We start from the raw sequence: 60,948 nt of genomic DNA on the forward strand, positions 1-60,948 counted from the left end.
TTAGAGATTGATTAGGAAAAAAAGGGAAAAAGTTTTGTGCTTGTTTGTTTGTTCTGTTTTGAGACAGGGTCTCTCTATAAAGCCCTAGAACTCATTATGTAGACCAGGCTGGCCTCAGATTTATAGAGATCTGCCTGCCTCTGCCTCCTGAGTGCTGAAATTAAATGTGTGTGCCAACACACCCAGCTGAATAAGCATTTTTATGCATAGCAATGTTGAGATCTAGTTAAAGCAAATGAAGGACTTGATCTCAGGGAAATCAGCAGGCTGATTCCAAATGTTCAGGTAACTGGGAAGAGAAGAATCTGAATGAAAAGAAGCAAAATTCTCAGTAGCTGCAAAAATTGATGAGGGTGGGAGGAAGGTAAGGAATGCTTATATGTCAACCACAATAATAGCCTGGCATGGCACATTTGGGATAACCCCAGACCCCAGCATTTGGAGGCAGGTGGAGTCAGGCGGTTCAGGAGTTCAAGGCCATTGTCACATCATTCGCCAGTTTGAAGCCTCTAGCTGAGCTACTCGAGACTCTGTCTCAATAAACAAAATAAATACACACAAAGCCTCAGTAATCATCAACTCCAGTGTGCTGTTCCAAATTCCATAGCTAAAGTACCTCAGGTAATCAAATGTTTGTTCTTTTGCAACTGGCTTATTCTTTAATGCCCTGAGGGACATTAAATGTCTTCTGTGCTGTAGTGTGTGTTGGAATTTGTTCCCTTCTAAAGACAGAGAGTGATCAATCGCACATATGTGAAATATTGTGCCTATCTGCATTTCTGCTGATGAACATCTGTGCCGCTCCTGCCTCTTGCTGTTGGGAATGATGAATGATTCCAAATGGTCAAGTGCATGGGTGTGTTAGCGTCTCTCCTCAGGTTCAGCTCCTTTGGGTATATGCCTGGGAACTCAGCTCGACTTTTAAAAATAAGCTATAAGATAGAGCCGAGTGTCATTTTCTTTTTAAGTCGTTGATGCTGTGTTAGATTTGTGAACATGCTGTGTGCATGTGTGAGCGTCTGCATGCATGTAAGGTGCACCATGTGCACACATGCAGAGGGCATCAGATTCCCTGGAACTGGAGTTACAGGCAACCCCAGGCATGTGGGAGCTGGAGCTGAGCGTGGCTTCTCTGAAGAGCAGCAAGCACTTTTAGCCACTGAGCCATCTCTTCAGCCCCAGATTCGGGTTTTCACAGAGGTCTCAGGTTCACAGTAAAATGGAGCAGAACTGAGCAGAAGGTACAGCCTTGTTCTGTGTACCACCTGCGCCTCCTAGGCACACACAGTTGCTCATCCCCGCCCACAAACATTACTCACCAGAGGAGCGCATCTGATGAACCTTCACTGACGTAATCATCACCAAAGCCGGAAGTGTTCACGAGGGCTCACCGTGGGGGCTGCACATCCCTCGGTTCTGGGCAGACTCGTAAGGTTAGAGCTCCACAGTTATGTATCACACAGAACATTCTCACTATCCCAGAAGTTCCCTGTGTTCCCTCCCTGCAGCACCACTGACCTTTTCACCGTCTCCAAGGCACTATCACTTGTTTCTTGTCAGTACCAAACAGTATCCTGTTGTTGAGCTGTACCAAAGCTGACTTATCCATTCACGTGCTAAAGAACAGCTTGGTTGATCTTAGTTCTCACAATCATAAAGCTGCGATAAGCATGCACATGTAGGTATTTATTTATTATAACTATGTTGTATGTCTGTATGGGGCTGTGTCCATGTAAGTGCAGGTATGTGACAGAGCCCAGAAGAAGGCCTCGGGTTCCCTGTAGTTGGACTTACAGAAGGTTGTGAACTGCCTGATGTGGGCTCACATCTCTGTGAGCTCAGTGTGTGTTCTTCACCACTGAGCCATCTCTCTGGCCCCATCCGTGTGGTGTCGGGATAGCTACAGCTTCAAATCTTTTGGACAAAGAGAGCAATGCTGGGTCACATGATGGGCATATGCTGAGCTCTGTAAGGAACAGCTAAGCTGTCTTGCAAGGCAGCTGTGTGTGATTCTGCCTTTCAGCCAGCAGGGGCCTGTCGCTCCAGGTTCCCTCTCGGTGTCTGTGTTCCAGATTTCAGCATTTCTGTGGACAGGATTTCTCTTTCCTTGTATTTCTTTGATGAGGTAAAATGGGGGACACCTTCTCACTGCCTTGCCAGCTGTGTGTCTTCTGGGGTGAGGCATCTGTTCAGCTCTCGAACCCCATTTTTAACGTCTGTTTCCCTTTCAAATGGAGCTCCGGGAATTGACTATTTGGTGCACCTGTCCTTTATGAGATGCATCCTTTATGAGAACATTTTCTCCGGTCCGTGGTTTGTCTTTTCATTCTCTGCCTCAGCTCTGTCTTTAGAGTCTCTGTGTTTGCAGTGTCCCCAGATTGTTCATGTATGGCAGTTGGCTTTTTGCCCAAGTGGTGGCAGCTGCTACTCCCTGAACTCGCTGCAGTCCTTTCTAGGGCAGCCGTCACTGCTGTTCTCCTGTGTAGCCCTGTCCTCCTGCACTGACCCTCTTGCTCTTCACTCTCAGTCCCTCCCCTCTGACTGGCAAGAGTGCCCAGTTGTGAAAGTCAGAGTCCTAGTCCTGGATGTGGTCTAACGTCCTAAGGATGCTCCTTGGGCCACATGTAAACCAACGCCTGCAGATAGATGGCAGGGGTTGCAGGGCGAGCTCTGTGACAGTGGACCACCATTGGATTCTACCTCTTCATCTTAACCTCTAGTGGATTATCTATAGGCCAAGGAGGGGGATGTTTTTATCTTTTGAGACTTGAGAAAAAGTCAAACATGCAAAGAAACTATTGCTGGGGTGAGAATTTATTTTGTGAATGTGACACAAACCATATGATTTTAGGTGAGAACAGGAAAATATATGTAGGCCATTACATTAATTTCTCTACTGGAACAAGGACAGAGAATTAGTTTATCTCCAAAGCCACAGATGAAGATGCTCTGCTACTTGGTGGTGGTGTCTGATGAAGGGTTTCTGGGGCCTGGTGTCAGCTCTGCTGGGCCCTGGTTTGTAGAGAAGTTGATGGACATAGACACATTGCTTGTGTCCTGGGAGCTTACAAGACCCAGACCTTTATGTCAAGGTATTTTTAGATCAAAACAATGCCCGTGGTGGTTTTAATGAATAACATTTTTGTCCTGGGCAGTACTTAGCATAGAGACACTGTTCATAGAAAAGAGAAACAGTTACTTAGCTCTGGATGACTAAGAGGATGAACTCTTATCTAGGAACAAGGCACAGCTTATAAGGCGGTGGCACGTTGATGAGCCCAGTAACAACAGGCTTGATATCAAGGTCCCTCGGCTCCACCAGAGGCTTCAGGGAAAACTTCTGTAGAATGGCGGTGAAGAACAGGAACAGCTCCATCCGGGCTAAACTCTCGCCAGCGCAGGACCGCTTCCCTGCAAGGAGAAAACGCCATTAGCCCTCTTCATGTTCAAATGAGGCCTGAAAGCCTCTGATGGGAAATGCCAATCAGAACTCTCTGGAGGACAGTAGATTAACGCTTATCAAAGCACTCTAGGCACTACAGAGACAGCTCGACGGTTAAGATCACGGTCGCTCTTCTAGAGGGCCAGCTTCCCAGCGCCAACGTGGCGGCTCACAAACAGTTCTCTAACTTCAGTTACAGGGATGTAATGTTCTCTTCTGGCCTCCCCAGGCCCCTGCACATGCACACATACACATACACATCAATTTTTTTAAATAAAATTTTAAAAAACACTCTAAGGAAATATTCATCTTCAATGCAGTAACACTTCTAAGGGGTTATCTGTAGGAGTTAGCAAGGCTTGGAGGCCAGTGCTTGCATCATCATTTATGATAAGACTGAATGACACCTAGACCTGGCTCTATAGAGATCTGTTGAGCAAATCCTTATGAACCTACTATACAATGCAACTGGAAAGCATTTTTGTGGAAGATTAGTTAATATCTTTTATCACAGCATATATGTGAAGGCAGATTATTATAGACTATACAGAATAATCCAAATTTAATTTAAAAAACCTACCCTACACATTCCTTACACCATATCTGGATAAGACAAGGGGTCATCTCTGTAATGGGAGATGGCAGGCTGTTTTTATTTCCTTCCCTTATTCTTGTTTATAGAGCTTTTATGTTGGACATTTATTATCCTTGTAATTAGAAACAAATCACTGAATTGTTTATTTCTTGATTTATTTTTGCAGGCCTACAGAGCAACCTCTGCCTTTACATACTGTAGGCAACCAGCTCACCCACTACACTCTCAAGCTCCTTAAACTGCCAATCAAATAAACACAAGACTAACAGTGAGAAAGAAGACAGGCTGGCAATGTCAAGCCATTTTTGTGGCCTCACAGTAAATACAACTGGAAGCCAAATTTTGGAGAAGAAGAAAGAAGATGGAGGTTCTTTGATGGACTCTGGCTCCGAGAGCCAGAAGATTAATGGTTAAAAATGAAGACACTTATATCTGTGTTTTGGAAAAGTTAATATCACAAAGGAAAATCAACAGACAAAATTTGCAACCATGACCTACTTTGTTACAACAAGTGACATCTGAACTTGATTAATGTTTGTTTTCTTTAAAAAGCAAAATAGTTCTGGGGTGACTGAGCTGGCGCAGCTGGTGTGGAGACTATCTAAACTTGGGAAGTTACGACAGTTTGATTCTTCACACCAGCGGGTCAGTTACTCATGACATAATTCAGAGAAGCTCAGAGTTGCCCGAAACGTGTGTATTTACCAAGGGAGAAAGGAACAAAGTAGTCTGTCTTCTTGAAGCAGCCGTTCTTATCCAGGAAGTGTCCTGGGTCAAACTTCTCTGGGTTGGGAAACTCCTTATGATCCGACAAGATGGAAGATAGTAGCGGGAATACAGCAGTGCCCTGGAACCAAGAGATGGAGAGCACAGGGGTGCTTAGCTTTGCCTTAGCTCACAAGTGAGGACACCAAGGAGCAACGGAAAAGGGGGGAGGCACACGCTTCCCCGGTGTCTGTCTCAGGTCATAGCTGCTACACCCTCTCGTCTGCCCACATGACAGTGGTTTGTGGTGAGAGGGATGATCAGGTGCAAGCATCAGTTGCTAAAGATCTGAGGCTGCACTGTCCACACATACGCTTCACTGGAGAACTCACTCGTCCACACAGAAGCTTTTCTGGAGCCTCTGCCTAAGCCGAAAGACTGACTTTGCTGTGTTTGTTTTTCTTTCTGGATTCAGAGCCTTGGATCTATACAACCAAACCGCCATTTCCTTCACTTGTCAAATGGGGTCATAAAAACAGGCCTCGTAGGATTGTTGTGACTCTTAGATTCCAGCTTCTTAAACTGTGGGTCTCAGTCCCACAGAGTCTAAGAGTGTGTGTGTCCTGGTTAGTTTTTTTGTCAGCTTGACACAAACTAGCGTCCTCTGAGAAGAACTTCAAGCGGAGAAAATACTCTCGTCAGATTGCCCTGTAGTCAAGCCTATGGGCATTTTCTTGATTAGTGATTGATGTGGGAGTACCCAACCCACTATCGTCACACCAGTCCTGGGCAGGTGGGCCTGGGTGTATAAAACTGTAAACTGGGCAAGGTGGGAGGAACAAGCCGATTAGCAGTGTTCTTCCATGCTTCCGTTCCTGCCTTAGCGTCCCTCAATGGACCTGGGATATATAAGCCAAGTCTAAATAAAGCCTTCCCTATTCAAATTGCTTTTGGTCACAGTGTTCTGTCGCAGTGATATAAAGCAAACTCCAAGGGTGGGAACTGGACATGAGCTAGCATCGGTAAAAGAGTACACGAGGACCAAAAACGTAATGGGAGTCAAAGTGTAAAGAATCGGCGGCATTTCTGGCAGTGCTTATGTCATGTCCGCCCGCGACTGCACCGCCCCGTGGTTCTGAACACAGCACTCCACGGAGCACACCACACACCACACACCACCAAAGAAAAGGGGCTGGAACCCCTCCGCTGTATGCTACGGACTGTTATGTTCTTCCTATACACACATGGTTTTCTGCTCTTATAGGAGCAATGGTTTAGTTATGGAAAACAAAGGCTTTTCAGTTTTATTTTCCTTCTGTCTTCCTCCAGCCTGCAAGTCTAAAATTTAATGCATCTTTTTAAATTGTATTGTATCAGAAACGATGTTTGGTTTTAAAACTTGCTACTTGAGTCACTGACCTGAGTACCATTAAGACCTTGTTGAAGCAGGTTAGGTCTGGGATTAGGGCAGGATTTGCAGTAACTTCCAGAATGGCACTAAGCGTCCTGCTGCTTTTCTGTGCTGTAGGTTCATGCAAAGTGGCACTCTCGACATCGACAGTCACAAAACCAAAGTATCAGTTAGCTCTGACAATCGCCAGAGACGTTCTCCTACTTACAGGAGCAAGCAGTCCACTCATAGTTCATTCTTCATATAAAAAAGCCAGGCATGGTGGTGCATGGCTGCAGTCCCAGCACTCAGGGAGGCAGAGGCAGGAGGATCTCTGTGAGTTCGAGGACAGCCTGGTCAGAGAAACCCTGTTTTGAAAACCAAACCAAACCAAACCAAACCAAACCAAACCAAACCAAACCAAACAGCACCTAAAAGCACAGCCATCTCGTTAGTATGCAACTTTTGTTGTCTTTAGTACATTGTAAAATTATACATATAGCAAAAATGGTTTTAAATGAATTTATGATTTATCACCAGGAAAAGTTTAATGTGTATACGTATTTTGTACATGTATTTTGTACTTTGTACAGAGGACAAAGTTTCCCTGGTAGAAAGGGGGTGTGAATGGGGAGTGTTCAGGAAGCTCCAGTTTAGCGGACAAAATGTTACCAGTGACCACGGTTTACACCAGAAGCCCTGAGTCTGCCGACACTGCTGAGCTGTTTATAAACCTCATTTAACTCTCATGCCAACCGAGTACCACGGATGCTTTTTGGCTCACTTCATATAAACAAGGAAGCCGACGTTCAGACAGGAGAAATGCTTGCTCATGGCAGGCAGCACAGCGGCTCCGAACCAAGCTCTGTGTGGTCACGGAGCGCTCAGCTTAGCTGGCTCTTTCTGCGGTTCACTTTGTGTTTCTTTAAACTTTTAGGCAAGGATTGGAAATGATAATGCAATACCAAAGCACACAGAAGAGTATAAAGTAAAAATGTTTCTCGCCTGTTCTCTTCGATTATTTTCGACATTTATCTGTTTTTAGCCTCATGCCATGGTGTGTACGTGGGGGCCAGAGGGCAGCTCTCTCCTACCCTGTGGGCTCCAGGATTGGACTTAGGTCATCACTTGACAGCAAGCTCCTTTACCTGCTGAGCCATCCCATGGGCTCCCCCCTCCTTTCCCTGAGCTGACTTGTCATCGGCTTCTGTCTTCATGTGATCGCTGTTACCAGATTATAACTGTCCTCCGGAAGATACCTTCTAAAGTGACAGAAGGCATGCACAGCCCCCACTGTTTCCACACAGGTCTTGTGGTGTTCTGTTGCTTGCACAATGTTACACTTTATAGAAATAGAAGAATTTTTTTAATTTCCATGTTTAATGAGCATCTTTTTAAATGGAAATTCTCTAACCTTCAAATACAAAAATACATTACTTTAGTTTGTACTATGAGCCAGAGTTTCAAACTCATTATGTAACTGAGGCTGGCCTTAAACTCCTGATCCTCCTGCTTCCATCTGCCGAATACTGGGGATGTAAGTGTGGGCCTCAACATCTGGCTTTAAAAAATATATATATATATAATTTTGAGAAAAATCTACACGACAGATACGTTTTTAGCAGTGGGGGTGCTTTTCGGGTGCTTTGAATTTCTGTCACTGGTGTCATACAGCCTTCTGCAGCGGTTACCCTAGTTACTGCTATCAGCAGTAATACTATTCCTCAGGCAGGGCTCTGCCAGGCCATTCTGGACCACATAGTGCGTACTAGGCCAGTCACAGTGAAAGCCTGTCTCAAAAAAAAAAAAAAATCTTAAATATCTTGTCAATATAGGATAAGTTAAAACATGAACCCTTATAATTTTTTATTTTTAGTCTATTCCATTCTGTGAGTGTATTTTTATATATTTCATTAACCATTCATAATCATACATAAATTGTGTAATAAATTAAAAGGACTGTAGATTTGTGTTGTATCTTTTTTTGTTTGTTTGTTTTGTTTTGAGACAGGTTTTCTCTGTAGGCCCTGGCTGTCCTAGAACTTCCTTTGTAGATCAGGCTGGACTCAAACTCAGAGATTGCCCTGCCTCTGCCTCCTGAGTGTTGGGATTAAAGGCCTGCATCACCACCACCCAGTTCCTGTCACTTATTGTTTTAAAATTCAGTATCAAAATTGGAATCTGTTAGTTTGGTCCCAGAAAAAATATGGTTATTTTTATATATGTAATATAAATATATTTATATATGTAATATAAACAGGTAATTTTATTTGGAGATAACTGGTTTTCCTAGCCTAATATAGAATAAGTCTTTTAATTTATAAAAAATTGTATAATTTAGCATTCTAAACTTAAACAATTCTTTCATAACTGAAAATACCTTTAAATCTTTAAAATCTTGCAAACTTCCTGCTTACCCCCGAGTACTTTTTCTTAGCTGGTTTGGTGATGGACACCTGTAATCTCAGCACGCCAGGGATGAAGGACGAAGGACTGGAAGATGGAGACCAGTTTAGGTGGTAGAGGGAAAACTTGTTCTGTTAAAAAGGAAGGAGGGGCCCAGCGAGCCTCCTCCTCTGCCCTCCACAGTGCTGGGTCACAGGTGCTTGCCACGCCTGGCTTTCCACATGGATGCCAGGATGGGCACTCAGGTCCATGTGCATGCATCAAGTGCTCTCACTTGACTGAACCGCTCTGATTTTCTTACGACGGGTACCCTGGTTTCAGACCACTGAGTGTTTCTGCTTATAGCCCATGTCAGCTGTGTAGACCCCCATGTTAGCAGGCTTTTGCACTCATTTTTGTAAGACAGGAAGGGTGGTTGGAGTTTGGCAGTGTTTTGGTCACATTTGGTATCTGTTCTCCACCTTGTGTGCTATGGAGCCATTTACATGTAGATTCAGAAGTCTTGATGCCTCCCCAGCTTGCACAGACGGACTGTTGGGGTAGCAATGATCTAACTACTTTAGGAATGGGAAAACTGGCCTTAAAGGCAATGATGTGGCTCCGCATTAGAACTGTCACAGTGTCACCCCTTCTAAAACCCACCCTGAAGGAATCAGGTGAGCTTCTTAGCATCAAAGCCACTGCCCATTTAGTACAAGTCCTCTGAGAGTAAGAAAAGCCTGGGGAGGCTTCCGGACAGCCGCCCGCATTCTGCGAGGTCGGAGACAAGGCCCCAGAGGCGGCAGTGTCACTGACTCTGATTGTTTTGGGTGACTCTATCCTTCCTCCTCTCCAGCCACAGGACTGAGAGAGAGAGAGCCACTGCCCAACACCAGCAGGAACCATGGTGCCCCTCCCTTCCCCGTCATCTTTTCCAAACACATCTTACCTTGGGGATGACATAGTGTCTGAATTTTGTGTCCCGGACCACAGCATGGGGCAGGCTAGAAGGAAGGAGAGTGATGTATCTTTGGATCTCGTGCACCATAGCGTCGGTGTAGGGTAGCTTCACCTTGTCCGCCATACTGGGGGGTTGGTGGCGTCCAATGACACGGTCAAGTTCCTCATGAACTCTGTCTGTGGAGACGTCGCGAGGGTTACTCAGGCCTATGTTACCAAGATACTTGGAATCTCCTTCAGTAGGGTATCTACTGGTGTGCTACCCACCCCTGTCAGCAATCTCTCACCCATCTTCTGTAAACGGCCCTAATTTAGCTCATTGGCACGCACGCGCGCGCATACACACACACACACACACACACACACACACACACACCAAAACAAAACAAAACAAAAACAAAAACAAAACATGAAAATAGAGGAACTAGGCAACTATCTGGGAAAAGGATAGCAAGGAGCGGGAAGTGGGGGAAATGAATAGTAACTAAACACATTATATATATGCATGTAAAAGTCATAATGAAATCCATCGTTATATGTAATTAGCATATGCTAATGGAAAGAAATATAAAAGTTACATCAGAGCTAAGACTCCCCCTTGGGGAGTTTGGTGCGTTTTTAAGGTGGGAGAATAGAAGCTTGCAAGATGAAAGAGTTCATGTGAGGTCACACAGCTTGGCGTGGGCAGGTCCACGTGTAATTTCAGCATGGAGCCCATTGCATCTTTTGCTCACTCATGGCTCACCTTTTGTCCCTTTTTCTAACAGATGAGGTTTGAGATTCATAAGTCCTATTTTGAACGTATATGAAAATCTTCTCTTAAATGAAAGGCTTCTCTTCCATGGGACATAAGCTGTTCCCCAAAAGCAAAGCCCCTCCCACGGATCCCAGTGCCCTCTCCCTGTTTTCCAACCCCACCGCCTCAGCCTAGGTACCTTGCACCTCTGGGTGCTTCATGAGGAGCAGGAGCCCGAATCTCAGGGTGGTGCTGGTTGTCTCGGTGCCCGCTGTAAACAAGTTAGACCCACAGACTGCCAAGTTCTCCAGATCAAATTCAGACTTCTGGTTGTGCTTCTCCTGTGGTGGTAGAGAGATGGGCTCATGAGCTCAAGAGGGGGCTTCGTAAAATCCCAGCACACAAGGGGCCACTCTGGTCACTCTTGTCTTTTTTCGTTTGTCGAGCAAGACAGGGTTTCTCTGTGTGGCCATGGCTGTCCTGGTTTCGCTCTGTAGACCAGGCTGGCCTGGACCTCATACTGATCCTCCTGCCTCTGCCTCCCAAGTGCTGGGATCACAGGCATGAGCCACAGTGCCCGGCCAAGATTCCACTCTTAACAAGATCCCTTTTGTTTGCTGTGAATAGAGCAATACGTCACAGGGTTGAATCTAGTGTCCTCGGATCTCAGGTTAGCCCAGATACTGACGACACGTCCTCCTGACGTGTAACTTGATCTCTCCCCTTCGTCTCATAATGCTTTAGCAGAGATTGGGAAGTTAATGGGCAGGAAGTGCCCACAACAATGGCTCACATACGCAAACGTTTGGCGACTGATAAGTTCTTGAACCATATTTAAGGAAAGAGGCTAGTTGATAAGCTCTGTTTGAGTCCAGAGCAGGAAGGTCACTGTTGCACCACTGGCCACTTCCGGTTTTCTGCCATGCTCTTCTGTAACACTCACTATTGCTAGTGGCGCTTGTTTGCTCTGTAGAGCAGGCTGGCCTCGGACGCACAGAGATTTATCCGCCTTTGCCTCCTGGGTGCCGAGATTAAAGGTGTGCACCTCACCCTGATAGTTTTATTTTTCCTACGGAAGCACGTGGCCCTCCTAACATTAATCGGGATGGACAGGCTGCTGCAAAGGGCGCCCTTGGTAACTGGGATAAGTGCAAATGCATCAACTCACTCAGGGAAACCGGTGAGCAGTGGAAGGGACATCATCTTCTTTTCTCAGACATCTTTTTGGAACCTGGCTCTACAGGTCAGCCCTCCCAGAGGGGAGAGTGATCATTGTGGAAATAGAGCTGCCTGGCATTTTCCTCTCGTCTGTACGGCTGGGGGAAGCTTAACATGGACAGTGCTAAGTTTCAGAGCTCGGAAACTGGTTTTAGGATCTGGAGCTCTGGATGTGACTTACAGAGCCACACTGTTTTTCCAGTCGCACTGTGTTTCATGTTCAGTGGCTTTCCAAGGACAAATTCTATGCAACACTGTTATCAAGTATGCGTGACATCACTTACGGTTCATTTATTTATTTGTTTCAAATCCTTTATCCAGCAATCCATACAGTACCAGAATGACAAGTGTTACCTTCATGTACGGCCACTTCTTGCATCTTCGTGAGGCTGAAATGCATAAGGGAACCTCCCCCCTCCCTAGTTCTGTACCTCCTCAACCTTGCTAAGGAAACAGTCAACGTAGTCCCGAGGGTTAACAGGGTCCAGGGACTCTTGATGCTCCTTCACTTTTTCTAGAATGAAATTTTTAACATCATCAAGTCTTTTTGAGAATTCTTTGTGCTTGCCAGGGATATACTTCATGAATTTTGGCCATAGATTGTACATCTAAAAATGAAAGCAAGCAAACACAAAAACTGTCAGAAATTCATGTGTGAGGAGTGGTGTGGCTAGCAAACAGAAGGGGAGAGAGGACAAGCAGCATGCAAAGAGGAGTGTCCCTCTCATCTAGGGCTTGGCCTACCTCTGCTCAACCTCAGAGTCAGGGACTGAAAGGTACTGAGTGGCTTTCAGTAGAAATGACTGGGAATCTCCTTGACATCCTTCCTTCCTTCCTTCCTTCCTTCCTTCCTTCCTTCCTTCCTTCCTTCCTTCCTCCCTTCCCTCCCTCCCTCCTTTTTTCCTTCTTTTCTTTTCCTTCCTTCCTTCCTTTCCTTCATTCCTTTCTTTCCTCTCTCTTTTCCTTTCTTCCTTTGCTTCCCTCCTTTCTTTCCTTTTCTTTCTTTTTTTCTTTTTCTCTTCCTTCCTTTCCTTCCCTCCTTTCTTTCTTTTCTTTTCTTTCTTTCTCTTTCTTCCTTCCTTCCTCCCATTTGAAGTGTAGGGCATCAAATCCATGCCCTCATAAACATTAACCAAGTGTCTATGACTGAGCTACACCCCCATCAGACCAGTTGGAGCAAGCAGAGGGCAAACTTCCCTAGTTGCTGGGCTAAATGTTACTCATTCACTCAGCATACACGGAGGGAGGTCACTGTGCTCATAGGTCAAGGGAACGCAGAGCCTTTTACTCTGCAGCAGGCTTCAAGTAGACCAATGAGGACAGTGAAAAACATAGGCAAAACCTGGGTCTTACTTACCTGGCACCATATAGAGTTCACTTCACGAAAATTTTTATTTAAAAGATTCATGAGGGTGAGGAATGTCTGGTCCTTGTACTGGAAACGCTCATTGAAAAGAATGGAACAGATCACGTTGCAGGGAGCACAGGCCAGGATGAAGGTGGGGTCAAAGGGCTGAGCTGGTGGAAGAAAGAATTTCAACCCTGAGACTTGTTTGCCTTGCCCATGCCAGGCAAGCCTCTCCCACCAAGCTACCATTCCAGTGCCTAAACAATGAACACTGTAGACATCCTAAACTAGGATTTCAAGAACTGGCCTCTGTTCAAATTTACACATATGGTTTATTCCTCTAAACTTCCTTTATTTGGATGTGAGCATCTTCTAGCCATATTAATTAAACATATATAGATTAGCATATGCAGTACATATGCTGTTAATATATTCCATTAATCTTGTTATAGCATGAGATACTATATGTTCTAAATAGTATTATAATGATAACACATTTGTTATAATAATAGCAACAAGTAATATTATAGAGTATTTGCGATATATTGACTATTATGAAAATGTTTTAAAGGTATCATTAAATCTTTCTGTTGGGTTTGATTTGCAGCCTGATTTTTTTTTTTTCAAATAATGAAAGTGTATCTTAGAAAAGTTTAGTACTTTGTCCTAATATACATCTGGTAAAGTACCATGGTCAGAAATTCAATCTAGCTGAAAGCATTGGGGTGCCCTAACTAACAGTTTTGGGGATGATGTTCCTTTTCTGGCTTATGTCCTCATAGACAGGGCAGACCTGGGGCCAAAGGAAGCCTAGAGGAGGAGCAAGGATTAGGAGCAGGCTGTAGGTCCCACCTTCTGTTTTTTTTAATTCCTCCACAAGGCACCGGGCTTCCTCTTGTACCCTCTCCTCCAGGCTTCTCTTCCCCATCCCAAAGTTCCTCAGCGTCATAAGGGAGAAGCGTCGAAGGAGCTTCCATCTCTCTCCATTACTGAAAATGAGTCCTGGGAAAAGAAACAGAGCAGAAAGGGTCTTGTATCACAGAGGCCAACTTCCCTACAGCTCTACTCTTGTCTGTCCTGACTGTGTGGGTGCTCCTTGTGTAGACTGAGAGCTGGCAGTTCAAAGCACACAGAGCACAGTTCAACTGCAATGTGCACACCCACACACAAATATATATATAAATAAACATATATATATTTACATATGTAAATATGTAAATATTTTGAAAAATAAGAAACAAGGAAATGGAATGCAGCATGGTCCATGCAGTAATTTTTCAGTTTCTTCCTCTGCATAAAGCCCAGGTATGAGTGGGCAGTGGTGGCTCATGCCTTTATTCCCAGCACTTGGGCCAGAAGCAGGCAAATCTCTATGAGTTCAAGGCCAGCCTGAACAGAGCAGGTTCCAGAACAGCCAGGGCTACAGGAAGAAACCTTGTTTCGAAAAAAAGTAAAATAAAGCCGGGTATGTACCCCGATTTCTCACTTCTTTCAATGCACCATCAGGTTCTAGGGCTCTCCACCTGCTCATGTCCTCTCTGCCTTCACCACACATAACCAGCCACGCATGAAACCAGACTCGGTGATACAATGCCTATGACCCCAGCCCTCAGGAGGAGCGAGTGGGAAGAAGTAGAAAGTCACCCCTAATTAGAAGCCAGGTTCGGAGACTCTGATGAGAGAAGAGTGGGGTGTGCGGGGGTGCAAGGAAGAAAACGCAGGCCCTAAAGAAAGGCTGTTAAATGGGAAAAATGGGGTTTATTTAGCTCATAGTTCTGAAGGTTCCAGGGCATGGTGCCAGCATCAGCTCAGCTCTGGGACGGCCTTGAGAAGTATGACATCCCAAAGGAAGGGATATTAGAGGGAGAAATCACCCCTGCAGACCAGAGGCCAAAGAAAGCTGAGGTCCCATGATCCTCTCCCGGGGGCACACTCTCCACGGCTGTAGTGGTTTCTCCAGGCCTTCTTCAAAGTCCCACCCGGCTCAACTGTGAGCCAAGCAGAAACTCACAGGCCCTTGAGGACAAACCACACTTACACCACATTCATCTCCAAAGCAGTTTCTTTCCTCATTTCTCTAAATCTATAGTCTCTAGATCGTCCAGAAACTAACTTTGAGTAATATTGACACAAAAGCTTAACCTTTCCACCATTTGGTCTCTGGACTCGCTAACTCATCTGTGTTGCGTGGCACCCCTATTTTTCTCACCCTCCCCATTTGGCTTATTCTTCTGCTCCTGCTCTATTTGTGTACTTGGTTTCCAGCTGGTTTGAATGTATTACCATAGAGGGGTCCCAGCCTAATTGTTGTGAGAGGTTCTCAGCGCTGTTGAACTTCTGAGCACACAAATGACTGAGGGTTGGATTCTCCTGGTCTGGGAGCATATGCCAGGAAATAGGAGAGAGGCAGAGGCCAGCGTGCCTCCCCTCCTAGAGACAGAGTAACAATGAGCTATATGAACGGCACCCGGAATTTCTCATATATGCAACAGAAACACGTTATCCACAGTGGTACACAGATATACCTGCAGGCAAAATACATGTACACATAAAATAAAATTTAAATTAAAAAGATTTAAGGTGGTTTTTTTTTTTTTTAATACCAGAATATGATGTATCCTTGTGACACCTGCCATTTATTTTAGGCTGTGCACTTATTTATTTATTTTTATTTTTACTGTGGTTGTGTGTGTGGTGGGTGTGGGTACGTGTGTGCTACTAGGTATAGCTGGCACATGCTGGAAGGATACCGCTGGAGTCTGTTCTCTCCTTCTATCACAGGTTCAAACCCCATTGTTTTGCTTGGGTACACTTGTATCGCAGGAGCCACCTTGCTGGCTCCTAACTCTGCATTTTGGTGAATAGACAATGGCACCTAGTTCTGGGGATCAGACGAATAAACTGAAGGTTTGAATGGTTGCCACTAGCAGTGAGATAGATGTTTAAAGATCAAAGAGGTAGGGAAAATATTACCAGGAACTGTTTCAACAAGCTGATTAGCTGTGCACACACTGCAGCAGTACTGTGCTTGTTCAAAGGCAGCAGAAAGCCAGTTAGGATTTTAGCAGAATTCCATTTAACAAAATATTATTCACCGAATTGTTCCCCTACTCCCAAATACTTTGGTAAGCTAACCCCTAGTATCTGTGATTGTGACCTGACTTGGATAGGATCTTTACAGAGATAATCAAGGTGGAATGAGGTCATTAGTATAGCCGGACTTTTTGGCTATTTATTGGGTTCTTTTATCTACCACCTTTCTCCATTCTCACTCCCCTCTTCGAAACCCCAACACCAGGTAGGAGAGAGAAGGATAGAGGGGAAAGGGGGCATCATTATTTTTAGACTACTTCCTGCTAATTAGGAGCATTGAGTTCCTTAGGGCAGGGCTGATCTTCGTTGACAGGATATCCAATTTTTTCTCATCTCTGTGACAAACTGCAGCAAACTGCAAACCAACAGCAACCAGCAACAGCCGCAGCAGCAGGAGGAGGAAGTGGAGGAGAAGGAGGAAGAGGACTAAAAAGAGAAGGAGGGGAGGAGGAGGAAGGGGTGGAGGAAGAGGAGGAGGAGCAACCACCATAGCACCTCTGAGGCTCTAACATTTATATACACCCTAGAATTCCAAATGTCATACACTTGCAGAAACTATCCGCACCTGGCAAAAAATCACACTCCTTGCTAGAGTGTGAGGCAAATCATAGTCAGCTGTTGTGACAATTTGAAGCAGCCCATATCTCACACCTGGGATTAAAACAAAAACATTTCCCTAACATTTCTGTGTTTTTAAAGAAACCAAAACATTCTCGCTACACATTGGATCGTTCCTAACCCAATGTGGCTATCCTTATAAAATGGGGATATTTGCATATGCGCACACACACACAGATGTCATATGAACACGAATGCAGAGGTTCAAGGGGATGTAGCTACAAGCCAAGGTGATGTAGCTACTGCCAGAAAACCACCAGGAGCTGGAGGGCAGGGATGAAACCGAGTCTCTTCCCCAGCTCACAAAAGGAACCAGATTGCCATTGGCAGCACCTTGATTTCACATTTTTAATCTCTACCATGGGACAAGGTTCTTTTGTTTTAAGCCACCCTAATGTTGAGGCTTTGTGAGGGCAGAAGTAGGGAACTGAGACAGAGGAAAAAGAAACCATTAATAGCAGGGTTGTCAGTTTTTTCTTCAGAACACACAAGGTTGTAGAGGGAAGAGGTCATTGGTTCCTTTGCACTGCATTCAGGTGAGGGGCAGTAAGGAAAGTGGACAGGAAATTTGCAGGTCAGTCTTATAAAAACTGAATATTTTAACTCTCCCCCACCTCAGCTCAACCCAGCCCAGCAGCTCCCACATCCAGTCAAAAGTTAACAGAGAATCTGCAAAGCCCCTGAGCTGGAAAGTAACTGAAAGTTTCTTCCCTGAGGACTGGCTTTCATGGGACCAGAAGGCACCATGCAAGCTTCCAGCAGAGGGAAGCGATCAATAGTCCTGTCCGTCAATGGCACGTATGAAGTGCAACAATGAGCATCATGGAATGATAACCCTAAGGATGCAGGAGTGGTGTACATACCTTGGTGGTAACCAACAGCTCTATAATTGGAATAAGACCTAGTCAATAAGAGGGAAGTCATGCCTTGTACCAGGAATCTAGCCAGCCGCTTGGGGCTAGAGAAATCATGGATGTTGGAAGAGAGCGTACAAGTGGTGTTTTACTAAGTCAGCGTAATCCCTAACAACAATATAAACATTGTCTTTACACCCACAGATAGATGGGTGTAGTCCTTACCCCTCATCAAGGAAATTCCTTTGCATCAGAGAGAGACCACTGCAGAAAACCACAACCATTAAAGCACAAGGTTGTGGAGCCCAGTTCCAACTGATAACATCCAGAGCACAATCCTGTACCTAAAACTCAGGGACTGTTGTGGAAGGACAGGGAGTTCTCTGCGAGAGTCTGTCTCCAGGAATGTCAGAATCTACACCCACACCGTTTCAGCAACATGGCTGATAAACATGACCTGGGCAGGGACAGTGCCGATAGACATGCTAACGCTCACTGGGGAAAGCCCGGGAGGTCTCAAGCCTGCACCAAGAACCACCAGCAACTGAGGAAGGCTGAGAACTGGACAAATAGCCCTCCCCAAAGAAGAGCATGCCAAATGGTTAGCTGATACCACACGGTCAGCCCTGGAAATCCAGACAAACAAGTGACATTATCCAAACTGAGCAGGCAGTAGTTATGTATTTAGGTGCACACATGCACACATGCACACATGCATCACAGAGGTATGTAATAACAATTAATGAGAAGAGTGGCCATGAATTGAAAAAGAGCAAGGTAAAGTATATGGGAGGCTTTGGAGGGAAGAAAGGGAAGGGAAAACTGATGTAATTATATTATGGTCTCAAAAAATTAAAAATATTAACAGAGAAGGACACAGACAGACAATGCAATCAACTTGTTTTGTTCAAAGGAAGACTTGGCAGCTACTTTACTTGGACAAATGTACTTTGATCTTGAATGAGAATTGCCCGAAATCACTCCCCTTGTATAACTAACATGCCATATTAGTTAGGAACTCACAATATACTTTGAAAAGAACTATTGCTACTTACTGGGATTCAAAGCTTATAATTTTACATGACTTGAGAGAGACTTGTGTCTTCTCTTTTATTGTGTAACATTTGATTCACTTAAAGGAATGTGTGACGCATGTCTGAGTCTTAAAATACAATAATAAAATGGACTTTCTGCGAATCTGTACTCCACTGAGAATGAGACAGGGCTGGGACTGTCATGGCTACTCACAGACTGCTCTCTCATCCTCTGTCCTCCTTCACCTTCCACTGTCGCTGAAGTCACAGCAGCTGCCATATCTAGTCATCATTTGCTGTTGCTGCCACAGGGCTATGCCTCAGCCCATGTGAAGGGGCACCCCAAATGCTGCTGCTCTCCAATCCCAGCCCTCTAAGTGTCAACTTCCGTTACAGAAGCTTCTCCTATTGGTTTTGGCTCAGTCACGTTCACAGAACTGATTTACAGCCAACTTAGCCGGACTTGATGTTCATCTCAAAAGAGCTACAGAGTCTGTTCCAAATGAGGGCTAGCTGTGCCAGAAGATCAGCCGAGCAAGTGGAGAGGGTCGAGTCACTTGACAGTACCCTGAACTTCCGACCTCAAGAGAATGTAGGAGGCTCTTCACACAGAGCTAAGACACATGACCAGAGACTCATGAGAGAGAGAGCCCAGTTGGTGAAGTGCCTACCCCACAGCATGGGAACTCAGAGTCTGAGCTTAGATCCCCAGTACATAAAAGCTGGGTGTAGCCATGCACACCTATAATGCCAGCACAGAGGTGGGAGGGGCAGAGACAGGAGGATTCTTGGGGCTTGCAGCCAGACAAGCTTAGCCAACTGTCAAGCTGCAGGTTCTGTGAAAGATGCTGGCTCAAAAGAATAGAGTGAAAAGCAAAGATGACACATGACCTGTGGCCTCTACATGCGCACACACACACAGATGCACACACACAGAGATGCATACACACACACACACACACACACACACACACACACACACACACGGCTCCAATCAGGCTCATGTAATGAGACCTCAGGCTACACTCTGGAAACCAAGGCTAAGGTGATCTTCCCAGATGTGCTTCCTTCTTTAAAACCTCTGCATTTGAGATCCTCCAAGATCTGCCCTCCATTCCTGCTCAGCATGCAGTGAAACTGTAATTCTAAGCCTAGCACCTTCCCTAGTTCTATGAATTATTATTCCAATGATTGAACCTGAAGCAGTCATGGGAGCCCCCTGAATTTTAGCCAGCTGATAAGAAGTGTGGGTGATCTGGCACTGCTAAGTATCTGTCTGGCATTTGTAGTGAGGCCGGTGGAAGCTATGCCTCTCACCTACGGAGATATAGTTATTTGATAACTCCGGCCCATTGGCTTTGAAATCCATTGCAGCATTGCAAGCATGTAGTTAGTTGCTAAGTGCAAACAGACATGGAATAAGTTAGTCATCAGATCCCTTTTCCTGAAGTATTCCGGTGTCAAGGGAAGTTAGCCTGCCTTTTGGTTTCAAACATACCGTATCCCTTATTGCTGTCTTCGATAATGGGAAGAGGTCCTCTCCCAAGGAAATCATCACCTTGATTGAGCAGCGCTTCCTTCACCACTTCATAGCCATGGAGGACTACAGTAGGCCAGGATCCAAAGTACAGAGTGTAAACAGGCCCATACTCTTCGGCCAGCTGGAAGGAGGCAGAAGCAATTGTGTAAACGGTGTTGTGAAATCTATTGGAGGCTTGCAAGTAACAATTTCCATGGAGCTTGGCCTTTGCTCCATCAGTATCATTTTAGGAATGTAACCTTCAGTATCCAGCCTATTGTATTGGTTCCTTTGCACATGCAGCCTTACTCAGCAAATATTTACCAGGCATCTGTGCCATGTCTGACACTGCATACCCCAGGAGCCACTACAGAATTTAAAATTTAATGGAAATGATATATCTATTTGGGGTGGGATAGAGTCAGCCTACATTCTGTCCATGAACGAAAATGTCCTTGCGTGGCACAGCACGTGTACAATGAGTATACATGTGAAAACTTAAAAATAAACAGCCAAATACATGACATCTGCAATCCAAATGAAGTGCAGTTCTATGCCAGTGATGAAGAATGGGGGATAGCATTTATATTAAACTGAAGCTGAGTGGCGGTCGGAGGCCAGTCTGGGGTGTCAGTCCTGCCTAGGACCTTGTTTGAGGCAGAGTCTCTTTGTCGGTTGCTGCAGTATCGTGTCTGCCAGGCTAGCTAAACCACAAACTTCCCGGGGGGGGGGAGTCCCATCTCCGCCCTCTTGTGTCACTGTCAGAACACTGGGGTAGCAGACTCACACCACTGTGCTCAGCCTTAAGTGGGTTCCGAGGACGGGAACTCTGCTCCTCACAGCTGCTTGGCCACAGTTTCAGCCACTAAAGCTCCGACAAGCAGATACTTAAATGTAAATTTGTGTTTCCATAATTTGTTTAAAACCTGAGCATGTTTTCTCTCATTGGCGGGTTCTGTATCTCACACAGACACAGCATACACAGATGTATGTGGACAGATGATGTTGCAGTATAAGTAAACTGTCAGGGCGGATAAGGGAGACTAGTGGGAGCAGGGAGGGGAAAGGATGGGGAGGATGGGGAGGGATGGAAGGGGTATGTTCAAAGCACAGTATATACTTGCATAAAAATGGCCTTCTACAACCCAGCATAATAAAAAACAAAATAAAAACCAAAACTAAACATGAAGCCAGGGCAGTGTCATGTGTCTGAGCACTTGGTATGTGGAGGCAGGGTTGGGGTTCAAGGTCATCCTTGGCTATGTAGTTTGAGGCCAGCCTACCCTATTATTGTCTCAAAAAATTGAATCAAATCATACTACTCCCCAAAGTCTAAAGAGGTAGAGGAAGCAGCAAGAGAGGGGCTCAGGGGAAAGTTCATGGTCAAGTATAAGCAAATGTCACTGTAGCAATGCTCCAAAAGGGGAAAATGGATTGCTGACATAATCTGCAACTTAGGATGATTTTCAAACACACTTTCGGGCCCTGCAATACAGTCCAAAGCAGTCACTTGAAATTACATGATGGCTCAAATGCCAAGCAAACTGGTGAGAAATAAAATTAGATTTAAAAACCAATTTTGAGGCTAGAGATGCAGCTGAGGTCCTAGGTTTGACTGCCCTCAAGTCCATCGGCACAGGAGGATTCCCTAGGTTCTTGTCGGTTGGTTTTGGTTTTGTTGTTTGTGAATCCTGTTTCTAAGAGGCCCGAAGGTCTCACAACATCACTGTTTTCTTCTGGATCCCTGCGTTTTCTCCTCTGTTCTTCTTTCCCTTCTCCTTTATTCCTCCGCTCACCCCCCAGCTTCCACTGAAATGATGGAAAATTCTGTCATCTTGTACCACTCTTTTGTCTCCGTAAAGATGAGAGTACTTTTGGGATACAGCAGGCCAGGCCCTCCTCTCTCAACCCCTCTGGGAGGAAACGACTTTTCGTATCTTCCAGGGATAATGGAAGGACCGAGATTTCCCACTCGCATCCGCTGTGGCAGCAGAACCCGTGCCCACGCGCAGTTTTCTCCTACTTATATTAATGACTCTTTACGCGGAGGGTGGGCCCTTTCCCAGCTTGTGCCCTGGGTTCTAATCCCCGCCAGCGACAGGGCAAAGCACAGTCCTTCCTGGCAAAGCTCTGAAAAGTTGTCATATCTGCTGTCTTTACACTCTCTCTCTCCCCCATTCCTTCTTGTAACCTCAACGTGAGCTCTTAATGGCAACGCTGTGCTGAAAACATCTTTTCTGAGGCTCCCCTGAAAGTTCTACTTCTCTGAGTCTCCTTTTACTTCAGCGGGCATTAATGTTTGACACGATTAAAACAGTTCACTTCCTTTGGACTCTGAGACACCCCACTCCTTGGTGGCACCTCTCACCTCACTGGCTCATCCTGCTTAGTCCCCTTGAGACTTCTTCTCTGGTTGGTTGACTTCTTATCTTTAGTGGGGTGCTCTTGAGTTTATGCCTCAGTCTACCCATTCAAGTATGATCTCATCTAGTTTCGTGACTTTAAGTACATTCGGACTCCCAATTTTTAAAAATGTAAATTTGGGCTCTGCCCCCCAAATTTAAGTTTCCTCTGTTAAATTGCCTGCCCACATATTGACTCTGATAATTAGTAGGTCTAATTATCTAAGACTCAAGTCTAAGACTGAGCTTTCCCTATACTCTACCTCCCTCATATCAAATAAACAACAAAACCCAAAAACCATAGTCTCTCTCATCTTACTCTGGAGCAACCTGCTCAGCTGAAACTTAGTGACTATTCTTGATTCTTTATCTTGAACCTCTCATCAAGCCCGTGAACAGACCCTGTGGACTGTCTTCCAGATACAGTTAGAATCTAGCCAGCATCCCTCACCTCCTCTGTTCTTAGAGTAGTCCAAGCCACCATCCTCTCCCCAGGATTATGGCTGCACAGGTGGCCTGCCTCCTTATCATCTTTGCAATCTACCCCTAACTACAGGTCCACAGAGCCATGAAGTTTACAAAGCGTTAAGGCATATGACGTCACTCCATCTAAAAGTTCTGATGTCCTGTCTTTTGGACTAGGAAGAGGCTCACATTCTTACAGCAGCCCTGAAAGTGTCATGAGGGCCTATTCCTGCCCACGATATTTCATCTGCATTCACCTCCTGCATATGCTTTGACTCCTATGCACCCTCTCCTACAGCAAACTGGACCTGCCCTTTCCTGTAGAATGCACTTTTCTCAGGTTAACTTTATGGCTAATTTCTTACAAAACTAAGCTTATGATCCAGCAACTGTATGCCTTTGGTACCTCAAAGGAACTGATAACTTAGGACTACACAAAAACCTACACATGGATGTTTGTAGCCATTTTATCTGCAGCTGCCGAAGGTGAATGAATACTTAAGCTGTGGTAATTCAGACAGGAACGGTCTGCTAAGCTATTAGAGATGGGGAGGCACTCTCAGATGCCTGTTTCTGAGCAGAAGAAAGGTCACAAGGTGTGTGATTCATCTATATGACATCTCAGAAAATGCAAAACAGTGGAAGAACTGAGGTTGCCAAGGCAGCACAGGGGCTTTCTAGGACAATGAAACTGACATTTTGAGGGAAGAGACATACCGTTATACATTTGTCCAAGTCCAGAGAGGGGATTCAGGGAGAGCTCAGTGTAAACTTTGAGCTCTGGGTAATGATGAATTGACGAAGTTTCTCAATTTTAAAAAAGGGTCCACAGGTATGGGATGTAAACACGTGATACCGTGCACAGGTAGGAGCAGGGTCATTCAATTACACTCTAAAATTCACTGTGCTAAGAAGTCACGTTGGGCCAGTGCGATGGCTCAGCAGGTCAAGGTGACTGCCTCCAAGTTTGATGACTTTAAGTTTAGATACTTGGAACCTACATGGTGGAAGGAGAGAACCAAAGCTTTCAAGCTGTATTCTAGCTTCCCACATGTGCGAATGGCATGTGTGCTCGAGCACACAAACACACACACACACACTCAAACTGAATAAGTGTAATAAAACACAGCTTTACAAGTAAAGTATATTGCTGGACGCCTTTAACCCCAACACTCAAGAGGAGACAGGTGGAGAACTGAGTTGGAACTAGCCTGGTCTAGAGTGAGTTCCAGGACAGGCGGGCCTACACAGAGAAAGCCTGTCTTAAAAAGAAACAAAGTATATTAAAATGTTTGGGTTTTTTTCACCTCTGTTTTTTCTATAGAGAATGTGCAAAGACACAACTTGTTTTCATTCTGTCTGAGTCATCCTCATTAGAATATGCTTGTCAAGGGAGGGGATTTTTCTACTGTTACGCATTAATATTTCCAGGATCTAAGAGACATCTTGTCATAAAATATGGACTAATCTGTTCATCTAGTTATTTAGTGCAAAGATTTATAATCAGAGAAATATTTATACATTTATAAATATTTATATTTATTCTCAATCTTAAAGGATATATTTTTGCAGCAAACTCACAGAGATATTTTCACTCCAACAATAGCCAGAGCAGCCAAGCTGAGCTGTGTTAGGGAGAGTGTTAGAGAGACTGAAGGGGTCCTCTTTAGGAAGAGAATCACAAAACTTCCCACAGATAATTTGGTATAAAATAGTAATACACACTTTTACATTTGCCGAGCTTGCCTTTTTGGTGTTATATACTAACGGGGTCAGACTTTCACTTAAGCTGTGTTCTGATCCCAGAGTCTTCATATTCAGAAGCCAATTAGTACCCCCAGGTAGTTGAGGCCTCTCACTCTGCTGCTCTGGAGTGACCCGGCCCTAAAAGAATGAGGATTATTTGCGTTTCTGTAATGCCACAATGAATACCCCGAAGGGCCTGTGTGGTAAGCAGAACTAGGAAAGAATGCGGTAGGTCCACCAGCAGTGCGATCTGAGCAGTAAAGAAGCAAACACCCTCCGATGAAAGCCCCTTACCTTGGAAAGAGATGCAGGGATGTCCTTGAGGTTTAGTTGCAGCAAATTCCCAACAAGGGGAAGTGGAGTTGGGCCAGGGGGCAATCTCCCCCCAGTGCGCATTTTTGCCCACACTGAAAGGAGGCTAAGGCAAATCACAGAGACCACGAGAGCAAGCGTGGTGATTCCCAGCAGCTCCATTTCAGCCCCGGGATGTTAATACCATTTGCTTGTTAGGAGGTAAAGTGTTTGCAGAGCGTGTTCCCTGCTGGGCAAAGGCTGCTTGGAGTTTTGGACTTGGGGAAAAAAAACAAAACAAAACACGGAATGGGGTTGGGTTTATTTGCTGAAGCCTGAGATCAAGAAGGGCTGCTGCCTTTCCTTTACTCAAAAAATCTGTAACTTTCTTCGTTTTATTGTATGTATATGATGTGTGTGTTTCTATGCAGGTCAGAGGACAGTCTTGGATGCTGGATCTCACTCCCCACCTTGTCTGAGACACATTCTCTATTGTTTGCCTTTACATAAGCCACGCTATCTGGCCGCTGAACTTGTGACTTCTGTCTCCACCTTCCATTTTGCCACCTGAGCACAAGGATTACAGAGGCACACCACCATACCCAACTTTACACAGCTGCGGGGATTTGAACTCAGGTCAGGCTTGCGTAGGGAATCTCCCTTGCAAAGCCATCTCCCTAGCTCTTCTTATTTTCTAAGACACTTACTCCATGTTTTCTTTTTTGGCACTGACAGCAGCCCACATACAAAGCTGCACTTTACTTTTCATAGGTTTCTAAGACCATTAAATAATTACATTAACAAACTAGAAAAAAGCCAGGTCACATGGTCACATGCTTTGAGATGGTTTGGAAACGATTTCTCATCAGTTAAGTCTTTGTGTCCATCAACAAGTAATTGAACAAACAAAACAGTATAAACAAGGGACTGCCATTCATTCTTAAGCATGAAATTCTGACATGTGCTACAAGGCGGAAGGACCATGAAAGCTCTATGCCAAGTGGAACAGCCAGATACATAGGGAAACTTCTTGAGTGATTCCATTTGTATGAGGTATCTCAAATGGGCAAATTAATATGCACAGAGAGCAGATAAGAGCGGTTACTATGGGTTGGGAGGAGGGAATGGGAAACCATTGTGTCATAGGCACAGTTTCTGTTTGGGATGTTGGAAAGCTTCTGAAAATGTTGATAACAGTAGTTATACAACACTAATGCCACTGAATTACACACTTTAAACATGGCAAAAAGCCTTTTTTCTTTAGATGAGGTTTTGCTATGTGGCCTTGGCTGCTCAAACTTGTGGTAATCCTACTTCAGACTCCTGAACACTGGGACTACAGGTAAATGCCACCATACCAGGAAAAAGTGGTAAAAAAAAAAAAAGTGGTAAAATTTAAAAATGCGGTAAATTTAACAACACTAAAAAAGAAAGTGTTGATAGCTGAAAAGTGTTATCTTGTTTTTTTTGTATCTAGAACAATCAATCTCTGTTGGGGCCAGCTGGCTTGTGCTCATCTTCCACTGCAGCCTCCTGAGTGCTGAGATTTCACGCAGGACTCACACTACACTTGGCTCTCTACAAGAACAAATCTTTTAGTTATTCTTTGAGTGTACGGCTGTTTCAGGGTCTGATTTATTGATTTTTTTAAAAATCTAAAAATAAGTGCTGTAAAAGTAAAAGCTAAATGCACGTGGCACTAGAACTCTCGGTTAAACAGTTACATCTTGGCTCACACCCAGCTCGGAGGCAGCGTGGTGTTGCCCACAGCAGATCATCATTTACCCTCAGTAGACAAGCTCATCTTGTTTTCGTCTTTTCTGAGACAGGTGAATCAACAGAGTAGGAAACACGCTTAGAAAAGGCCACTTTAAAGCCATCCCATCCATCAAGCTCTGCTTCCAAGTCTTCTTTCCAGTCTTTGGAGGCATTCAACAAGGTGTGACCAGCCTTAGGCCGCCCTCCATGATGTAGGAGGCCCTTTCCCCCTGAGCCCCGCCTCTGGGGCTCCTCTTTGGTGTCCCCACCCCTACTTGCAGTGTTTACACTGACTGATTTTGGTACTGATGTTTTTCATAGTATCAGCTTAACCTTCTTGTAAAGAAGATTACAGCCAGAGATGTACTCAGAACACCAGTTTTTTTCTTTTATGATTAATAGTTTTTTTAGTATATTCAAAAGTCATTAAACTAAAACTTAGAATGTTTTCATTATGCTAAAGGAAATACCACACTCATTTGCGGCCACTCTTTCCTCAGGCTAAGCAACAACCTACTTCCATGTGTGCAGATTGGTCTGTTTGGATATTTGATATAACTGCACTCGGCAGTCTCTTGCCTTTGGTGCCTGCTTTCATGCAGCAGCATGCTTTCAAGACTCATGCTGTTGTGTCACTGCCTCTTTTTTTTCCCCATGACATAAGGGTCTGTCCATCAGTTGCACGATATACGTCAGTGCTCTTGGCTAGCTATCCAGAAATGGAACATGAAGTGTTCTTACTGCACTTCCCTCATAACTAATGGCAGTCTTTCTTAGGGTTTCTGTTGCTGACAGAACAAAAGCAATTTAGGAGGAAAGGGTTTGTTTCATCCTATGTCTTGCAGTCAATCATCCAGGGAAGTCAGAGCAGGAAGTTGGAGGCAGGAAATGGTACAGAAGTCATACAGCAATGAGGCATACTGGCTTGCTTGTCATGCTTGCTGTCTTACAGTGTCCAAGACCACTAGCCCAGGGGGCTACTGCCCAGTGAACTGGGCCCTCTCACCTCTCTCCTCTATCAAGAAAATGTACGATAAGCCAATTATTGGGGGCATTTTCACAATTAAGTTTCCTTCTTCCAAAATTACTCTTTCCTGTGTCAAGTTCACATAAAATGAGCCAATGCAGACACTAAACACTTAAAAAAATTGCCTTTATGAATATTTACGTTTGAATTCTAATATGGTTTAATATAGCTATTAAGATGCAAATCCTGGCTGACCAGCAAATGGAGAAATTTTGGAGGGCAAACGAGTTTAAGCAATTCTTCCAGGCTCTCCATTCACGCACCAAACACTGTATGTATGTAGGTAGGTAGTCGCCAGGAAGGGAGTGTGACCTAGGGAAGGGAACTTTTTCAGACAAATTAACTTTACACTACGGGGGCAGGAAGGTTTCCTGCCTGAACACAGGATTCACGATGACCATCTTTCTGCTATTCAATTACATTTGGTCCTTACACTAGAAGAATGCTACTTGTCCAGGCTCCAAAAGGCTCATGTTCCTGCAGCCAGCCGTTACTTTAACCAGCTGCTCTAGAGAGAGCACCTCTTCCCAGCCCTGTGAAGGCAGAGAAAGCTGACCCATGGCTCATCCTTTTTCCTGGCCTTCATTTTGACTGTCCTAATTGCTTCAGTGAGCATGGTTCAGGACTGTGGGGACCCTGGATCTATGGTATAGCTCAAAGCTTTACTTTGCTACATGTTATTTATGTGACTTTTGGGTCAAGTGATCTAAACCCCATCTATAAGATGACAGCAGAACCTCTTAAGGTTGTGAGTGTTCCAAAAGAGAATGCCTGCAGATGAGGAGTGTGCTGGTAAATGGAAACTGTTACTGATAGGGCTTGCAATGTTAGGGCTCTCATGCCTCCCGGTACCGTTGAGTCAAGGGAATCCAGGATATTGCATTTTAAATGTAACGTGACTTTCCCACTGCCTGAACACATTGCATCGTCACCACTTTCAGCTGACTGCCTCCTATTCAGCCTTTGAAACTTGGCTCAGATCACACATTGCTTCCTAAAAAACATCAGATTCTGCTGATCTTCACTGACCCTGCTGTGCTTTTCACCACTATTAAACTAGTACTTGTTTACACCCCCACCTCCAAGGCTATGTGCCTTTTTTGGTGCTTCAGCAACACAATAGGTGCCTAATAATTCAAGAATAAATTTTTGAAGGTTAAAAAATAGAAATTAGAAAAAAAATGGATTAAAAAATAAATATCAGCAGACAGGTAATATTTCCAAAGAAACATAGTCACCATAGTCCCTTTTGTGCAATAATAGTACTTAGAAGTGGGTAATTTATTTTTTATATTAATTACTTTATTCACTTTGTATTCCAGCTGTAGCCCCCTCTCTCACTCCCTCCCAATCCCACTCTCCCACCCTGATCTCCTCCATGGCCCTCTCCAACTAGAAGTGGGTAATTTATAATCAATATAGGCTCATTGGCTCTTGGTAATAGAGACTAGGAAGTCCCAAGACTGAGAGGACAGCAGTTAGCAGTACTTCAGCAAACACTGGTTTTGTCTTATCACTCTTTACAGGTGCCAGGCTAAGGATTCTTCACATTCCCAAGTTCTGTTTCCTTTTAAAAATCCCATCTTCAAATAAAATAAAATAAAATAAAATAAAATAAAATAAAATATAACCCCCCCCCCTTGCATTTTGCTCTCTGTAGCTAAAAGGAACCATGCAGCTCCCTGAGAGTATACACTGAAATTTTTTCAAATACGATGGGAAGTAGTTATCGCCAGAGCATCTACTCAGCATGTGCTAAGCTCTGGGTTCAATCCTCTGCACAATAAGAAAGGGAATAATTTCTTCCACTGCTCTCAGAGAATGCTCTTAAGATTCCTCTTCACGAACGCCTTGCCGCCGACACAGCAACCTTCTTCTCAGCTTAGGACGGTGTCACCTTTACTCGAGCTTCCAACACCACGTTCCTATTTCCGCACCCTCAGAGCAGCATCCACCACTCCATCTGTTCCATCTGAAGATCCACTTTCCCTACAGCTCTGCGGGCTGAGCCCTCCCAAGGACATCTCTGACCACCTGCTCACAGCAACCAAGGATGTTTCCAGCCCATTTCTCCAAGTGCCCCCACTCGTTACTCAGTTACAAAACTATGTCCACATTTTCAGATAGTTATTACAGCAACGCTCCGCTGCTCTGGAACCAATTTTTTTCTCTTCGTTCATCTTGCATTACTCTAAGAGAACACAGCCAACTCGGTACTTGATGACAAACAGCAGTCTCTCACAGTTCTGGAGGCTGGAAATCCAAGCATGAGGCCAGTATCCAGTGAACGCCTTTTTGCTATATCACCTCACAGTGAAAAGCAAAATATAAGAAACAAGAGGGTGAGAGAAGAAAAGGGAAGGAGTGAAGGGTGCATGCACACAAGTGGGGACGAAATCCCCCATAAAAAAACAACAAACGGGCTTTCCTTCCCACAATTCCTCTCGGCTGTCCTTTCCAGCTTGGCCCTGGCAGAATGGCTCCCGCAAAGAAGGGTGGCGAGAAGGGCCGCTCTGCCATCAACGAGGTGGTGACCCGGGAGTACACCATCAACATCCACAAGCTCATGCATGGAGAGGGCTTCAAGAAGCATGCTCCCCGGGCACTCCAAGAAATTCGGAAGTTTGCCATGAAAGAGATGGGGACTCCAGATGTGCGCATAGATACAAGGCTCAATAAGGCTGTCTGGGCCAAAGGAATAAGGAATGTTCCGTATCGCGTCCGAGCGCGCTTGTCCAGAAAACATAATGAAGATGAGTATTCACCAAACAAGCTCTACACATTGGTAACTTATGTGCCAGTGACCACATTCAAAAATCTACAGATGGTCAATGTGGATGAGAACTAAACTGAATGTCAAATAAAGTTACAGAACTGCCAAAACAACAACAACAAACTCATTCTTACCATAAAGATCTTAATCCACCCATTGCACCCACTGCTTAGTCTTTCTGGGTCTCTCTCAACACCGGTGGACTGAAGGCTGCTTTTCACACATGCTTTTTGAAGAACGTAGTCAAACCATACTGCACAGTAAGGAAAACAAGCATCGCTATGAGTTATGGTCTAATAAAGGACACTAGGACTGAAAAATTGACTGTTCTAAATGCTTACAGAGAGCGCAGGAGGAAGCCAAGATGCTGGCCTGCGTTACTGGAATGTTCCTTGAGGTTATGGCTGATGTTTAAATCTATTTATCTTAGCTCAGCTCCTGAAGATAAATATTATCAATGTGTTTCCCTGCACGCTCTCACCCATCAGGTACAGCAGGAATTTCTGGTCTGCCCTGAGACATATTGATTTTCATAGGCTGGATAAACTATATACCCCACAAGTTAACACATGGCAGTTAATATACTAGGTACAGCAACTTATTTTGCTCAAGATCTGCTCTGCAAGGATGAATAAACAGTTTAGAAATAGCTGGCGATTTTCCATGATTATTTCACAAGTCTTCATTTACACGGACTTAGCCCAGCTTCTAAGTCCTTTTGTTAGACTATTTACTTTCCTGTATTTGCCTGCACTTCACATTCATCTTTTGGTTTCCACAGTACCAATACTGATCAAGTCTCAAGGACCAAGCACCATTTCAGTGGCTAGCAATACACACAAACCCCAGGCAACAATGCAGTCATGGTCACTGTCTTCACAGGGCCTAGGTGTTTATGTGATAATAGACTTGAGGCAGGAGGAGTGTTCGTGCAGGGTAAATGGAAAATGCTAACTGTGCAAATGGTTCAGGGTGACCTTCCTTGAAGTGAATCATCATTAGCAGTTAGAAAGGAGAGCTGCTGCCAGGGCAGACATTACAGAGGGAAAGAGAGGAAGGCACATTCATGGACCTTAAAGGAGACTGGCTGGAAAGGACAGCAGGCTCAGATCATAAAGCTCCTCGCCTGTATACACTGGCCTTAATCATGTCAAAGCAAGTAGAAGTTACAACTGCTAATTCACACTTTCTTAGCCCAGCTTCTAAGTCCTTTTAGAATGGGGCAGAACTCATCTTAATACCAAAGCCTATAGGATAACAAGTTCCAATTAGTAGCTACCACTCCTCGGTCTGTGGCAGCTAATGCGGGATTGATATAGGGCTCCTTCCTGGGATCTCCCACCTACTATTCCCTGCTAGCCTAACAGCAGTGTTGCAACCGTCTCCACCAGAGAACGTTCACCAGGAGAAAATCTAGGTCCAATCCTGACTCTGGTAATCTCCGAATTAATGAAGTTAGTTATGCCACAACACTATCACTGACAACATACACAAGCTGCCTCATTCCTTCTTTAATGTAAAACTATTTTTCTTCTAGTATAGGCTCTATGGAGCACAATGCCTGTCTTCCTTCTTAAATCTCGTTCCTGATTTATTCCACAAATGACAATGCTTATCAAATTCTACAAGTTAGGAGAAAGTGGAGATGTTATTTAAAAAAATTATACCTAGTAGGCATTCTTTGGAAAAAGCACAAGCCTCTACAATTAAGTTCAATCAGTAAACTGGCTTTCTGGCTGGAACAGGCAAGCCACTTTAGAAGCATGTTACAACAGAAAAGCATGAAGACATATGGGGGAAACAAAACACACACAGCCACTGATAGGAAAATAATTTTTATTTAGGTCTTATTTTAAAAAAGGTAGCTTTCACATATAAATTTAGACTTAAAGATTACAGTGTATATTTACCAAAAGGAACACCCCTGAAGGATGGGCACTCAGTTCACTGAGTGGGCCCAGGGAAGCCCACTCCACAGGAGGCCCGAGTGGACACACACTGTTTAATTTTTCACAACAGCGCTTCCCTGTTTCTCAACCCTGCCACCAGGGCCTGTGGCTGATAAGAAAACCCACAACCATCACTTTGGGGCAACAGCATTTCACTAATGGGAATAAGAAACACCTGTAGGAATGAAAGCACAAAGCTCAATGATCCAGATATCCCACAACAATCATTATCTGCAGCAACAATATGACAGGAGTATTTGTATAGCTCAAAAATTCTTATAAGAAGGGCTAAAGAACACAAAATTCATTTAAAGGTAATTTATATAATTAAATGAGAAAAATTATTTTATCCATATTACAAATGCCTCTACACTATGAGGCCAAAGGAAAAGACCCTTTCAAATCTGGGCTTTTCTTTCTCAGTGTTTGGCACAACCCTTCAGCTACTGTGAGATCAACAGCTGAGAGGTTTCAGGAAGTGGGCCCATAACTTTTCTGTCTGGCTTCAATACAGTATACACAAGAGCTGTCAACAAGCCGGGCGCACTCAGGTCTACCTGGGTAGCAAAAGGTTCCAGGAAAGTTACTGTGATGGGGAAGAAAGGTCTGGATGAAGTAGGTCTATAGCCACAGGTTAACTTTGTCATCTTCATGGAAAATAAGTTCAACAGCTGTCCAGAAAGTCAACAGAATCTTCTAGAGAAGGTGAAAGTTGTAAAAGCAACTTTGATATCAGCATCTCAGGGTCAGAGGAGAATTAGACAAAGATGACCAAGGATGCTTTCTAGGTCACTTGGTTCTACTTTGTGAACTGCTTCAAGGGGAATCAGTGTGTTAGTGACCACGGCAGCCCTAGAACCTTGGCCTTTAGACACAAGTGCTGGGAAGAATGAATGTACCCCAAATCCAGTTTTAAAATAAAAACGTCCTGAAATTATAATACTGTGCAGTGAATTAAGGATTGCACACTGCTCCTATGTATGGTTAAAGCCCTGCCCCAGCTTTGGTTGGGCAAGAGGTGACATCTTAAGCAGTTGTCTGTGGCTAAAAGCAGGCACTTTAGTCACACATGGGCTGGGGCAGTGAGATTGATGACATCACCCAATGGAGAAAACACAGTGCCCCACAGCTTTGGTGCAGTACAGGTTTTATCTCCCTTAAATTTCAGCTGCTTTCTGTATCTCTGAGTCTGCTAATGTAATAAACTAGTGATTAAGAATCTCTGCGAGGAACCTCTGGCTGGGTGGCAAAGTGCGTGTCCCTGCAGGCCACCAACCTGACTGTAGGAAAACAGAAAGGTACAATTTGTATCAAGTAAATGGTTGCTCAACTGGAAGATCATTTCCTAGGAACCTAGAGGCCTGGCTGTTAACCACATGGAGGAATGCTGGGACTAGACTAAAGGGAGCCTGGGTCCCAAGTGTCATCAGTCTTAACTTACCATTTCCTGATGGTCTTCTCTCTAGCCTCCTAGCTCTTGAATGTCTGAGCACACATCTCCAGAGACCAATGTAAACATTATTCAATAGACCTCAGCTTTTAAAAAAACACAGCTTGTTATATAGTGTTTGACATTCCAGTGCAGGCAGTATCTTAGCATCAGACTTCCCCTCATTCATGAGTACCGGTTTACAAAGGAACACATACAGGATATTTGATAAAACTGTGGCTGAAAAGACCATTTGAGTGCTAGACAACTGGCTCTATCCTGCAGTCAGCTGGCAAACCAGGACTATGACAAGAGAATCATAACAGAGCACAAATTCTCTGTGAATCTTAAGAGTCCATATAACCACTGTTCCCACTTAGCCCCTTGGGTCACATCTTGATATGGGAGAACATTTCCACCTCTTGCATCAACCTGCGTTCTCCTTGTTTTGGATGGGACTCTCTCCAGAGGGTTCAAGAGCCTCCTCAGGGGCCAGGGAGCCTTCTCTTCCAGTCCTAACATCAGAATATTTCAAAGCACAAGAGGAGTCCATGAACATATTAGGGATGTTGCTGCCAAAGTAGATCTTACTGTTAGAAGCAATGGCCTGGTACTTCTTGAGCTCCAGATATTCTGGGGTCAATTTGTGCTGTATGGGATAAACAAAAGCAGAAAAATTAGAATACTTTGATGTAACAGTCATCTCTTTTTCCCTAAGACTGCTTCTCCAGCTGCTCTCCTGAGTAACAGGACTCAACTCGGAATGCTTGCCAGTGACCCTACTTTACTTTGGAGTGTGGCTATCCTATTAACAGCTAAGTTCTTGACTAAAATTCCTTTAACAAGCTCCCATCTTAATGCAGGATAAATTGTATGTCTTTTTAATAAATTGGGGATCAAATAATATAGTATTTCTTTTGTAACTTATAAAGTGGCTTACATGCCTTTTCTATTTCATGTAGCTCAACTCAACTAGAAACGTATATAGAATTTCTACTGATTCTCCTGAGAGAAGTACACAAGTCAATAGTTCCATGTTAGTGCTTCTAAGGAAAAGCCTAGGTTCACAGTTGTTTAACCAGGTATCTTAGTGACTCAACTTTTTCAACCAAATTTGAGAACTGGAGTATGTGAAGAAATCATCTAATCTGGCATCACATTTTTACCCAGAAGTTGGCTATTTAAATCATTTGTGATAAGACGGATGTTTGTCAACCATCAGAACTGCTTCTACTAACATTTAAGTTTGAAACAGGACCTCACATATTTCAGGCTACATAGCAGAGGATGACCTTGAACTTTAATAATGTTGTTTTCACCACCAGATTACTGGGATTCCAGAGATCTGTCACCACACCCAGGTTGATGTGTGCTGGAGAACAAACTCAGGACCAGGCATGCTAGTCAACCACTCTACCAACTGAGCTACATTATCAGCTTCAATACAAGTATTTTGTATAAATCACACTGCCAAGACATATTCAACCTAACTTGATTTTAGTTTAAAACTCATTTTTGTTTTTTCCCCCGAATATGTGCTATGAATGTTTCCCAGGATCACTCTAGCAATCCCTTCTCCGTCTTGAGTCTGTCTTTGCTGTCCTTACTCTTTCTTGCACTTCAACATCTTTCAATCCCTGTATCTCTACCCTCTCCAGCTGGTTCTTGTCCTTTTTCTTATCCAAAACATTGCAATTAAATCTGGTCATACTGTACAACTAAATTACTTCTTAAAGCACTTTAAAAACACGTTGATTTCTGAGTAGCGTTCTCAAGATGGCACAAAATTACGACCTTTTCAGAATAAGCTTGGTCTTAGTATGATCCTGATGCTTCTATCTGGCCACATTCTCCAACCACCAACTTTAACTGTTAGATGTATGAATTTCCCACCTTGCTTCTATCTTGACGCACTTGTATTCTGTTTCTTCTGATGTTAACATTGTTTCTAATTTTATATTGGTTTCCAAAGTTCTGACAACTCACATTCTGCCCACCTATCAAATCTCACCATTTCTTCTAATTTGTCTTTCCTTTCTAAGTTAATTTTAATTATTCAAATTGCATGATCTACTTAGCAATGTCAGCATCACACACAGATGTGGAAATGTATGTGTGAAGAGGTGTTATAACAACAAGTACCAGAGCTGTGCAGCAGGAAGGGCTAGGGAGGAAAACTGTAGCATAATACGTGAGACAGTCTTCAACAATGAAAAGGCATCTCACTCCCGAACTGCAAGAATGTCTCTGGTGGGAAACACTGGTCTTAAGTTCAGCTTCTATCCTGAAAATCTAACTATCTGGAAAGCTATTCTAAAAGAGTTTCCCTCTTTTCCTGTCACTCTCTCAAGAGATCACCAACTTTTCAGAGCCCCTTACAGTACAAGTGGATGGTTTTCGGGCATCTGACCTGTGTTTATGCATCTGCTTATCTTTATTCTAGCCCTTACTTTTATAAAAACAGACAATGTTCCCTCTCTAACCAATGGATAGCAATATATCTTGCTAAATAATTGGTTGATGATGGGTTGGCCATTACCCTTTTCTGGCACTGAATTCAATTACTTCTACCATGAGAGCCTGTGAAAACTGGACGCCAAGGAGAAAGTTACTAGGGACGTGGCATGCAGAGCAGTCACCTTGTTTGAAGTGGCATATTTGTGTGCAGCGTAATACTCAGCATCTGCTTTTGCCTTCTCTCGGGCCAGGAACGCAGCATCTAGCAAATAAAACAGTCACAGCATGTTTGGGACAAAAGAAAACTGCTACTCTACTCCCTCATCTGGGTAAGAGCACCTTTTCTACTGCTTAATATTTCAGTTGTTTGCCTCACTTTAAATTATGACATTAACAATTTTCAAAATCTCAATCCTCAGGAGGGCTCCTTTTCAAGGAGAATACACTCATCACTATTAAACAACAGCTTTTTTGAGTTCACTCATTTTCTTCTCTAAGCGTTTCCTTTTTCCTCTACCTCCCTCCAATTTCCCATCACAGAAAGCCTTACCCTCCATCCAGCCAGGGTTCAGGCAAACTAACCATGTCTACATCGAAAAGCTCTACTCTATTACTGCATTGTGCCCACCCTCACCAAATTTGATCTAGAATCAGTTAACACAGAGAGATAAGAAACAGCTGACTATAAGTGTCTTCAAGACTGTGACCTAAGAACATCAGTATTAGCATATATAATGCCCTGGCTTCACTTACAAACATAACAGTATGTGATTACAGAATTTCAGATTTTTCGTTACAACTGGACCTTATATCTTTTCCCCAGCTAATTTGTGACAGCTGGATCTGCAGTTTCAGGCAGTTGAGGACTGCCTGACATGGATGCTTAGAACTGAACTCAGGTCCTCTGCAAGAGTAGTATGTGTTCTTAATCACTGAGCTATCTCCTCTGCTGTTACCATGCACATTCTTAAATTTTTTCATTTTATTTTATGTATATGGGTATTTTACCAGTATATGGGTATCTTTGTGAATCATATATATACAAGAGGGTGTTGCATTCCCTTGGGATTGGAACTATAGACAGCTGAGAGCTACCACATGGGTCTGGGGATTGAACCTGGTCCTCTGGAGAAGTAGCCAGTGCTCTTAACCACTGAGCCATCTCTCTACACCTTTCTTTTGTTTCAGCAAAAGATTTTGAAGAATTCTTATACTTCGTCAGAGAATAAAGTGAGAGCTAATAAGCCCCACTGTAAAGGCTGAACTACCAGTCACAATCTAAAGAGAGAATCAGATTATAAAAGGTTTTGTTTGTTTGCTTTTTGCTGCTGTTGTTTTGTGTCTTGAGTGTCAGGCTAGCTACTTTCTCCAGACCACAATATCCCGTGGCTCTCCCCAACAAAACCATCAAGAACTGGTCCTGAGGCAGAGAAGCAGCTTAGGACACTCCGAAGTTTAGCCTTTCATCACTGTACCTTCAATCTCAGAAATGCGTTTTTCAGTTTCTTTCTCCATCACCTTCTGTTGAAACCGAATTTTTGCCACTTGTGCAATCTTCTCTGCTTCTATAATAACACAACAAAGGGAAACTCACTCAGAATCAGCAGCACATGGTGGCGCATTATTTACATGCGGCTTTACACCTGTAAACTGTAAAACTGCTTCTGAGGTTTTATCTGGGAATTTCTTTCTTTACTGTCCTATTCTGGGTAGTGCAAGCTCTGTGGGAAGAAGGTTACACAGATTTTAGTCTTTCATGAGACTATGCAATAGTTCACAAGCTAATGGTAAAAAACGGTACAGAAGTGAAGCAACACAAACTTCTGCAAATATAGGACAACTACATAAGGTCACAAGAGAAAAACAGAATAAAGGAAATTAAACCAAGAAGATATTTTGAGGAAATTATGGACATTACCTGGTAGGGGTATGTCAGGAAGTATATAAGAAGATATATAGTTAAACAACAACAACAAAAACTATAAAAAGAGAATATGGAGCCAGATAACAAGAGAAGACAATAAAGAAAGCCTGTGTTTTAAGTGACACAGATGTTTGAGGTCTGGTAACTGCAAAGCGTGAGGGCACAGGAGAAAAATAACCCAGGACAGTAGGACAGAACCCAGAACTCAGACACTGCTGAGGACAGTGAGATGAAGAATGAGAGAGAAAGTAGTTTGTAGCAAGAGAAGCCTGAACACAGGGACACACCGTGACTCAGCAATTCTGCTCTAAGGCATGTTCTCCACAGTGCTTCTCAATAACCTGCCCCAAAGTACTATTTTTCTTTGAATTTCAATCTATTAGCAACCAACAGATTACAAAATATAATAGAAACAAATTATTAGAAAAGCAAAATTTAAAACAAAACAAAATTATACATTCTAAAATTACTAGAGTCAACATACAAAAAATGCTTTAAGAACTTCTTAAATTCTTAGTGATTGGACTGTTCCATAGTGACAGAGGAAAAAGCTGGCTCAGGCACTGTCCCACACCCTGCGCTGAACCACGCTGCTCTAGAAAAACTGCATGTGAGCACAGAGGCACTGAAAGGACAGTCATCACAGAGCAGCGCTGCAGAAACAGCAAACTAGAAAGTAACTCTTCTGCAGGAACTCACCACAGTGAACTGACTCCTGCTCACAAAATGAAATTACACTGCAAGCTGAAAATGAACAAGGCTACACTCCATTACCTACTGGAATCATTTACTTTTAAAGATTTAAGGACATCTGAGTATACAATCAAGTTCCCAGAATTCTTTCAATACACACAATGCTGTGTTGAGTCCCCTCATTATCCAACATAAAATTGATTAAGGTCAAAGTCACAGTACCTATAGTCAGAGACATTCATTTCACAAATAAATCCATACCTATAACAGCCCTTTTCCTCTCTGTCTCAGCTTCTTTCTCCACAACCTTCTGTTTCTGTGCAGCTATAAGAAGTTTTGTCTTCTCTGCCTCCCTGTGAAGTAAACCATTATAAAACTCAGAAAAGGCTTTCCCTTCCCTTCTTCCTCCTCCCTCCTTTGTGGTACTGCAATACAGCACAGTAACATGCAGGTTTCAGAGTGCAGCTCAAGCTTATCATGTGTGTGACCCTTCTGAACAAGAACAGAGAGTGAAGGGAAGGAGGGAAGAGGAAAGGAGAGAGGGTGAGCAGTGAGGGATGGAAGGAGGGGAGGAAAGAACCCACACAATTCATTTGTTAGTAGAAGCAATCATATCTAAAGTTTAAGATATTCTCCTGATCCTTGAATAAACATTGTTCCTATTAGTGGCTCAGATTGATAATCTACCTCCCTGCTTGACACTTTTTGCCTTATACTCTTAAAGTACAAACAGTTCTACAAGGAAGGAGGAGAAATAAAACTCTGAAACAAAAGATAAACTAGGAACAAAAAGGACTCAGGTTTATTACACTACAGAGCCTTGGACTCTGAATCTATATACTTGCTATATTCTCTTTCTCCTCCCCAACACTGTGTGTGTGTGTGTGTGTGTGTCAGGTAACTTCTTTCTGGTCAGTTCAGAACACATAAAAAAGAAAAAGACTCAAGAGTCAACTCAAACTCATCAGGCAAAACCTCCCTACAAGCAATGTGCAAAGACCCAGATTTGATTATCAATAATAATAATAATAATAATAATAATAATAATATAATCCCTAAACCATGTTTGTCATGCCTGAGGAGGCCAGAAGAGAGCATTGAATCCCCTAGGACTGGAAGTACATAGTAGTGAACTACCACGTGGGTGCTGGAATTGAACCCAGACCCTCTGGAGGGCCAGCCCTTGAACTCTTAACTATTGAGCCATCTCTCCAGCTCTAAGGCTAAAATGACATTCTTTCAACATTAACAAGTTTCCCTGTTTTATTGATATTTTGCTCAAGGTTCTATTCATATGTAGATTATAGCTCCTCATGTCTCCAGCAATCGTTTCATAGCAAACTGCATCTTTGGACATTGTTCTAGAAATATATCCATAAAGAGAAATCTAGTAAGTATTTACTGGGAATTAAGATACAAAAAGTAATGTTACTTAAATACAAAAGACAGCAATTTATCCAATTCCAGATTGAGCATTTTGCATGTTTTCCCTAGACTGGCATATTAATATGTAAACAGCTCTAGATAGAAATATTGGGAACCCATGAGTGTTACTCACATTAACTCAAAATTTCTTCTTATGGCTTCTGGGATTTTGGGTTTTGTAACACGCACAGCCTGAAAAAAAAAAGCCAAAATATATATGAAAAATAAGTCTTCAAACCAGGCATGGTAGCATACACATATAATCCAATCACTTAGAAGATGAAGGCAGGAAGATCAGGAAGAAGTTCAAGGCCAATTTGGGCTACACAGGCAGACCTACCTACCAAAACACAACAGAGGCAACAACAAAAGAAGTCTTTTAACCATGCCTCCTAAAGCTGAGCTCCTCAGATGACCTTAATTTAAATAACAACTGTAACACAGTTCACCAATAATTTACACAAGGATCCCACTAGCAAACCTACTGTATGCTGTCACACCAAGAAAATGATAACTTCCTAAAATTGCAATCTGTTAGTACTACATGTAAATGCAACCCAAAGCTTTAGGACAGTGGTTCTCAACCTGTGGGTCATGACCCCCTCAGCTACCTCTCTGGGTTACATTTGCATTATGATTCATAACAGTCGCAAAATTAAAGCTATGAAGTAGCAATGAAATAATTTTATGGCTGGGGTCACCACAACAGTAGGAGCTGTTTTTAAAGAATTGCATCATTAGGAAGGTTGACAAACAATGCTTTAGGATCATAAACAGCAACTCAGAGCTTGCATTCTTTCTTTCTAGAGTCTCATTTAGAACAAAGTTTACCTGTATTTGTAAACATTCTTTACTGATACTTTGTTCTAATCACAGTGGACTTTGCATAACTAAAAATATGGAATCTGTTGCTTTTGAAGGCTGACTTTCCTACACTAAGAACTTAGCTCTGGAAGCTTTTGCATTTACTAACCAAACATCCTGTACTGATACCACATACACATAACTCATGATTTAATCTCCTTTTGAAAACTGGCTAAATATTTAAGTAACAAAGCCTTTAAGCACATGAATCTTATTTTTTTTAACTTTCAAAACTTCCAATTTTTAAGAGACACTTTTGGTTTTACACCTATTTTTGTGTATATATGGGCTCTGGGCAGCAACTGCCCTTTCTTGCTGAGCTATTTCACCAGCCCATAACTTGAGAGAATCCTTTCTTTCCCAATTCACTCAGGGTTAATTTTTTTTAAAGCTGTCTATAGCAAAAATAACATCTCTATCAGTATCTAAGCTGACGGTACAGACTAAGCAAAGACTGTTTATTTTAAAAGACAAATGCATATGCACTTGCTTGGGTAGTTTAAAAAAATGAAGGAATTCTCTAGTGTAGGAAAAAAAAATCAAAAGGGGATTTAGCCCTTAAGAACAGCATCATGGTTTGGATTCCCAACACCATAAACACACACACACACACAGCATTTGTCAAGCTTTTGACAACCTGACAACCTCAACCTCTGAGGACCAAAGAGATGGTTCAATGGTTAAGAGATTCAGAGAACCTGGGTTCGATTCTCAGCACCCACTTAGTGGCTCAGAATTGTCTGAAATTTCAGTCCAAAATCTTCCTTGGAAACAGGCATGCATGTGGTGCAGAGACATACATGTAAGCAAAACACCCAAATACATAAACAAGTTTTAACTATAAAAACAAATAAACCAACCTTTGTACAACCTTCCTCATTTACAATTAAAACTAAAGACCAAACAAACAAACAAAAGACAACTCTCTTCTTTCCTCAACTTCCACCGTTTACTGGTGGAAACACCTAGAAAAGAACAGGATGAAGGCAAGGGACTTCTCCACCCTGTCTGTGAAAACTCATACAAGTTCCCTATTATTACAACTGGGACACAGAGATCAGCAATTTTTGGGCCATATTTCTAGACATTTACAAAATATCTTCAAGTTTTCTCTGGGGGGGACCCCAGAACCCTTTCAAAGTTGATGATGGCTTTCAAAGAACAAACACATAATACTTTGTAACCTGTAAGTTTATAATTCAACATGTATAATGAGTAATAAATAGCCAAACTATTGGCTGGACAAAAAGTTGGTGGAGCTATCCTTTCTAACCCAAAGGCAGAGGTGGAGAAAATCAAGTATTTGTTGTACCTGTCTTTGGAGAAGTACAGGCATTTTGAATTGAGCCACCTCTGCCTTGATTGGGCATCTCATTTTATTCTTGTTTAAAGGAAGAGAAAGAGAAAGAGTCTAAAACAGCAGTTCTCAACCTGTGGGTCATGACCCATTCAGGAGTTGCATTATCATATATTTATATTATGATTCATAACAGCAGTAAAATTACACTTATGAAGTAGCAACCAAATAACTTTATAGTTGGGGTCACTACAACATGAGGAACTGTATTAAAGGGTAGCAGCACTAGGAAGGTTGAGAACCATTGGTCTAAGGGGCTCCCTAGTTTCTGCCTTTCTTTGTATGCTAAAGCAGAGTTGACTGAATCCATCATATGGATCCTGACAGAATGACAACCACTTTAACACCTCTCACATCATGGTTTAGTCCATGGTTTAGGAACATACTGTGTAATAGTTCCTTTCTTTTGCAATAAATCCTATTAGCTTTTCAAAATGTACTTTCTCAAACTTTCCAGTGAGATATTACTCTAGCTCTCACCCAAGGCCCACAGGCACATTACCCACTGTGATCTTGTTCCTCTGGCTGTAGAACAGCTGCTTGGGAGCTTAGTGGAGATGAAAGTGGAAGGCTAGGCCCCTAAGAAGACTGCCTGGGTCTTCTTGGCTCCGACAGAATATAACGGGTGGCTGCAGAGGTGGACAATGAACCGCACAAGTCCTTTTTGAGGTACCCACAGTCACCCAAACTCACAGCAAATCTGGCTAAGCCCAGTCTAGAGATTAGTAAGGTACAAAAACTAAGGTGTTGGAAACGGAGTTCTGATGCTTCCTGGGAAGGAGTCATGGACTGGAGACCTTGGACCAAAGCACCTCACCCCTTGGGGTGTCAAGCTCAAGGATTTTAAAAGCGAGCTTTCAAAATGTCTTTAAGTGGACGGGAGGATACAGTCTAGTGGTAGGATGCTTGCTTAGCATGAGGTCTGTGGGTCTTGGAACCACAAATCAAACAAAAACAAAAGTTTTAGGCAGCATATCATTTCCTATGTGAAAAAGAACAGTCAAATCTGTAGGTAATACTGAGGACTATCAGACTAATGATGAGGATAACAGCAGGACAGAATAAGGCTTTGTGGGAAAACATCACACATCAAAGCATAGCATGAGAGGTCATAAGGACAATTCAGTGGCAAATTCAGAAGCAGAATTTATAACAAGTTTCACTATGAGCACACCAGACATACAGGCAACTTCCATTCTAGATGACTATGATTCAGAGAGAAGCACAGGCATCCAGTATTTAAAGACTTGTCAACCATCTTTTCAGCCTTATAAGAAGCATCAAATAGTATTACCTTTTTTGTGTACATAACAATTGCACAAATAACGGGTTTCATTCTGAGAAAATTTCAAGTAACTATGAGTACTACATACAGACCTTAACTAGGAGGGCCCGAAGACTAGAAATCACTAAATCTGGAGGGAACAATTAAGACTTTGACTTTGGCATAATTATATTAACTAAAACAAACCAAAGCCTAAGAAAATCAATGCAAAAGTTACTAGAAACAGTAAGTTCAACAGCGTTGTAGATATTTTAAGTTTCATTTGAGATATGAATTTTTCCCCTAAGTCAGAAATTCTAAAAGAAACAAAGAAAGGTGAGATCAAGTAAACCCATAAACTACACTTTATAAATTAAACACTAATTTAGGTAACTGATAGAATTTAAAAATATCAGTAATAAAACTAAGTGGCAAAAATATTAAAGGCCATTATTTCTGCATACATGGTCCACCTTACCAGATTTGAAATTCAATAAAAAGTTGAGTGATACAGCCAACAGACCTGAAGATCTAAAACTGCATTCTAACTATTAAAAATTTTTTGGTAAAAAGACATTTAATAAAAAACAATACATTTCAATGATATAATCATTTTTTTTCAAATAATTTTTCAAAACCCCAAATAAATATAAGTAAATTCAAAAGATCTTCGCTGCTGGTAGACTATGAAGTAGAAAGGAGTTAAAAAAACAAACAAACAAACAAAACAAAACAAAGGAAACCACTTTTACCACCCAAGTGGGATGAGGGATTGAAGCACCACCTCACAATTAACGCCAAAACAAATTTCAAATACATCAAAGCCTTTCATCCTAAATTAAGTCTCACACAATATAAGAAGTCACTAAAGTGCTGTAAGACTTCTCTTTCCAGCAGACAGAGACCATTACAGAAACCTACAAACAGTCAAAGTGCAAAGAGCAACTTATCGTGGGGTGTCCAGGCCCGATTGAAGTATTTACAACATAACTCCTATACCTAAGACTCAGAGAACATTGTAGGAGAAGGGACAGAAAGATTTTAAGAGCCAGAGGACCAGGAAGTCTGCTATGAGGTAAAAAATAGGCCAGGGTATCTAACTTCTTCACTCTTGGTAAGAGAAGAAAATAAAAAGGTATAGACATAGTAATAAATAAAAGTCACCCATGTAGCACCCATGTTAACATCCATCTGTAACTCCAGCTCCAGGAGCTCTGATACCCCCTTCTGGCCTCTAAGGGCACCAGGCACAAACATGGTGTACAGACATACATGCAGACAAAGCACGCATACATATTAAACCAAAAAGCACAGCATCACCTAATCAACAGTCGGGCTAATGGACTGAATAGATAGTTCTCATGAGACATCCATCTAACAAATACAGAAAATACACTGAGACAAGGGGACCCACTCTCTACACTTTACTCAATACAGTGCTCCAGTCACAGCTTTCTTGTTAGAATTCTTTATTGTGTCATTCTTAATAAACAGATACCAACAAGAATCAAATATTCAACCTTTATTTGAAAGATTTTAAACACTCCTAGAAACTCTTAGTCTTTATAAACATTTTAGCAAAGTAGCAGGACACAAAACTGACCTAAGAATCAGCATGTTTTTTTATATACTAATAATGAATTTCTAAAAAGAAAATGGGGGGCAGGTCAGAGGGCGTGGGATAACATTCACAATAGGATAAAACAAAACCAGCAAAAACAAAGCCAAAACTAGGAATAAACCTAACTACGAAGTGAAAACTTAAGACACTAAAGAAAGTAGAGAGACCTGCCCTACTCATGGACTGTGAGAATTAACATTATGGAAATGGCTGTGCCACTAAATCAATCTAAGGATTTAAATCAGAGCCTATATTTCATAGAAATACTATCTCTCATCCTGCCACCAACAGCCAAATGAATTATTAGTAGAAACAATACTGAACTTACGTATAAAAGACCTAGAATTTATGCAGAACCACTACACATTAGTAAGTAAAAGAAAATCCACCAGAAAAATGGCAAAGACTATGACACAGCCACTAGCAGAAGATGACCATTAAAAAAAATATCAGATGTTCAAATGCAAATCAAAAAGAGAGAACATTTCTGTCTATCTACATGGGAAAAGCCAGCGTATTTATTTAGTCCAATGCTAGTGATATATAGAGGCATTACTGATAAGGATGTGCATGTGTGCTGTTTGAAAGACAATTTGTACACAAGGAGAACATGTCATGGTTCATTATACGAATGTTGATTTAAAAAAACGGGAACACAGTAATATGAGGAAAGGAATTCTAAGTAGCTACTGAGATTTCAGCTGTTTCTGAGTAATACCATGACTGGCATGAAATACTTTTCTCCTTTTTTCATATAAATTTAATGAAAATTTCCAGGTTTACTTAAACCTTAATTGAATCAAAGCTGTTAGGCATGCTCTCTTGAAATAGCCTCTTACTCTTACAGCACTCTTAAAGCAAACACTGCTAGTGAATTACCTGTCAACTAACACATCTATTTTGTCTAGAACTCTTTCAACAAATGTAAACTCTTACATTTGAACTCTCTTTTCATGATGTTATTGAAGGCAAGGTATATTTTTACACTGATTAGTAACCATTACTATGTTTAAAAATAACTCTTACGTAGTAGAAATATGAACTTAGTTCCTCATGAAAGCCTGGGATTCTCTTACTAAAAATTTACAAGAAAATAACACTCAGCATTCTCCTCATTTCTGCAGGGATATAAAGTCAAATTACCACAGTGATTTGGTCAAGTAACTGATAACCAATAACATAAAACCATTCACCTGGAAGAGCTAGAAACTTGCCCAGAATGTTCTCAGGAGAACAGCTTACCTGGATAGTGAGCCCTGGGGCCATGGTATTTAAGTCTTTCTGCAGTGCCTGCTTCAGGTTTTCATCTATTTGATCTGTTTTTGGAGCCAAGAACAACAAATATTTGGTTATTTTTAATTAACACTTAAACAAAACCAGTCAGGAGAGACCTTGATTGTTTCACAGAGATTAAAGAATTGGATAAATAAAGTATATATCAAGTATAAATGAGGTGAATATGAAGCATTTTTCTTTTTGAGAAATTGAATAACAAACAGCTAAAATGTTTACTTCATAAGTTCAATTTAACTTTGGATCAATGTTTTTACTGAATACTTTTACTAGATTAATAATTATTGGCTAAAGCAATTTTTTTTTTTTTTTAAATGAAGAAGTGAAGTTGAGTCTTTTCTTTCTTTCTTTTTTCTTTTTTTGAGACAGGGTTTCTCTGTGATAGCCTTGGCTGTCCTGGACTCACTTTGTAGACCAGGCTGGCCTCGAACTCACAGAGATCTGCCTGCCTCTGCTTCCCACATTAGGATTATAGGCGTGTGCCACAGCACTCAGTACTGGTATAATATTCTTGTGGAATGTATACAATTTACCCTTGTTTATTCAAATGCTGATTTCTCTACCCCACTATCTGGTTTCAGTCCAGACACTGCATTTAAGCATCACCTGTCTCCAGTTTGTGTAAACATGCCACCATTTATTCTCTGTATTGTCAATAAAACAACCAGCCAGTGCTGAGCAATGGTGAGAATAGAGTGGGGCATACTGGTCCAGAGGGGAGGAGAAGGAAGCGAGGAAGCAAGTGGGAGAAAGGAACAGAGATCAGAGAGGAAGGTATTCGAACCACGAAGAGAGATGAACTGGACCTAAGATATGACTAAAAGCAGATATAATGGGTGAAATCTGAATGGTAGAAAACTATGTGGGCTTGGTGGTTTAGGATGGAGTAACTATTGCCCAGCATTTGTGCTCTAGGTTAATTAAATAAATCCTAGTCTGTGCAGTGATTTGGGTATACAGCTGGTTTAGGAATAACCACTGCTTACCTAAAAGATAGATCAATAGTAAATATTAATAACCCACAACAATTCAGCTTCACTTTGAACTTTAAAAGAGAATTGAGAGAGGAAAGTCTTTGAAGCACAGATAAATTAGAATAGAGAAAGCTATAAAGAAGCTATTACTTCACTTGATCTCACAATGACTTTTTAATCAGCTCACTGGTAGCTCCATCATTACCAAAGCAACTAGTGATGTGACAAGTCAGTCATTGTAGTAGTTGTCAATCACCAAAAGCAAGCAATTGGTTTAATCACATTTTATTTTGTGTGTTGTTGGCTCTCCTTGCACCATGTGGAGCCTGGGGACTAAACAAGTCAGGCTTGATGACAAGATTACTCTCTGAGCAATCTTGTCAGTCCCTCAATTGGTAAACTCTAAATTGATTAACCATTCCTAAACCTCACTGTGAGATATAAACTAACAATTCTAGGAAAAAGTGAACACCAAAAGCAACAGCGTTGATTCCTTGGTCAGAACTTACATGATCTCAACTGACAACTTTTACAGAAGAAAGGTAACAGGGCGGGCCTGGGACCGTGGCCCTCTGTACTTGGAAGTCTGGATCTGGAAAGGACTCACACACGGTGACAGAAGTAGTAAAAGTGCTGCACTGTGCCTATTATACAATGTAGTTTATGCTCAGCACTAGCTTTCCTCAGGGAGCCCAGGAGTTTGCTATGTGGCTGGCAGAGGGTGTCTCTACATGACCAACCCCTAGTGAAATTACGCGGTCCTGAGTGGCTAATGAGCTTGCCCAGCAGTCAGCATCTCACAGGTGCCTGCACCTTGTTAGGAAGGGAATTAAGCACACACTGTGTGTCTCCACGACGAGAGCGTTCTTGGAAGCCACGTGCAGTTTCTTTTTGACTTCACCATTGTACCTTTTACTTTCACTGGCTTTTATCTATATCCTTTATGTGTAGTAATCTCAGTTGTGAATACAACTACATGCCAGGTCCTGTCTATCTAAACAAATCCTGAATCCCAAATCAAAGTATATCTTAAGGAACACCTGTCTTCGTTTCTATCACAGTGATAAAGCACCATGACCAAAGCGACTTGAGGAGGAGGAAAGGGTTATTTCACCTCACAGATTAATCCATCACAAAAGAAAGTCAAGGCAGGGCAAAAGCCTTGAGGAATGGAAGAAGCTACAGAAGAACGCTGCTTAGTGGCTTGCTTACCCTGTTTTCATACAGCATCCAGGACCTTGAACGCAGGAGCGGCACCACTCACAGTGAGCTATGCCCTCCCACATTGACCATCAGTCACGAAAAATACTCCATAGGCCTGCCCACAGGCCAATCAAGTGGGGTATTTTCATAGTTGAGGCTCCTTTTCCCAAATGACTCTAGCTAATGTCAAGCTATAAAACTAGCCAGCACAATCCCAAACATATACTTCTGAGTTTTAATAAGCTATCATAGTAAAAACAGAATATAGCGTGTGAACAGTGATTTTCTAATTCCTACCAAATTACATAAGAAATTACCATTTAAGTGTGGTGGTACATGCCTTTAATCCCAGCACTTGGGAGGTGGAAGCAGGCTGATCTCTGTAAATTCAAAGTCAGTCTGGGCTATATAGTAAAATAGTGTCTCCAAAAAGAAAAAGAAAGAAAGAAAAAAAGAGAGAAAAACAAGAAAATCATCACTTAAGATAAAAACGTAATTTAAAGATACTCGGTCTATTAGAAATTCAAAGAAAATGCTCAAACGGCCCAAAGTTTACTAACATTACAGCATCAATAATTATGTTAGTGTGATTTCTAATTGTTAATCGTCTATTTATATACTTAAAACAAATTAATACTTACCAAACAATTCTATGTAAACTTCCTGAAGTGTATGGGCACTGCAGAACTGGTTCAGCTCATGGTGGATCTTATTGAAGATTAAAGTCTTGTCATAGTCTGCGGTGTAGTTCCTCACAATGTCAAACACTAAGGGAGACACAACCTGTGTTTGTTTCACACAACAGCGACCCAACTCTCTTCAAATTCAGCGATGATAAAGTGACACCTCATCCACGAGGGAAAGCATAACAAAACAGTGAAAACATAAAGCCCGCTCACAGATCTTACACTCCTTGGGCTCAACTGAACATACTTTCCTGCATTTATAGTACTAACAGAAGACCTCAAGGACCACACTAGGGGAAGGTTAGGTTGTCAACACTAAGGGAAGAATGACAGTCAGATGTGCACTCACGCCGCAGTGTGAACATGAACTGAGAAGCAGAAAAGTATAAGCAATTATTGCATGGCCAAACTTTAGCCCAGAGGTAAAGACTGAACTGAAGAACAGCAAGAGAAAAGGAAGCTGATGCAAAATAGACATATGTATTATAAAATCTATAAAAAAGTGAATATTTGTATAGTTTTTTAAAAGGTGGTCACGGAACTCAGCTATTCCACTCATTAGGTATATTCCTGAAGGACTCTACTTCAACAGCCATCTTACTGCTATACTCTTCACAACAGTAAAAAACTGGATCTAGCCTAGGTGTACATCAACAGATAAATGGACTTTTTAAAAAGTGTCACAGATATACACAAGGGAATTTTATGAAGCTGTAAATTAAAATGAAATCATTACATTTTCATGATGGATGGTGCTGGAAACCATTACGATAAGTGAAATAAGCCAGATTCAGAAAGGAAAACACTTGCGATTTTTCTCTCATACTTAGAACCTAGATTAACATTGTGCATATGTGTGTATGTATCATACAACTAGAAAGAAAATCATGAGAGGCAAAGGAGAGATCCAAGGAAGGGGAGAAAGCAAGAGTAATGAAACACACATGACATGAAAGAAGGGAGGATTACCTGAAGGAACAGAACCAGTCAGCGGAGACAGGGGATACGGGAGGAGAGCCACAGGTGAAGGGAGTTAATGACAATGAAGTATAATGACATGCATGAAAATGCCATAATGAAATCCATTGCTTTATATGCTATTTTAAAATTCCTAAGCATAATTTTTAAAGGCTTGTATTTTTGAAAGTCTCTGGGCTATCAAAGAAGGGGCTAACATTTACTAGGCTAGACTTTCCATTAGGCAATTTATATACATTGGTATTTAATTTACCACCTCCCTAATTTTCCATCTTAGAAAACTAAGAACCAGAAACTTTTAGAAATATCCCCAAAGGTACACACCAGACTACATCCAAGTTCTATTCTACCTATAAAACATGCTGCTATCTGTATTTGTTTTCATATCCAAATATTTGCTCCACTGGCCTTCCTACGTAGGATATTAGATGCAACTGGATTCTAGGTCCTAGTTGATGGAACAGTTGTTGATAAATAACTGCTAAATATATGGCTTCATCATCTTCCAAAAAAACCAGTGATCTAAAAGTCCCCTGTCTATCTCTAGGGACAGAGCCATAAATTTTCTCTTTTTAAATTCTGAATCACAATCCACTCCAGTGATTAGTAATCAGAGAACACAGTTACCTGTTGCTCTGTGTATGTGTGTGTGGGGGGGAATTGATGCCAAGATGCTATGATGATACTAAAATCCATAAATGTCTAAGTCTTTTATATTAAACTGAGCACATAAACTGCACATCCTCCTGTATACTTTGTCATGTCTAGGTGATTATACAATAGCTAACACAATATAATTACTATGTAAATGGTGACTACATTGTATAGTTTGGGGAAAAATGACAGGAGGGAAAGTCAAAATATGTTTTGTATAGATTCAGCTTTTCCTCTGAATATTTTTGGTATGTGTTTGGTTAAACCTGTGAATGCACAAGCCACAGATATGGAGGGCTGACTGCAGATTAAAGACCATGAGGCAAGTAACGTCTAAGAAATATCATTCAAAACTGCTTGACAATAATATACTTACAACCCTTTACCCTGAGATATTCCCACTACCTGTGTCTGTACAAGTGATGTGAAGTTTAACATGGCCCTATGTAAGTGAATATTTGTATAGTGAGGCTGCCATCCTCACTTCGTCACCGCTCTTGTGAAACACAAGCACTGGCTCCTTCAGCACGCCAATTTGTTAGCAAGGGTAAAGAAAGGCCAGACAGCTTCAAAACTTACAGTTACACGAGCTGCACAGGCACCTCCATGTGTGCACTTGGGCATGCCGTCAAACATACTCAGGGGCCACAAATCAATTTCAGGTGTCATCTCTGGGTCTTCCACTAACTAGGCCATACTGGCTGGCTTCTGGACCTCAGGGATCTTCCCACTTCTGCCTCAGCACTGGATGACAAGTGCACAGCAAGCTCTTGGGTGCTAAGGACTGAACTCAGGTCCTCATGCCTGCACAGCAGGGGCTCTACTGACTGTGCAACCCTCCTCCACAGCCCAGACTAGTTTTTAAAGAACATGTATCCACATTATCTTTGTGGTGTTCATCTCTTACTGAGAAAATGCTTCCTTATACTACAGACTTTCAGACTGCTTTGCAAGTTATAGCAAATCTCAACTAAAAAATGACAAATGAGTATGACCCAAAGAAAATGATCAGTTATAGATCTTTATAGGATACCAAGAATTTCTTCCCCAACATAACAGGATACATGCCACTTTCTTTTTCTACAAACACTTGCTTTTAGAAACAGTAAATTCAGAGAGGAATAGCTCATAAAGTTCCTGAAAAGTAATTCTGTCCAGAACTTGTGACCTGTTTCTATCTCTATTTCCTGCAAATGAAAATACTTTCATGATCACTCTTTTATATTCATCCTTAGTAATTACTAAGGAGATAAAACTTTAAAAAAATACCTTACTATTCCTTCCTCAGTTATAAATACCCTGATTACAATTATACAAACACAGCAAATAGGTAACATACCTGCATAAGGAGCCAACATATTAACCACTTCTATTCGGTCAATATAGATCATGACCCCACCACTAAAAACAAACAAACAAACAAACAAAAATGGAAAATGTGAGCCAGTGCCAAAATAATAAAGCCCAATAAAGGAGTTACAGATAGACCTAGGGAGAACTTGAAAAATTAGCTCATAACCTAAGAGAGCTTGGTCCCTTTTAAAATGTATCTGTCCCTCTATAAATGTCAAAGATACTTTCGTAGGTTTGTAAATAAGTCATTTAAGCTAGGTAATTAAAAAAATACCTTGTACTTCATATACCTCATTTGATACAATTTAATGTGTAGTAAATATATTTTAGTGATACCCCAGCCTTGTTTCCTTTCTTGCCCTCATCCTTTGTAAGGCAGCAATTCTTTTTTTTTTAAATATTTTATTTATTTATCATGTATACAATGCTCTATCTACATATACACCTGCAGGCCAGAAGAAGACACTAAATCTTATTATAGATGGTTGTGAGCCACCAAGCGGTTGCTGGGAATTGAACTCAGGACCTCTGGAAGAGCAGGCAGTGCTCTTAACCTTTGAATCATCTCTCCAGCCTGACAACAATTCTTAGAGGCCTTTAAAACAAAAGCATACTTAGGGACTTCATTAGAAACATAAATTCTATTACAGATCCACTGACTTGGAAACTCTCAGATGACATTTAACATTATAAAGACAAAAAGTGGAATAATTTTGTTCTAAGTAATCTTTTATTGAACATTAATTCAGAGCAAAGTTCCTGGCCATATACACAAATTCTAATCCTTACAATAACTATAACATAGGTCTTACTCCCTGACTTTAGAGAACTAAGCTTAGCGAAGCTAATCAAGATATCAGAGCAGCGCAAGGGAGATTCGAAGCTTAGATGTTCTGCTTCATTTTCCCGTCAGTTAAAATAATAACACAGGTGTGCTAATGCTGATGTACAATTAGTCTGCTAGCTCTAAACTCCACTTTTCAATAATATCCTAAAATGGAATGCTCCCATTTGCAGCTTCATACAAATAATTCACAGCACAGAAACTTCTATTGCTGTCATGCCTATATGATAGTGTCTTACTCAGGCACGGTGATATATACCTATAATCTCAGGGTTTGGGAAGCAGAGGCAGTAGGACTGCTTCAAGTCTGACACCAGCCTAATCTACATACTAAGTCCCAAGTCAGCCAGGGTCATAGTGAGAGTCTGACTGAAAAACCCAAACAGAACAACATACAAACAAAGGCTTCTTAAGTGATGACAGCTCTAAGAACTCCATCAGAACTATAGAAAAGAAAGAGTGATGGGTCATAAAGGAAGCTTACCTTGTTCCACAAGGCACATTTTTAACTTCATCTGTTTGTAGTGTTGTCTGGGAAGATAAAAAAAAAAAAAACTCATCAAAATTTCTTAAAAAAAAAAAAAAAAAAGCTAATCTAGCCAGGCATAGTAGCACACACCTTTAATCCCAGCATCTGAAAGCCAGCTGCAGGTGGATCTCTGTGAATTCAAGGCCAGCCTGGTCTATACATAGTAGCTGCAGGACAGCTAGGACTACATGGAAAGACCCAGTCTCCAAACCAAACCAAACCAACCAAACACACAACCTGCTGATCCCAGGGAGAAATCTCTGTAGAGCTGCTGCCAGTAAGCACAAGAGAGCCCTGCCATGATTTCAGCCTCCAAAGTTCAGCTACCAAGTTAGCCTTTTCTCCCTATATCTAGAAAGACTGCATGGTTTATAACTAAAGCTGGACTCAAATGCACTAGGAAGTATTCAATGTCCAATCTATTAGTAGGCACGACATTTTTTTTTTCTTAAGTATCTTATTTGTCTAGAGCAGGCTTAAGATAACAAACTATACAGCTCACTTACAACTGACAATATGACTAAGGGCTGTGCTCTGAACTTTGATTCCTGGCTATTACTGTTTCCAGTGATGATGTGCACACAAGTACGTTTTGAATCAAAATTACCCTAGAACTTAAGAGCAAAGCTATAATCATTGTTTTACTTCAGGACCTAATGCTCTCTCACTGATTTTGTTCAGTTTCCTCTTAATGTAAGTGCCAAAACCAATACTGGTTCTTAATTGCTTTGCCATATCACATCTTTTGTATCAGAATGGCCTCCAACCCAAGGCTTCAAAAACAGGTTAGCAGTATATTCTGGGACACGTTATACCTAGTTAAGCACACAAAATATGCTTTTTTATGAAATATGGTCCCTGTTACCTAAAAGTCACAATCTAACATAGGAAACACAATTCTTAAAATCTACCAGTTGATACACAAGTAACAGCATAAATTTAGTTCTGGGTACTAAGTTACAAGGAAGAATTTACTAGTCTTAAAAGCTCTTAGAGAGCTAGCTCATCAATTACAAGTACTCAGCTCTTTTTCAAAGGCCTGGGTTTGGTTTCCATTACCCACATAGGGTGGCTTTGCAACTGCCTGTAACTCCTATTCTAGAGCATTCAACACCTCTTCTGGCCTCTGCAGACACCATTTGATGCACCTACAGACAAATAGGCACATACAATACATATAAATTACAAAATAAATTTTTTTTAAATTAGGTATTAATAAGCAGATCTACAAGTGAAGAATAAGAACTTAAGAGGAACAGCTTAAGTTCAATTAATGTCCTATTCAAACACACACAGCGAAGACAGAAAGAAGTACACGCCCAAAGCAGACAGGCTTGCCTGAAGCAAAAGGTGCTATTCAGATAAGTGGTAAATTCCAGGAAAAGAATACAGTGATATTAGGTCGAGGGCCTTGAATAGTTGCTGAACAGTTTAAGTGCTCTTTAATCCATGTTATATACAATCATAAAATGAATCTTTCAGAAAAAATTGTTAGAGTGGTCGTGCAAACCCATAATACTAGCTATGTAGGAGGCTGAGGTGGGAGGAGTGCAAGTTCCACACTAACTTCGGAAATAGTGAGGCCCAATTTGGGAAAGAAAATACAAAAGATGTAGGCTCAGTGGTGGAGACTTGCCTAGAACGCTCAAGGCTCTGGGTTTGAAAGGAGAAAAGGGGTTTTCCTTAATTCCTCTGATCATGTAATACAGTTGCTATTCAGCTTACTGAGGGGAAAGAAAAGCAGCTAGGAAGCTGAAGAAACAATTTGTCTAGGATTAAGTTAGTAAGGCCAGGGACATAGGAGAAGAAGAGGGAGGGTAGGATTGGGAGGAAGTTGGGGAGGAGGCTACAGCTGGGATACAAAGTGAATAAACTGTAACTAATAAAAACATAAAAATTAAAAAAAAGGTTAGTGAGGCCATGAAAACTGAAAGATGCCAATCTTGGAGACATAATAAAGGAAGGAGGTGATCACTGGTTGAATATACAATTCCAGCATACAAAGAATAAAATGTAATTCTTCAGTTGAGAGATTAGCATGATGGTAATATTAGAGATAATTCTAGATAAAGTGAGGGGAGAAGGTTGATAAAGAAATGAGTTCAGTATATTTTACTTCTTTCAAAGCATTAAACTAATGCTATTTTCACTACTCTGTACCAACTTTCAAATCAAGAAAAAGTAGGAGTTAAACAGTAACTGTTCAGTTTAATATCCTGTCTTATGTACTTCTATATACCTAATTATTTTCCAAATATGAGGAAAATATTATGTTGGCACACATGTGTAATCATAGCCTTCAGGAAATTGAGTTGTGAGTTTGGGTTTAGCCTGTACTAGGTAACAAATTTTAGGACAGCTTTGGCTACACAGTGGACTCTGTCTCAAAAACCAAACCAAAACAAAACAAAAAACACACGATCAGAAAAGTGAGTCTATGTTTACTTTATAAAGTATATACAAGCTGAAGGTTTTAATATAATTTCTCTAAGCACTGCTTTGTTTCTGCACCTTACATATGGAATTATATTCATGCATATAAGTCCTTTCAATTGTCAATTCTGTTAAATCATTTGTATAATATGTACATACTAATATTATACTAATATGTTCCCCAAATCCCAAAACATAAATCTATGACTATTCTTAAGAAAATTTTCTTTAAAAGGTTTTATGAATGGAATTCTTGCCTAGAATGCTACTTTTTTTTTCTTTTTTTTAAACATAGAAAGGACATTCCTATTTTGTTACACTGGCTCTAACATTTAATTTTTAATTAATTATCTAAACATGCAAATTATAAGTTTATGTTAAAATCTTTTATTAATCTCACTTCGTCTCTAACAGTTTATTCCATCACACACAGTATATCTGCTATATGCATATAATTAAACATCTGTTTACTATTACTGCCTACATATACTCTGTTACTGTTTGACAGTGAGCTTAAGGAAGGTGGAAGACTTCCCTGGCTTTGAACAAGATCTAAGAAAGAGCCCGGTCTCAGTCTGAGGATGCCATGTTAACTTCAGGACTATTTAGAGCTGTTGGTGAGCTAAGATCAGAAGAGAAAGAAAAAGTAACATGAAAATATTGTTCTAGAGGTTTTGTAACCTAAAACATTTTCCTTTTCTTTTGTTTAAAACTGTATCAATCAATTATATTATAGTGCCATTTAATATGTTAACTGCATTGCCATATATAAAATATGGTTTTAAATTAAAAAAAAAAAAACAAACCCAAAGGCTGAGTAAAATATGGGAGGCCAATCTTAGCACTTAGCAGAAAGCTGAAAATTAAAAATATTTATCATCTCACTGATTTTACAAAATTAGTTAGAGCCCAATCGTGTTTTGCCATCTTTTTATATCAAACTATATTTTTTAAGTATGTCCTGTGGCCAAGATACTTTTTGCAAGAACCAGATACTTATTTCAAATATTCTGAAATGGTGTCAAAGTACCACATTCATTCAGGTTCCTCCCAAATTTGTATTTAATGCACTGGGCAAAAATGTGAGGCCATAAACTGTGTATAAAAGTTCATCCCTCCATGATAACAGTAGCCTGGGAGCTGCCTCTATAGAAACCAAACAGCTCTAACCCAAGCAATCACTGATTTGTATTCCTGTGTTCTCAATTAGTTTTATTTCGACTGCAGTTAACAGAAAACCTGCTGATACCATTAAACAGATGGCAGCACTCAGTCTTCACAGCTGCCTCGCCCCCTTTCAGCTCATCTCAAGGCAGTGTCTGAAATCATTGTGCTATGACAGTTGTACTCTGAACTTTCACTCTACATTTAAGTAAACACCAACATTTGCTTAAGCAATAAGGAAATCCATCTCCACCCACAAGTGTGGTAACTCCTGTCACACCTGTCTATCTGGAATCCCTAGGAATCACTCACCTGCACAGATCTGAATGTAGTAATGAAAGGCAACATGATATGATAGCCTGGTCCACTGGGGCTAGTTAGTAAAGCTCCTCCCCTGCAAAAAGATGTTTCAGAACTGTCAGTTTTCTTTTCACCTCCAAAATGCTATAGTAAGCATTCACTATTACTCATGTTACTAACCTACAAGCCTTACAACAGAGTCCCTCAAGAGGGACAACTGCTACTAAAGACATCCACCACACTTAAAAATGGGAGACTTTATCAAAGCCAACTGCCAGGATCGCACCCTGTTTCGTAAGCTCCACCAAGCACACCTCTGGGTCTCCAGCACTGCTCTGGGGCTCAAAAGATGCTCTCTGCTCTTTAGCTCTCCGATAAATACTTATGGAACAGTCTAATGACTCTCAATTAAGGTACCTCAATTGCACATAACAAGAGACAAGTCAAAACAAAACATTTAATCACTAAGTTTTAAAACAAACTTTCAAAGAAGAAGAAAATGTCTGAGGTTCTTTTAAGACATCATTAAAGTGCTGGGAACAGACAGTTTCAGTATAAAAATTAGCATGGAAAGATGGATGGCAAAAGGGTTGAGATTATAAGTGAGATATGGATTTCTTCATCAAATTCTGAAAAATGTGAACTCTGAACCCCACCCCCGGAAATTATGAAGAGTAGGTGTTTAGGGACAAATACAACAAAAATTCCTATTTTACACAACGAACTGTAAATTTTTTGGGAGTGGTGTCTCGATATGTTTGTCCTCTTTGTGGTTTTCAGAAGGACAATGACAAACTACGCAGAAATGTGCTGGCACTTCTTATGCTATGTCCATCTGTTAAGACATACCACCAAAACTGTACTTCTTCTAGGATTCAGGACAGATCTAAAAGTAGAAATACCACTTAGGGGGCACGACGGAAAAATCTGCTTGTTTCTGAATAAACCACTATCCCATTTCCTCCGAAAACTGGCTTCTCTTACCAGTCTATACCAAAGGGAGCTGGTGGTGATTTATACCGAAGAATAGCCATGCCAAATCAAGTAGACGACAACAGAGTCCACACTTCCTCGCCTTGACTCGAAAAAAGTGAGAAAGGTGGTCTGCAAATGTGGTTTCTGTCTCTTAGGCTTTAGGAACATTACACTGCCATGGTCACTAAGACTTTGGGAGACATAACCAAAGGGAGTTTTTTAATGAAAAAGGAAAAAAAAATAGAGAGAACTGTCGTTTAAAATAAGGCCAACAAATCCCGGAAAGCATCCACAGTGGCAAACTGCGGACACCTGGACAGTTGTACGCGCTCTGGTGAGTTAGTCATCTCCTGTTTCCTTCCCTCCTACGGTGTCGTCCCTCCGCACAGAACCAACTTGGCACTACGCTGACACCTGAAAGGTGCCCCGCCAAAGATTAATTCCCCAAGGCTGGGGATTCCGCTTCCCGGGGCTGGAAGCGCTCCCCTGCCGCTGCGGAGGGACCAACTTCCCAGACTCCACGGTGAGCCCCGGACCCCTCGCCGGCTGCGCAGGACGCTCACCTGTAGTACACGGCCAGGTGTCCTTCCTCGATCTTGTGGATGGAGGCGTAGAGGAGGACCACCACCAGCCCCACCACTGCAGCCACCAGGAACCGGGCTTGAGTCATATTCATCCTTGTTCCTCCTGAGCAAAGCGGAGGAGAGGAACCTCAGTGCCCTGAGGGACAGGCCAGTCCCCACCCTGCCAAGAGCCCGCGTCCGCTCGCGGGCTGAGGCGGGAAGCCCCGCGCCCCGGCCCCTCGCTCTCCCTCAGCGGGCGCTGGCCCCCGCCAGCCCCCGCGCAGGCGGCCCCGGCTCGGCGCGCGTCGTGACACCCCTTCCCCGGCTCCCCCGGCGGAAGGCCCCGACCCAGGACGGTCCTAGCCTCGGGCACACGAACACCCGCGACCCCTCCGCCGCGCCTCACCGGTCAGTGACGCATCGCCCCCGCCCGCACGTGTAGCCGACACCCGGCCCCGCCAACTGCTGCCAACAGCCGGCCCCGCCCACCTGCCCGGCACTGCGGCTGCGCGGGCACGCACGCCACGCAGCCCCCGCCCGCGACTCGCGAGACGGTGAGCGGGCGGGACAAACTTGGCCCAGGCGCGCACATAGCCCCGAGGGGTGGGCCCCTCGGACCAACGCTGCCCCGGGCGCTCCAGCGCACAGGACCCAGCCCCTCGGTGTAGGGGGTGTTCCTCCATCCTTCTACGGTTCGTCCCTGGCCTAGCTGGAGAGAGCACCTTCCACCGGTACACAGGCTGCACTCGGGGAACTGCCAGACCAGTCTCAGTGAGGGGTCAGCTCAGGAGGGGAAGCTAGTCGACCACTGTTAAATCACTCAGGCCTGGCTTAACTATTCCTCTTTGTGCCAGAACGCTACACCAGAGTGCTTTCTGAAGGCCACCCAGAAACAGGAGCAGAATGATCTAAGTGTGTTGAATGTGGGGGTCGGGCCAGTCTTGTCAGGAGACCAAAAAGGACAGTGAACGCTTGCTTTTCCGTGATGCCAACGTGGTGGAAAGGAGTTGTTATGGTAGGCTAGGCTAGAACCTGATTTAGAAAGTCTGCGATGCGTTTTTCTACTGATAGAAGAAATGGGTGGCAAGACAGTGACTTTATTTATGGGTGTTTTGCCCGAATGCATGTCACCACAAGTTTGCCTGGTTCCCTCAGCAGTCAGAAGAGGGCATCGGATCCCCCGGAACTGGAGTGCTGTAAACTGCCACATGGGTTTCGGGAATCAAACCAGGGTCCTCTGGAAGAGCAGCCACGTGCTCTTGACCTGAACCATCTATCCAGCCCCCTGAGATTTTTTTTTTCTCACTGTATTTTCATATTCCATACCATTTGGACCTGCTGAGATGGCTCAGTGGGTAAAGGAGTTTGTGGACGTGCCTGAAGATTTCATTTCACCCCACAGGGGTGAAAAGTGGAGAACTGACTTCATGAGTTAGTCCTCTGATCTCCACACATAAAGCCCTGCGCTCCATATCACACTCCAACACATACAACAATTATAACCATAAAAAGTTTAGGGGGTAAACCAGCACCCTGTATGTATTACAAAACAAAAAAAAAGAGAATGGGTAGAGTTCAGAATAAAACACGTGTGAAACAGGACATTCTATCACTAAGAGCAGAGACACTGGACAAGTTAACAAGGTTGGAAGGATTT

General features: G+C 42.2%; 3 protein-coding genes across 4 annotated transcripts; 1 reads left to right on the plus strand and 2 right to left on the minus strand.

Moving 5' to 3' along the window:
- Positions 1–2,796: 2,796 nt before the first annotated feature.
- LOC110552973 (cytochrome P450 2C44) lies at positions 2,797–25,072 on the minus strand. Its single transcript, XM_021644655.2, has 9 exons — positions 24,805–25,072; positions 19,877–20,039; positions 13,632–13,781; positions 12,789–12,949; positions 11,863–12,039; positions 10,413–10,554; positions 9,467–9,654; positions 4,743–4,884; positions 2,797–3,411 (listed from the first exon to the last, which is right to left on the minus strand). Exons 1-9 carry the CDS (start codon positions 24,982–24,984, stop codon positions 3,230–3,232), a joined length of 1,485 nt encoding a protein of 494 aa, XP_021500330.1. The 5' UTR covers positions 24,985–25,072; the 3' UTR covers positions 2,797–3,229.
- A 4,975-nt stretch (positions 25,073–30,047) lies between these two features.
- Positions 30,048–30,548, plus strand: LOC110552963 (large ribosomal subunit protein eL31-like). The gene has a single exon (XM_060368263.1). The coding sequence runs from the start codon at positions 30,063–30,065 to the stop codon at positions 30,432–30,434; it is 372 nt and encodes a 123-aa protein (XP_060224246.1). The 5' UTR covers positions 30,048–30,062; the 3' UTR covers positions 30,435–30,548.
- Positions 30,549–32,178: 1,630 nt separating this feature from the next.
- Positions 32,179–59,812, minus strand: Erlin1 (ER lipid raft associated 1). 2 transcript variants are annotated; one of them, XM_021644661.2, is made up of 12 exons: positions 59,698–59,812; positions 59,292–59,415; positions 57,766–57,847; positions 53,812–53,858; positions 52,470–52,531; positions 49,454–49,579; positions 46,585–46,658; positions 40,370–40,428; positions 39,073–39,164; positions 37,670–37,759; positions 36,377–36,456; positions 32,179–34,386 (listed from the first exon to the last, which is right to left on the minus strand). In XM_021644661.2, the coding sequence occupies exons 2-12, from the start codon at positions 59,402–59,404 to the stop codon at positions 34,165–34,167; spliced, it is 1,047 nt and encodes a 348-aa protein (XP_021500336.1). In that variant the 5' UTR covers positions 59,405–59,415; positions 59,698–59,812; the 3' UTR covers positions 32,179–34,164. The 2 variants fall into 2 exon arrangements, with proteins under 2 accessions (XP_021500336.1, XP_021500337.1); XM_021644662.2 differs by lacking the exon at positions 59,698–59,812 and adding an exon at positions 59,640–59,668.
- Between the last annotated feature and the right edge of the window lie 1,136 nt (positions 59,813–60,948).

This window comes from Meriones unguiculatus, chromosome 1, assembly GCF_030254825.1.
Source record: "Meriones unguiculatus strain TT.TT164.6M chromosome 1, Bangor_MerUng_6.1, whole genome shotgun sequence".
Classification (NCBI taxonomy): domain Eukaryota; kingdom Metazoa; phylum Chordata; class Mammalia; order Rodentia; family Muridae; genus Meriones; species Meriones unguiculatus.

Excerpts from the sequence above, each read along its gene's own strand:
- Erlin1 (XM_021644661.2), bottom strand. The coding sequence starts at position 59,404 with ATGAATATGACTCAAGCCCGGTTCCTGGTGGCTGCAGTGGTGGGGCTG. Across the intron at positions 37,760-39,072 it reads GAGGAAAAGGGCTGTTATAG|AAGCAGAGAAGATTGCACAA; the intron begins GTATGGATTTAT and ends GTGTTATTATAG. Across the intron at positions 36,457-37,669 it reads ACGCATTTCTGAGATTGAAG|ATGCTGCGTTCCTGGCCCGA; the intron begins GTACAGTGATGA and ends TTTATTTGCTAG.
- LOC110552963 (XM_060368263.1), top strand. The coding sequence starts at position 30,063 with ATGGCTCCCGCAAAGAAGGGTGGCGAGAAGGGCCGCTCTGCCATCAAC.
- LOC110552973 (XM_021644655.2), bottom strand. The coding sequence starts at position 24,984 with ATGGAGCTGCTGGGAATCACCACGCTTGCTCTCGTGGTCTCTGTGATT. Across the intron at positions 13,782-19,876 it reads AGACAGCAATAAGGGATACG|GACTCATTTTCAGTAATGGA; the intron begins GTATGTTTGAAA and ends TTCTTTTCCCAG. Across the intron at positions 12,040-12,788 it reads TGAACTCTATATGGTGCCAG|ATGTACAATCTATGGCCAAA; the intron begins GTAAGTAAGACC and ends TTTCATTTTTAG.